The sequence below is a fragment of the Bombina bombina genome, chromosome 3, assembly GCF_027579735.1.
Source record: "Bombina bombina isolate aBomBom1 chromosome 3, aBomBom1.pri, whole genome shotgun sequence".
NCBI classification, from domain to species: domain Eukaryota; kingdom Metazoa; phylum Chordata; class Amphibia; order Anura; family Bombinatoridae; genus Bombina; species Bombina bombina.
Window position 1 is genome coordinate 282426486 of NC_069501.1, and position 60951 is coordinate 282487436.

Below are 60951 nucleotides of genomic sequence, written 5' to 3' on the forward strand. Positions count from 1 at the left end.
CCTAATAATTCTGCACTCCCTGTATATATATATATATATATATATATATATATATATATATATCAAATAAGAGCAACAATTGTTAGTAAGTTTTGGAGGGCAGCAGAACAGGAGAAACAAACAATATGAAGCCTGAAGACTCAATTAGGTTTTCATGATATTGAGTCCAAGAGGAAACCAATGCTCTAGAATAGTGTACCTTCACTTTGAGGTACTAAGCAAATTCCAGAGTAAAAAGATAAAGCTTCTACAAAATATTTAAGTCCACAGCTGGGCTAACATTTCCTTCTTCTTAGAAATAATGATTATACTAGAATCCCTGAACCTGTTTGCAAGATTCAGAAGATCATAGAAAACAATGAAAAAAGACTCTTACATGATTTATTAGTACCAGAATCTAAAATTAATCAATACAATTACATTTGAAAACAATCTTGTATATCCAGACACAAAAACATTTAATTTCAAAGTTTCTCATCCTTTCCCCAGTAGATGAAACTGCAAAGGAATTTCTGGATCACCAGATATCCTTAGTATGGCTTGAGGACTCTTATTAAGCCATCTGTACTTCTAGCCTTTAGGCCACTGGTTTTCAATCTTGTCCTCAGGCCTCCCTAAAAGGACAGATTTTCAGGATTACCTTGGATGAGAGCAGGTAAAATAACCATGTTTACTAATCATCTGATTTTTTTACCTGTGCTTTAGTTCAGATATCCTCAAAATTTAAATAACAATCAGACTCCTAACCAAGCCCCAAAGTTTTAGGAAAATACTGATGTATACTGTACCTACTCCAGCTTGCTCCTGTTTGTGTAAAGGGTCTCTTCATATGCAGAGAAAGGGGGAGGGGGAGGGGGAGGATCTGCTTTTTTTGCTATAGAACCACTTGCATTGGATGTTCCAGCTAATCTTTTCAACAGAGCTAAACTAGGAGCTTCTAAGTACAATTTTAAACGGTTTTATACTGGATCAGTATCTGTTCATATACTTTTTTTATAAAGTGTCTATTACACGCAGTTAAATGAAAATTGGTGTATACTGTCCCTTTAAAGTCCACTAAAGGTAAATGTTTCTCAATTTAACCATCTAAAAGTGACTAATTAGAGACAAAATGTAGAGGAAGCAAAGGGGAAAGTTTATGTGTAGAGTAATGTTATAAATGAATGTTATGGGAATATGAATTAAAAACATAAATGAACAAAAAAAGAGCAGATCTGATTTTGCCATTTCGTGTTTGTAAACAGTGATTACAATACTGGAGTATCAGAATATGGAGAACTAGGATATCAGATGTATAAAAGAGAAATTTTCTCTCCAGAATACTTATGGGTGTCGTCTGTTCACCTCCAAATCTACAACCATAATTATTCTAACATAAAGGGTCTTTTTATTGCTAAACCTGATTCCCGAACAATAATTGTATTTGTCATATACATGTTTTGTGAGCAGGGTCTGTTTTTTTCTTGAAGCGCAGTGGCCCCATCAGCTGCTAATAATCATAGAAGTTTGCGACACTTCCTCATTTCAAATGGGTCAATCAGTCAGAGTCACCACTAGCTTAAATAAATATAATTGTCCCATTCCCCCACACCTAATAGGAATATGACTAGAACAAATGTTCAGCTGGTTGACATTGGTTCTGCCAATCATGCTATAAATAAATATAAAATTATTTTGGTGTCCTGTTTGTTATTGCTGAATATATAAAATTTAAATAAATTAATTTTGTATGTAATTTAAATAATTATCAAAATGAACCTGAAATTTATATTAATAAACATACATAGAAGTCTGAGAATTAATATTTATATCATAATTTTGATATTCCTAATGTAAATTTAATCAGAAATTACTTTCATTAATAAATAATGCATTTTATGAAAAAGGCTACTTTTCTATTCAACGCGATCACAATAGGACATTTTCGTCTGCTTCCCATACTCGTGTAAAACTCTATTTCTCCTATGGGGCCAAAAGTTCTCAGCAACCACAATCCATTTTTCAAATCACTTTTAACACTTTGAAGACGCCTTTACGCACTTGATGAGTCCTCGAAAGGGCATTTTGTCCATATTTACAACTATTTTACTGATATTTGCAGTCTATTATCTTGTGTAAATCACTCTAAAATAGCCACATGAGATATTGTAGAGGTCTAATAACATACATTGTATCAATTCATTAAAGCTCCATTCATCACTATTGTGGAAGCTGAACACAGTGGTCAGGACACACATTTACATATGTATACAGTAGCATATTTTTTTTATTCCCCATCCCCCAGGTAACTCAGTAATAAGCAATAGTAATAATGTGCATGCTTCTTTATACAAATATATATATATATATATATATATATATATATATACACACACATATACATACACACACACACACACACAAACACACATAATGAGCATGCTGCACTTTATAATGATAATAAGTATTTATACACTGGCAGTAAGCAAACTGTGTTGCATAATGATGTTTCTATACACTAGTATACACTAATTAGTAGACTTCTCTGTATAAATATGATGTGTATGTAAACTCTGATGACTACTCTGTGCAGTATAATGAAGGAATAGCTGTACAATAATAGTGAACACACTGCACTGTACAATGATGTGAGTATCTATACATTGATGAGTATGCAGTATAGTACAATGAATTTGAGTATGTTTACACTGATGAGTATGGAGTATAGTACAATGATGTGAGTATCTATACACTGGTAAGTATGCAGTATAGTACAATGATGTGAGTATCTATACACTGATAAGTATGCACTATGCAGTATAGTATAATGATGTGAGTATCTATACACTGATGAGTATGCAGCATAGTATAATGATGATGAGTATCTATAAACTGATGTGTATGCAGTATAGTATAATGATGTGAGTATCTATACACTGATGAGTATGCAGTATAGTACAATGATGTGAGTATCTATACACTGATGAGTATGCAGTATAGTACAATGATGTGAGTATCTATACACTGATGAGTATGCAGTATTGTATAATGCTGATGCATATGCAGTATAGTATATTGATGTGAGTATCTATACACTGATGAGTATGCAGTATAGTATAATGATGCGAGTATCTATACACTGATGAGTATGCAGTATAGTATACTGATGTGAGTATCTATACACTGATGAGTATGCAGTATAGTATAATAATGATGAGTATGCAGTATAGTATACTGATGTGAGTATCTATATACTGATGAGTATGCAGTATAGTATAATGATGTGAGTATCTATACACTGATGAGTATGCAGTATAGTATAATAATGATGAGTATGCAGTATAGTATACTGATGTGAGTATCTATATACTGATGAGTATGCAGTATAGTATAATGATGTGAGTATCTATACACTGATGAGTATACAGTATAGCATAATGATGATGAGTATGCAGTATAGTATAATGATGTGAGTATCTATACACTGATGAGTATGCAGTATAGTATAATGATGATGAATATCTATACACTGATGAGTATGCAGTATAGTATAATGATGATGAATATATATACACTGATGAGTATGCAGTATAGTATAATGATGATGAATATCTATACACTGATGAGTATGCAGTATAGTATAATGATGATGAATATCTATACACTGATAAGTATGCAGTATAGTATAATGATGTGAGTATCTATACACTGATGAGTATGCAGTATAGTACAATGATGTGAGTATCTATACACTGATGAGTATGCAGTATAGTACAATGATGTGAGTATCTATACACTGATGAGTATGCAGTATTGTATAATGATGATGCGTATGCAGTATAGTATATTGATGTGAGTATCTATACACTGATGAGTATGCAGTATAGTATAATGATGCGAGTATCTATACACTGATGAGTATGCAGTATAGTATACTGATGTGAGTATCTATACACTGATGAGTATGCAGTATAGTATAATGATGATGAGTATGCAGTATAGTATAATGATGTGAGTATCTATATACTGATGAGTATGTAGTATAGTATAATGATGTGAGTATCTATACACTGATGAGTATACAGTATAGTATAATGATGATGAGTATGCAGTATAGTATAATGATGTGAGTATCTATACACTGATGAGTATGCAGTATAGTATAATGATGATGAATATCTATACACTGATGAGTATGCAGTATAGTATAATGATGATGAATATCTATACACTGATGAGTATAGTATAGTATAATGATGATGAATATCTATACACTGATGAGTATGCAGTATAGTATAATGATGATGAATATCTATACACTGATAAGTATGCAGTATAGTATAATGATCTGAGTATCTATACACTGATGAGTATGCAGTATAGTATATTGATGTGAGTATCTATACACTGATGAGTATGCAGTATAGTATAATGATGTGAGTATCTATACACTGATGAGTATGCAGTATAGTACAATGATGTGAGTATCTATACACTGATGAGTATGCAGTATAGTATAATGATGTGAGTATCTATACACTGATGAGTATGCAGTATAGTATAATGATGTGAGTATCTATACACTGATGAGTATGCAGTATAGTACAATGATGTGAGTATCTATACACTGATGAGTATGCAGTATAGTATACAGGGAGTGCAGAATTATTAGGCAAGTTGTATTTTTGAGGATTAATTTTATTATTGAACAACAACCATGTTCTCAATGAACCCAAAAAACTCATTAATATCAAAGCTGAATAGTTTTGGAAGTAGTTTTTAGTTTGTTTTTAGTTATAGCTATTTTAGGGGGATATCTGTGTGTGCAGGTGACTATTACTGTGCATAATTATTAGGCAACTTAACAAAAAACAAATATATACCCATTTCAATTATTTATTTTTACCAGTGAAACCAATATAACATCTCAACATTCACAAATATACATTTCTGACATTCAAAAACAAAACAAAAACAAATCAGTGACCAATATAGCCACCTTTCTTTGCAAGAACACTCAAAAGCCTGCCATCCATGGATTCTGTCAGTGTTTTGATCTGTTCACCATCAACATTGCGTGCAGCAGCAACCACAGCCTCCCAGACACTGTTCAGAGAGGTGTACTGTTTTCCCTCCATGTAAATCTCACATTTGATGATGGACCACAGGTTCTCTATGGGGTTCAGATCAGGTGAACAAGGAAGCCATGTCATTAGATTTTCTTCTTTTATACCCTTTCTTGCCAGCCACGCTGTGGAGTACTTGGACGCGTGTGATGGAGCATTGTCCTGCATGAAAATCATGTTTTTCTTGAAGGATGCAGACTTCTTCCTGTACCACTGCTTGAAGAAGGTGTCTTCCAGAAACTGGCAGTAGGACTGGGAGTTGAGCTTGACTCCATCCTCAACCCGAAAAGGCCCCACAAGCTCATCTTTGATGATACCAGCCCAAACCAGTACTCCACCTCCACCTTGCTGGCGTCTGAGTCGGACTGGAGCTCTCTGCCCTTTACCAATCCAGCCACGGGCCCATCCAGACTCACTCTCATTTCATCAGTCCATAAAACCTTAGAAAAATCAGTCTTGAGATATTTCTTGGCCCAGTCTTGACGTTTCAGCTTGTGTGTCTTGTTCAGTGGTGGTCGTCTTTCAGCCTTTCTTACCTTGGCCATGTCTCTGAGTATTGCACACCTTGTGCTTTTGGGCACTCCAGTGATGTTGCAGCTCTGAAATATGGCCAAACTGGTGGCAAGTGGCATCTTGGCAGCTGCACGCTTGACTTTTCTCAGTTCATGGGCAGTTATTTTGCGCCTTGGTTTTTCCACACGCTTCTTGCGACCCTGTTGACTATTTTGAATGAAACGCTTGATTGTTCGATGATCACGCTTCAGAAGCTTTGCAATTTTAAGAGTGCTGCATCCCTCTGCAAGATATCTCACTATTTTTGACTTTTCTGAGCCTGTCAAGTCCTTCTTTTGACCCATTTTGCCAAAGGAAAGGAAGTTGCCTAATAATTATGCACACCTGATATAGGGTGTTGATGTCATTAGACCACACCCCTTCTCATTACAGAGATGCACATCACCTATACAGCTTGGAGTAAGACAACATGCATAAAGAGGATGATGTGGTCAAAATACTCATTTGCCTAATAATTCTGCACTCCCTGTAATGATGTGAGTATCTATACACTGATGAGTATGCAGTATAGTACAATTATGTGAGTATCTATACACTGATGAGTATGCAGTATAGTATAATAATGTGAGTATATATACAGTGATAAGGAATGCATTATAGTATAATGATGATGAGTATCTATACACTGATGAGTATGCAGTATAGTACAATTATGTGTGTACCTATACACTGATGAGTATGCAATATAGTATAATGATGTGAGTATCTATACACTGATGAGTATGCAGTATAGTACAATGATGTAAGTATATATACACTGATGAATATGCAGTATAGTACAATGATGTGAGTATCTATACACTGATGAGAATGCAGTATAGTACAATGATGTGAGTATCCATACACTGAGTATGCAGTATAGTACAATGATGTGAGTATCTATACACTGATGAGTATGATGTATAGTATAATGATGAGTATCTATACACTGATAAGTATGCACTATGCAGTATAGTATAATGATGTGAGTATCTATACACTGATGAGTATGCAGTATAGTACAATGATGTGAGTATCTATACACTGATGAGTATGCAGCATAGTACAATGATGTGAATATCTATACACTGATGAGTATGCAGTATAGTACAATGATGTGAGTATCTATACACTGATGAGTATGCAGTATAGTACAATGATGTATCTATACACTGATGAGTATGCAGTATAGTACAATGATGTGAGTATCTATGCACTGATGAGTATGCAGTATTGTATAATGATGATGCGTATGCAGTATAGTATAATGATGTGAGTATCTATACACTGATGAGTATGCAGTATAGTATACTGATGTGAGTATCTATACACTGAGTATGCAGTATAGTACAATGATGTGAGTATCTATACACTGATGAGTATGATGTATAGTATAATGATGAGTATCTATACACTGATAAGTATGCACTATGCAGTATAGTATAATGATGTGAGTATCTATACACTGATGAGTATGCAGTATAGTACAATGATGTGAGTATCTATACACTGATGAGTATGCAGCATAGTACAATGATGTGCGTATCTATACACTGATGAGTATGCAATATAGTACAATGATGTGAGTATCTATACACTGATGAGTATGCAGTATAGTACAATGATGTGAGTATCTATACACTGATGAGTATGCAGTATGGTATAATGATGATGCGTATGCAGTATAGTATAATGATGTGAGTATCTATACACTGATGAGTATGCAGTATAGTATACTGATGTGAGTATCTATACACTGATGAGTATGCAGTATAGTATAATGATGTGAGTATCTATATACTGATGAGTATGCAGTATAGTATAATGATGTGAGTATCTATATACTGATGAGTATGCAGTATAGTATAATGATGAGTATCTATACACTGATAAGTATGCACTATGCAGTATAGTATAATGATGTGAGTATCTATACACTGATGAGTATGCAGTATAGTATAATGATGTGAGTATCTATATACTGATGAGTATGCAGTATAGTATAATGATGAGTATCTATACACTGATAAGTATGCACTATGCAGTATAGTATAATGATGTGAGTATCTATACACTGATGAGTATGCAGTATAGTACAATGATGTGAGTATCTATACACTGATGAGTATGCAGTATTGTATAATGATGATGCGTATGCAGTATAGTATACTGATGTGAGTATCTATACACTGATGAGTATGCAGTATAGTATAATGATGTGAGTATCTATACACTGATGAGTATGCAGTGTAGTACAATGATGTAAGTATATATACACTGATGAGTATGCAGTATAGTACAATGATGTGAGTATCTATACACTGATGAGTATGCAGTATTGTATAATGATGATGTGTATGCAGTATAGTATAATGATGTGAGTATCTATATACTGATGAGTATGCAGTATAGTATAATGATGTGAGTATCTATACACTGATGAGTATACAGTATAGTATAATGATGATGAGTATGCAGTATAGTATAATGATGTGAGTATCTATACACTGATGAGTATGCAGTATAGTATAATGATGATGAATATCTATACACTGATGAGTATGCAGTATAGTATAATGATGATGAATATCTATACACTGATGAGTATGCAGTATAGTATAATGATGATGAATATCTATACACTGATAAGTATGCAGTATAGTATAATGATGTGAGTATCTATACACTGATGAGTATGCAGTATAGTACAATGATGTGAGTATCTATACACTGATAAGTATGCAGAATAGTATAATGATGTGAGTATCTATACACTGATGAGTATGCAGTATAGTATAATGATGTGAGTATCTATACAGTGATAAGGAATGCAGTATAGTATAATGATGATGAGTATCTATACACTGATGAGTATGCAGTATAGTACAATTATGTGTGTACCTATACACTGATGAGTATGCAATATAGTATAATGATGTGAGTATCTATACACTGATGAGTATGCAGTATAGTACAATGATGTAAGTATATATACACTGATGAGTATGCAGTATAGTACAATGATGTGAGTATCTATACACTGATGAGTATGCAGTATAGTACAATAATGTGAGTATCTATACACTGATGAGTATGCAGTATAGTATAATGATGATGAGTATCTATACACTGATAAATATGCAGTATAGTATAATGATGCGAGTATCTATACACTGATGAGTATGCAGTATAGTATAATGATGTGAGTATCTATACACTGATGAGTATGCAGTATAGTATAATGATGTGAGTATCTATACACTGATGAGTATGCAGTATTGTATAATGATGATGCATATGCAGTATAGTATAATGATGTGAGTATCTATACACTGATGAGTATGCAGTATAGTATAATGATGTGAGTATCTATACACTGATGAGTATGCAGTATTGTATAATGATGATGCGTATGCAGTATGGTATAATGATGTGAGTATCTATACACTGATGAGTATGCAGTATAGTATAATGATGATGAGTATGCAGTATAGTACAATGATGTGAGTATCTATACACTGATGAGTATGCAGTATAGTATAATGATGATGAATATCTATACACTGATGAGTATGCAGTATAGTATAATGATGATGAATATCTATACACTGATGAGTATGCAGTATAGTATAATGATGATGAATATCTATACACTGATGAGTATAGTATAGTATAATGATGATGAATATCTATACACTGATGAGTATGCAGTATAGTATAATGATGATGAATATCTATACACTGATAAGTATGCAGTATAGTATAATGATCTGAGTATCTATACACTGATGAGTATGCAGTATAGTATATTGATGTGAGTATCTATACACTGATGAGTATGCAGTATAGTATAATGATGTGAGTATCTATACACTGATGAGTATGCAGTATAGTACAATGATGTGAGTATCTATACACTGATGAGTATGCAGTATAGTATAATGATGTGAGTATCTATACACTGATGAGTATGCAGTATAGTATAATGATGTGAGTATCTATACACTGATGAGTATGCAGTATAGTACAATGATGTGAGTATCTATACACTGATGAGTATGCAGTATAGTATACAGGGAGTGCAGAATTATTAGGCAAGTTGTATTTTTGAGGATTAATTTTATTATTGAACAACAACCATGTTCTCAATGAACCCAAAAAACTCATTAATATCAAAGCTGAATAGTTTTGGAAGTAGTTTTTAGTTTGTTTTTAGTTATAGCTATTTTAGGGGGATATCTGTGTGTGCAGGTGACTATTACTGTGCATAATTATTAGGCAACTTAACAAAAAACAAATATATACCCATTTCAATTATTTATTTTTACCAGTGAAACCAATATAACATCTCAACATTCACAAATATACATTTCTGACATTCAAAAACAAAACAAAAACAAATCAGTGACCAATATAGCCACCTTTCTTTGCAAGGACACTCAAAAGCCTGCCATCCATGGATTCTGTCAGTGTTTTGATCTGTTCACCATCAACATTGCGTGCAGCAGCAACCACAGCCTCCCAGACACTGTTCAGAGAGGTGTACTGTTTTCCCTCCATGTAAATCTCACATTTGATGATGGACCACAGGTTCTCTATGGGGTTCAGATCAGGTGAACAAGGAGGCCATGTCATTAGATTTTCTTCTTTTATACCCTTTCTTGCCAGCCACGCTGTGGAGTACTTGGACGCGTGTGATGGAGCATTGTCCTGCATGAAAATCATGTTTTTCTTGAAGGATGCAGACTTCTTCCTGTACCACTGCTTGAAGAAGGTGTCTTCCAGAAACTGGCAGTAGGACTGGGAGTTGAGCTTGACTCCATCCTCAACCCGAAAAGGCCCCACAAGCTCATCTTTGATGATACCAGCCCAAACCAGTACTCCACCTCCACCTTGCTGGCGTCTGAGTCGGACTGGAGCTCTCTGCCCTTTACCAATCCAGCCACGGGCCCATCCAGACTCACTCTCATTTCATCAGTCCATAAAACCTTAGAAAAATCAGTCTTGAGATATTTCTTGGCCCAGTCTTGACGTTTCAGCTTGTGTGTCTTGTTCAGTGGTGGTCGTCTTTCAGCCTTTCTTACCTTGGCCATGTCTCTGAGTATTGCACACCTTGTGCTTTTGGGCACTCCAGTGATGTTGCAGCTCTGAAATATGGCCAAACTGGTGGCAAGTGGCATCTTGGCAGCTGCACGCTTGACTTTTCTCAGTTCATGGGCAGTTATTTTGCGCCTTGGTTTTTCCACACGCTTCTTGCGACCCTGTTGACTATTTTGAATGAAACGCTTGATTGTTCGATGATCACGCTTCAGAAGCTTTGCAATTTTAAGAGTGCTGCATCCCTCTGCAAGATATCTCACTATTTTTGACTTTTCTGAGCCTGTCAAGTCCTTCTTTTGACCCATTTTGCCAAAGGAAAGGAAGTTGCCTAATAATTATGCACACCTGATATAGGGTGTTGATGTCATTAGACCACACCCCTTCTCATTACAGAGATGCACATCACCTATACAGCTTGGAGTAAGACAACATGCATAAAGAGGATGATGTGGTCAAAATACTCATTTGCCTAATAATTCTGCACTCCCTGTAATGATGTGAGTATCTATACACTGATGAGTATGCAGTATAGTACAATTATGTGAGTATCTATACACTGATGAGTATGCAGTATAGTATAATAATGTGAGTATATATACAGTGATAAGGAATGCATTATAGTATAATGATGATGAGTATCTATACACTGATGAGTATGCAGTATAGTACAATTATGTGTGTACCTATACACTGATGAGTATGCAATATAGTATAATGATGTGAGTATCTATACACTGATGAGTATGCAGTATAGTACAATGATGTAAGTATATATACACTGATGAATATGCAGTATAGTACAATGATGTGAGTATCTATACACTGATGAGAATGCAGTATAGTACAATGATGTGAGTATCCATACACTGAGTATGCAGTATAGTACAATGATGTGAGTATCTATACACTGATGAGTATGATGTATAGTATAATGATGAGTATCTATACACTGATAAGTATGCACTATGCAGTATAGTATAATGATGTGAGTATCTATACACTGATGAGTATGCAGTATAGTACAATGATGTGAGTATCTATACACTGATGAGTATGCAGCATAGTACAATGATGTGAATATCTATACACTGATGAGTATGCAGTATAGTACAATGATGTGAGTATCTATACACTGATGAGTATGCAGTATAGTACAATGATGTATCTATACACTGATGAGTATGCAGTATAGTACAATGATGTGAGTATCTATGCACTGATGAGTATGCAGTATTGTATAATGATGATGCGTATGCAGTATAGTATAATGATGTGAGTATCTATACACTGATGAGTATGCAGTATAGTATACTGATGTGAGTATCTATACACTGAGTATGCAGTATAGTACAATGATGTGAGTATCTATACACTGATGAGTATGATGTATAGTATAATGATGAGTATCTATACACTGATAAGTATGCACTATGCAGTATAGTATAATGATGTGAGTATCTATACACTGATGAGTATGCAGTATAGTACAATGATGTGAGTATCTATACACTGATGAGTATGCAGCATAGTACAATGATGTGAGTATCTATACACTGATGAGTATGCAATATAGTACAATGATGTGAGTATCTATACACTGATGAGTATGCAGTATAGTACAATGATGTGAGTATCTATACACTGATGAGTATGCAGTATGGTATAATGATGATGCGTATGCAGTATAGTATAATGATGTGAGTATCTATACACTGATGAGTATGCAGTATAGTATACTGATGTGAGTATCTATACACTGATGAGTATGCAGTATAGTATAATGATGTGAGTATCTATATACTGATGAGTATGCAGTATAGTATAATGATGTGAGTATCTATATACTGATGAGTATGCAGTATAGTATAATGATGAGTATCTATACACTGATAAGTATGCACTATGCAGTATAGTATAATGATGTGAGTATCTATACACTGATGAGTATGCAGTATAGTATAATGATGTGAGTATCTATATACTGATGAGTATGCAGTATAGTATAATGATGAGTATCTATACACTGATAAGTATGCACTATGCAGTATAGTATAATGATGTGAGTATCTATACACTGATGAGTATGCAGTATAGTACAATGATGTGAGTATCTATACACTGATGAGTATGCAGTATTGTATAATGATGATGCGTATGCAGTATAGTATACTGATGTGAGTATCTATACACTGATGAGTATGCAGTATAGTATAATGATGTGAGTATCTATACACTGATGAGTATGCAGTGTAGTACAATGATGTAAGTATATATACACTGATGAGTATGCAGTATAGTACAATGATGTGAGTATCTATACACTGATGAGTATGCAGTATTGTATAATGATGATGTGTATGCAGTATAGTATAATGATGTGAGTATCTATATACTGATGAGTATGCAGTATAGTATAATGATGTGAGTATCTATACACTGATGAGTATACAGTATAGTATAATGATGATGAGTATGCAGTATAGTATAATGATGTGAGTATCTATACACTGATGAGTATGCAGTATAGTATAATGATGATGAATATCTATACACTGATGAGTATGCAGTATAGTATAATGATGATGAATATCTATACACTGATGAGTATGCAGTATAGTATAATGATGATGAATATCTATACACTGATAAGTATGCAGTATAGTATAATGATGTGAGTATCTATACACTGATGAGTATGCAGTATAGTACAATGATGTGAGTATCTATACACTGATAAGTATGCAGAATAGTATAATGATGTGAGTATCTATACACTGATGAGTATGCAGTATAGTATAATGATGTGAGTATCTATACAGTGATAAGGAATGCAGTATAGTATAATGATGATGAGTATCTATACACTGATGAGTATGCAGTATAGTACAATTATGTGTGTACCTATACACTGATGAGTATGCAATATAGTATAATGATGTGAGTATCTATACACTGATGAGTATGCAGTATAGTACAATGAAGTAAGTATATATACACTGATGAGTATGCAGTATAGTACAATGATGTGAGTATCTATACACTGATGAGTATGCAGTATAGTACAATAATGTGAGTATCTATACACTGATGAGTATGCAGTATAGTATAATGATGATGAGTATCTATACACTGATAAATATGCAGTATAGTATAATGATGCGAGTATCTATACACTGATGAGTATGCAGTATAGTATAATGATGTGAGTATCTATACACTGATGAGTATGCAGTATAGTATAATGATGTGAGTATCTATACACTGATGAGTATGCAGTATTGTATAATGATGATGCATATGCAGTATAGTATAATGATGTGAGTATCTATACACTGATGAGTATGCAGTATAGTATAATGATGTGAGTATCTATACACTGATGAGTATGCAGTATTGTATAATGATGATGCGTATGCAGTATGGTATAATGATGTGAGTATCTATACACTGATGAGTATGCAGTATAGTATAATGATGATGAGTATGCAGTATAGTACAATGATGTGAGTATCTATACACTGATGAGTATGCAGTATAGTATGATGCGAGTATCTATACACTGATGAGTATGCAGTATAGTATAATGATGATGAGTATGCAGTATAGTACAATGATGTGAGTATCTATACACTGATGAGTATGCAGTATAGTACAATGATGTGAGTATCTATACACTGATGAGTATGCAGTATAGTACAATGATGTGAGTATCTATACACTGATGAGTATACAGTATAGTATAATAATGTGAGTATCTATACACTGATGAGTATGCAGTATAGTATAATGATGATGAGTATGCAGTATAGTACAATGATGTGAGTATCTATACACTGATGAGTATGCAGTATAGTATGATGCGAGTATCTATACACTGATGAGTATGCAGTATAGTATAATGATGATGAGTATGCAGTATAGTACAATGATGTGAGTATCTATACACTGATGAGTATGCAGTATAGTACAATGATGTGAGTATCTATACACTGATGAGTATGCAGTATAGTACAATGATGTGAGTATCTATACACTGATGAGTATGCAGTATAGTACAATAATGTGAGTATCTATACACTGATGAGTATACAGTATAGTACAATGATGTGAGTATCTATACACTGATGAGTATACAGTATAGTACAATGATGTGAGTATCTATACACTGATGAGTATGCAGTATAGTACAATGATGTGAGTATCTATACACTGATGAATATGCAGTATAGTACAATGATGTGAGTATCTATACACTGATGAGTATGCAGTATAGTACAATGATGTGAGTATCTATACACTGATGAGTATGCAGTATAGTACAATGATGTGAGTATCTATACACTGATGAGTATGCAGTATAGTACAATGATGTGAGTATCTATACACTGATGAGTATGCAGTATAGTATAATGATGAGTATCTATACACTGATGAGTATGCAGTATAGTATAATGATGATGAGTATGCAGTATAGTACAATGATGTGAGTATCTATACACTGATGAGTATGCAGTATAATGATGTGAGTATCTATACACTGATGAGTATGCAGTATAGTATAATGATGTGAGTATCTATACACTGATGAGTATGCAGTATAGTATAATGATGATGAGTATGCAGTATAGTACAATGATGTGAGTATCTATACACTGATGAGTATGCAGTATAGTACAATGATGTGAGTATCTATACACTGATGAGTATGCAGTATAGTATAATGATGAGTATCTATACACTGATGAGTATGCAGTATAGTATAATGGTGTGAGTATCTATACACTGATGAGTATGCAGTATAGTATAATGATGTGAGTATCTATACACTAATGAGTATGCAGTATAGTATAATGATGTGAGTATCTGTACACTGATGAGTATGCAGTATAGTATAATGATGAGTATCTATACACTGATGAGTATGCAGTATAGTATAATGATGAGTATCTATACACTGATGAGTATGCAGTATAGTATAATGATGTGAGTATCTATACACTGATGAGTATGCAGTATAGTATAATGATGATGAGTATCTATAGATATAGTGACACATTAGCACACGCCTATGTATAGACTGGCAATGTCCCCCTCCCAGCACTTGGGCCCTGGTGCCACTGCACCTGCTGCCCCAGTGGTAGTTCTGCCCTGTATGTATGTTTGTTGAGTATGTGATATCCTGTACGGATAAGGGGATCTGCAGGAAAAATTACTTGAAATTCACCCTTGTGACTGTGATTGGACTTAGCGTGCAGGGAGGCTTGTCCCCTATAGAAACCTGATCATGAAAGCGCGATCACGTTTAAGGGTCTCCTAGGTAGATACAATGTTACAAGGCAGCTGGGTCAAGATTTACAGCTCAAGTAATGTTAACATGCACTATAACAAGATATTATAATCCCTTTCATTAGAGTCCTGTAGTCACCACTTTGTTTTCAGATCTTGCCAAAATTGAAACAGTTTAATAAACAATATTAAAAGAAATGTCCCAAACGTTATTTGTTAAAGTTTAATCTAGATCATATAGCAACAGAAAATGTTGCAGAGTCTGCCCAGCATAACATAAATGATCCATTCAGATGGTTTAGCTGTGGTGCAGATGGAAATGGAATTACAATAGGTTCCTAAAATAATGTGCAGCCCATGGGGCCGATTTATTACAGCTCGAATATGGCCGTATATACCTGTTTCTGCAGCAGCTTTGGATCATGTCTGCTGCACTTTGATAAATCAGCCCCCATATATACAAAAGCAACTCGCATGCTACATGGTGCCATTGATATCCGTGGGGCATTTTATTTTTTTAATCCCTTCCCCCGAGATTTTTTGTGTACTCCCATACGTGATCACTGATAAAATGTAAAAGAAAAATGCACTGTTTAGTATATATATATATATATATATATATATATATATATATATATATATATATATATATATATATATATATATATATATATATATATATATTAATAAAAACACTTAAAGGGATATCAAACCCAAAAAAAAAAAAAAAATTTTATATCAAATTTGCGTTGTTTCCATAATATTCTATGTTGAGGAGATACCTAGGTGTCTGGAGCACTACATGGCAGGAAATAGAATGATGCCTATTAAAAAGTGATTTCATACTTTAAAAGGCAATTCAGTCATAGACTATCAATATATTTTATTTACTGAAAAGGGCTCTTATGTATATATTATTAGTGGGTTAGCTATAGTTACCATACATTTCTATCATAATTTACAAATTTACAATATTTATACTTTTTTTTTTGTTTTTTTAAATTGCATGCTCTAAATCACAAAATATTTTTTAGGAATTTCATATCCCTTGAATAAAACCCGATGCTCGTTCAAAATGTATATAAAAAAGCTTAACTTGCTTATTATACAGATACATTAGGTTTTAGTTTAGTAATAAGCTACAATATTGTCACGTTGTACATTGTGATATAGATATAATCTTGTTGCAGAGGTACCACATCGTTTTAAGGTATGCAAGAACTGTTAAATAAAACAAATCTAGATGAATACTTATGTGTATGATATAGTTATGGGAAACTTTTCATGTATGGGTTGACAGGATTTTTAAACTAAAAAAAAAAAAAAAATACTAAAAGTTAATTTTTGATTGATATGAGATACAAAATGAGAATATTATTTTTCATGTTGCTTAGATGTTCCAGTGCACATATTTCAGGCATAATAATATATACAACAGATCTGTGTGAGGTATATTTAGCTCTGTGTATAGGTAGACACAGCTCCAGGCGGCAGCTCTTACACCCCGAGCTGGACACATACAGAAGACTACGCGCGCCCTCTGGTGGCCGCTCCGGGTATTGCGCCCCCCGCTGCAGACTGCGGGGACCGCGGGATTGAGAGTGGACCCGGAGCCCGGCAGCATGAACCCGGGGAGCCGCTCCCATTCGTCCCCGGAGCACGACAGCGCGAAGCCGGGGGTCACCCGCCCCCACATATCCTCAGAGCCCGGCAGCTCGAAGCCAAACGCCCGCTCCGATTCTTCCCCGGAGGCCAACAACGGCGGCGGTGGCTTCAGTCCATCGGACCGGTTCGGGGTACTTAGCACCGAGCAGCTCCGACAGCTTCTGCAGGACGAGGGGAAACTGCAGCGCATCGTCCGCCTGAGCGAGCAGGTACTGTGTGTGCATGTATGTTCCTGCTGTGTGTGCTGCTATGTGCATACATCACCTGAGACATGGATCAGCTGCAGACCCTGCCTGTTGAGCCTGGACCTGTCATACAGCCCAAGCCTTGATTCATACACACGACCCCGTATACCCCACCATTGTATGCTAGGTGTCTGCATCACCTATACAGTCACCTGCCTGCTATATATATGGGGCTTGATTTGCTTATACACCCTCCTGGGGAATAGCAATGGAACTTAGGCTCCTTTCTATTACATAAAGAAATGTTATCATATATAACCTAAATATTCCATAGAAAAACAGATAGTGTGACCTGCACTGTGTAAACAGCCCCCTCTGTGTTAGATTTCATACAGGCCCTTTAAATTTATACATACCTGCAGCCACTATGATAACCCATCAAAGACTAACAATTACAGGCCCTCCTGTGATATTCTTTTTTTTATCATGCAAAACATACAGTGCTGTACAAACAGTCTTGGGAACCTATTTGTTGTACATAAACACAGCTATTAACAACCATTGACTCTCCAGATGTAATGAATGGTCCTGTGCACATTATGCACTCCTGTGATTTAGTTCATCTGGAGCCTGTAAAATACAGACACTTGTCTTAGGTTGTCAAGGCCTATGCATCTGAAATCTCCTAGACTTATTTATTAAGAACATCTGCTCACACCTGGTTTATATGCAAACCTTTAATCTGTGAACAGCCTGCTAATAAATATAGCTAGTGATTATCATACACAATGTTGTTTATATATAATGTTTGTAGCATCCACTTCCTTTGTATTAATATGCAGAGCTCCTTATTTTTTTATATCAGACATAGACCTCTGTGATGCACAGTCTTTTAATATCTGTATACATTTATATGTATAGGCACAAAGAATAACAACCACAGACCTTAATGATACATACACTGGGCCTGTACCACCCACATATCCTTCTTATGATTACACACAGCCTGTAGCTACGCCAGCCTTGTGATGTATATACACAGAACCTGTAGCGTCTTCGTGATGTTAGCATGCACACAGGCCTCTGTATCTGTAAAGCTCTGCTGTATTAACATATATCTTCTTTGTATTTATCAAGGAATGTACAGCACTCATACCTCAACTGCACTTGTATCAAAAAACACACACACACACACAATTGATAAAGCAATTCTCTTGCAATTCACTTTGGCACCAGTGTTTGTTATGATATTGCAGGCCTGCTAGACCTAGGCTTTGTATCAGAGTACTGATCCCTCACTCTGTCTTTCTTTTTTTCTGTTTTTCTTTATCCGTCTATTCTTTACATACCCTTGTTTCTCCCTCCCCTTGCATCTTTTCTTTGTTCTCAGTTTCCCATTCTCTCATTATTGAATAACCATGAGTACATGTATCATTGTGTATGTGGTGGTGGTGTTTTTTTGCCTTTTTTCCCCCCTCTCTCCAATGTGCATATTGTGTCTGTTTATCTGCCTGCATGGTTTTCTCTAATCACTTGTCTACAACTCCCTTGTTTTCATGATTCTCTGCTTTTCCTTATACAATGTACACATTTTCAACATTTTGTCGTTGTTTCATTTGACATATTTTTACTCTTGTAATTTTGTGTATATTTTTCAGCCCTTCAATAATTGTAATCTTTGAAATGTTTATTTATATCTGTGTTTCTGTATGTCTGTTAGTTTCCCTATTGTTTAAATCACATCCTTTTCTAACGTGCCGCTCTCAAAATTTTTATAGATATATCTGAAGGCAAAGGAAACTGAAAAAAATAAGTGCCTTATATATGTGTTAAATATTATTTCTATTCTATTTTAGTAAATAGAATCCAGATGTGTACTGTCCAAATTGTGATTTATGTTCGTTTATTTTTAAGACACAGAATTATTCAATAAACTGCTATAAAATATTTTTGTAATACTGTGATTTTCTGCAAATTCTTAAATATTGGTTAACTCATTCCTGTTTTAACAAACTTAACTAACTGAAGTGCGTAATGCAAGGTTTCTTAAAGTGCACCAACAGTAGGAAAAAAGAGCCTAGTTGACCAAAGTTTCTAATAACACTGCAAGACATCCTCTTGTTCCCAAAACAAACACAGTGCTCTAAATCTGTCTGTGGGATCTCACAATCCTTTCTCTACACCAGTACTTCTCAACTGAATGCATACAATTTTTTTCTGTACCCCAAGTAAAACATATTGATTTAAAACTCTCATTAAGGAAAAAGGCTACCTTTTCAAATTTTAATTTCAAAGTTTGATTCCTTTCATTCTGTGACACTTGGGAAAAGTACACTTTATCTAGCACTTTAGTGATATGTCACTGTAGCACTTTGTGACATTTTTCTGTGACACTTTCTCACAGTGATACAATTTGCTTGGTACTTTTACGGTGGAATGCCTTTTGTCAATCCTCAAATGACTCTAACAGGTTAGACTCTGGGGGTTTCTCTAGTTAATACTCAAATGCTGGCATCTTAGTGGTACTTGAGGGTTTTCTGATATTCTGTGATATACAGAATGTTTACCATAGCCACATCAGGACGTGAAACATAGCTACACCAGGGGGACAAAATAAACATGAAAAGGCAACTCCTGCAGTACCCCTTGGCAATTCTTAAGGTACCCCAGGGGTACATGAACCACAGGTTGAGAAAGTAGGTAAATACACAATGCTACATCTTTAGTTTCTCTTTATATTGTTTTCCACACAGAGTAATGTTTTAGGTCTATTTTGTTGTCACTTTACCGTCAGAATGTTGATTCAAATCATTGCTTAATAGCAAGCTGCATGTATTCACCATAGATCTTCTTAAAATCTGTTAGAACAACTTGGTAATCTTGGTCAGGAAAATCAGATCTTAATGAGTATCTATCATATAATGCAATACAGTCATCCTCTTTTCTGATTTGGTCTCCTCTGTACTTCCTTCTACATGTTTTCTCCAGGTGCAGTCTCTTCAAGAAGAGAGAAAGGCATCTTTGGCTTCAAACTTTGAACTAGCTCAGAAAAACCTGTCTCTTCGTCCTCGCTTGGAAACTGGAAAAGCCAACCTGGCTATCAAATATCAGCTGCTGCGTGAAACGTGCGCATCCTGTCGTGGGAAGCTGCGAAAGATTCGTGAGTGTCTCCTTTTCTCTGCATAAAATCTACCTATGTCATATCTCCATATCTGTCCTGTACTTTTAAATGATAACTCTCAAATTTAGCATTTTTGGACGTATGTGTGGTTTCTCTAATTTTAGAACCTTTTCACAGCCACTTTTTTCATACAACCTTTTTTTCTGCTATAGGACTTTCATTTTTTATTTGTATGTATATATGTGCGTGTGTGTATATATATATATATATATATATATATATATATATATATATATATATATATATATACATACATACATACTCATCAACCACTTTATTAGGTACACCTTGCTAGTACCGGGTTGGACTGCCTTTATTCTTTGTGGCATAGATTCAACAAGGTGTTGGAAACATTCCTCAGACATTTTGGTCTATATTGACATGATAGCATCACGCAGTTGCTGCAGATTTGTCAGCTGCACATCCATGATGTGAATCTGCCGTTCTACCACATCCCAAAGGTGCTCTATTGGATTGATATCTGGTGACTGTTGAGGCCATTGGAGTACAGTGAACTCATTGTCATGTTCAAGAAATCAGTTTGAGATGATTTGAGCTTTGTGACATGGTGCATTATTCTGCTGGAAGTAGCTATCAGAAGATGGGTACACTGTAGTCATAAAGGGGTGGACATGGTCAGCAACAATACTCAGGTAGGCCGTGGCATTTAAACGATGCTCAATTGGTACTAAGGGGCCCAAAGTGTGTCAAGAAAATATCCCCCACACCATTACACCACCAGCCTGAAGCATTGATACAAGACAGGATGGATCCATGCTTTCATGTTGTTTACGCCAAACTCTGACCCTACCATCTGAATTTCATGGCTGAAATCGAGACTCATCAGACCAGGCAATGTTTTTCCAATCTTCTATTGTCCAATTTTGGTGAACCCTTGCGAATTGTACCCTCAGTTTTCCTGTTCTTAACTGACAGGAGTGGCATCCGGTGTGGTCTTCTGCTGCTGTAGCCCATCTGCTTCAAGGTTTGACGTGTTGTGCGTTCAGAGATGGTATTCTGCATACCTTGGTTGTAACGAGTGGTTATTTGAGTTACCAGTCTGCCCATTCTCCTCTGACCTCTGACATCAACAAGGCATTTTCGTCCACACACTTGCTGCTCACTGGATATTTTTTCTTTTTTTCGTACCATTCTCTGTAAACCCTAGAGATGGTTGTGCATGAAAATCCCAGTAGATCAGCAGTTTTTTAAATACTCAGACCAGCCTGTCTGGCACACACAACCATGCCATGTTCAAAGTCACTTAAATCCCCTTTCTTCCCCATTCTGATGCTCGGTTTGAACTCCAGCAAGTTGTCTTCACCACATCTAGATGCCAAAATGAATTGAGTTGCTGCCATGTGATTGGCTGTTTAGCAATTTGTGTTGCCAAGCAATTGAACAGTTCTACCTAATAAATTGGCCGGTGTGTGTATGTGTATGTGTGTGTGTATATATAAATTTGTGTGGGCCATAATTGTGGTATTTTAAGTGTCGTATTTACATGTTTGTCTTTCTCTTATTTCTCACAGTGAATCCTTATGTATTATCTGTATGTTTATAGGATATGTGTATCCTGTATTTCAGTTTTACATTTTTCAATTTTTTTGTTTGTTTTTCTTGTTTTAGTGTCCAACATTTTTTACATTCAACACTGTAATTTCTATTTGTGTGTTGTGTTTCAGTACATATTGACGAATATTTGGCTTCAAACATAAGCCAAAGTATGGGTTGTCATACATTCTATCCATGCTCTGTTTTCTTTGTTATAGTTATAAAAAAAAAATGTTTCTATGGGTAAACAAACATTTAAAAAAAAAAAAATATATATGTTTTTTATTTAGTAAGTAAAGATTCCATCTAGCTGGTATTGTTAAGGGCCACTGTAGGTAACATGGAATATATTGACATAGTACAGTAGTAGAGTCTCTTTCTATCAGAGGTGGCAGCTCTAAGGAACACAAAAGTAAAAGTTATGTAGGGATGTAAATCTGTGAGGTTTTATATTATTTTACTTATTGCACAATATTTAGAGCACTCATGGCACATTTTTATCTTCCTTGCCTTATAGTTTAGTGTGTATTTCTAGATGCTAGCTGGTGATTGGTGGTTATACAAACATGCGTCTTGTCCACTGGCTCCCCAGATCATGTGTTCAGCTTTCAGCTCCCAGTCGTGCACTGCTCCTCTGGAGCTTACTTTTACTAAGTGTTTAACCAAGGATAAAACATATAGTTGTATGCAATCAATTGTGTAATAATTAAATGTTCTTACAAATTAGAGCATTTTCGTTTTGCACTTTTATGTCCCGTTAAGTTAACCGTTATAAGTTTCTAGATGGCTCTTTTAGTGGATTTTGATATTCTCTTAAAGGCAAATTAGTAAAATTCTCAATATTTGACCCCTTTGCATAAAAAAAACATGTTTCTAGTTCAGAAAAAAACTTGATTTGCTAAGGAACCTAGCTTGATTCTGTTATTCCTACATATCCAGCTATTGTTTTTTTTGCATCTATATTCATCTTAAATCAGCCTAATCTTTTATTAGTCACAAACTTAAATGACTTCAATTAATATTTTTATATGAATCTTTGCTCTATAACTGTTCATGTTCTGTGGTAGAATACTTGTTAAATTGTCGCTTTTTTTACTATTTCATCTTTTCTCTACAGCCTTTTTCTTATCCCACTTTTTTTTGTTTGTTTTTGCTACTACACTAATATATTTTTATCTATATTCATCCTTCTTTTGTTTTTTGGGGGATTTTTCATATTTCTAGGTATCTGTTTGAGGTTAATTTCCACTTCAGAGAAGTCTTCCTGCCCTAGTGTTTCATAAAATCATTGTTTATATCTTTGCATGTGTCTGTCTGCTCTTAAATGTCAATATTTCACTTTTACAGAGGACTACTTGATGTCTGTATCTTTAACTATATATCTTGGCTAACCAAGTTAACACACTTACCAGATGAATCCCCTCTTCCTCTAGGGGGAATGGATAGATAGTGACCACTCCTCCTTTATCACTGATGGTTTCTCTTGGAGGTTCTCTCCATCCCAAGATGGAAATTGCCTAAGTTCCTTTCTCCTTCATTATTTTTTTTTTTTTTGGGGGGGGGGAGATATTCATTACTCTTTTTGTATTTCTTCCATTGTGAGCTTTTGTTCCCCTTACCTGCTGGTTTTCTGCTGGTCAGGAAGGAAGCACTTTGAAGATTCTGGTTGTCAGACTCTTGTTATGTAGGACCTTATGCCATGAAGTTGGTCTGCAGTTGTTTTCCGAGGTGCTGTTATAAGCTTGAAGGTTTGCTTATGAGTTCCCCATATATGCCCCAGTAATACTTTGGAATGTTTGTATACATAGGGGACATCAGGTCAAGTTGTTCATGCACATGTGTACATAGCTTAAATAGTTGTATCAGGACAGATGAATTACTGGTTCTAGTAGCCACTAGACACCAGGGATTTGGAAAAACATATTACATTTTTTTTAGCTTAAGTATTAGCCTTTAGTTGTCTTGTACTGTATAGAATGCACACAGTTTTAGTTTTATTCCTTCAGATGAAGAGGCCTGCTGGACTTTCAAATGCTAAGGATGCTCAGACCACTAGATTTAATAGGTAAGTGCTGTGTCTTTGGTTTAGGATGCGCTTATGTTAATTTATTTAATAATGTTATATTTTCCCACAATTGCTCCCATATTGTACAAGAGATGTGTACTTTCTAACAAGGCTGCCTGGGAGTCTACCTCATTAGATTGGTATGAAAGCAATGCTTGAATTATACATTTCCAATTCTGATGTTATTAAGAACATTTATATGGATACATTTACTAAAAGGTAAAAGCAGCTGAAAAAAGATATTTAAATGTGTTATTTTGCTAGACAAGTTTTCTATATTCAAGTCCTCCTCAAGTTGAAGCCATCATTACCCTTCACACCAAAAAATGGTACTTGTCACTGATGATTCAGGGGCCTTTAAAGATATGGAAAAAATGGAACAACATTTTATGGAATCTTAGCTATGTTCTTAAGTTATTAAACTTATGGGTCAATCACAAGCCTTTAGAAAAAATATTTTTCAACAGAGAATCACCATTAAAGTCTAAGGGGATATTTGTAGATAAATCATTTGATAATATTTTTCTAAAGGATTGTGACTTACCCCCTAGTGTTTGATTTCATTTGCTGCAAGAAATAATTCTAAAATGCAGGATGGGCAGACTTTTGCTTCCCTTTCTTTAGTGAAATAATTCTACTCTGAAGTTATGAATAAACTTTTGAAGCTGAATGGCAAGAGTGAGGTTGCTTTACATTTGGTAAGCCTTATGGTTGTAACATTGGGATGCAGATTACAATTCGAACGTTAAATTTGTTGAATTTACTTTTGGCGATGAATGTGTTATTTACAAAACAAATTACCATTTCAGAGTGAATAGAAGGTAAAAGTCCCTTTTTACCTAGAAAATCATCTCCTTGCTTCTAAATACTGTACAACTCAATTTCATTCCAGTAAAACCTCTTCTACCAGAGAAACATTTAATTTATAAGCCTGGAAACCCTATGCTCAAGAGAGAGACTGAAATGTGGTAGACCATCCTCATTGCAGGAAAGTGGTAATTTTATGCTTACCCAAATGTCCTCTGTAGGTGCTCACTTGTCTCTTTTCAAATACATTTTGGTAAATCAATCTCTTACAATTGGGTATAAGAGGTTATCAACTAGAATTCAGACTTTGGTTTCATCTTCCACACTTTGTACCACCTCTTAAGAAAAAAGGACATGATAATTTAAAATATAAATCATTGACCTGAGGCAATAGTTATTCAAAAAGTCCCATTTTCTCTGGGGGGTTTTCTGTCTCCAGGCTAGTTCATGATAACTTCTTAATAATTCCTAACAGTTTTGAAATTAATATGTCATTGTTTTCATTGGCTCTATAGATATAAAGAATGCCTACATATATGCATTATGCCAGGTTTGTAGTGGGGGCACAACAATTCATGGCTATTTTGTTTGGAATTTCATCAACATTGCAGAAACTTGGAAAAGAGGAATTTTCATAATTCATTATCTCGACAATATACTTGTGGCCAACTCACAGAAAGAAAGTTCTATACACACAAGATAAATGTTACAGCTTCTCCAAACTATGATTGGATAATAAAGGAGAAAAGAGACAGAGGTTACCAACCTAAATAAACTATGTTTATGTGAAGGTTTTAAATACTGTTTTAACCCTCTCCACTTCAGAAGACCCATAACATTGTTTTGTATCTAACCAGTGTGCCACAGTACATTATTCTCATGGACAGAGCTTGGATGAAGATGTTAGGGGCACTGACAATCCATGTTGTCAAATTGGCAAGATAACAAATGCATTCATTGCAACAGTGTTTCCTGATGAATGGGAAAAAGGGCCAATTTGTCCCAGATAATCCACTTTCTATTACATATCAAACAATGCCTGTATTCTTTGTTTTCAATCTCGCAAAAGACCTTCCCTTCCCAGAACTCCTTTATATCAGGATGAAGACCGATTCCAGAAAACTGGTCAGTGGAGCAGCATGTCAGGGGGTAATACAAACAAGGATGTTTGGATAAAGAGAAATCAAAAATAACATTCAAACGCAGTGAACACAATCACCTTGGTATTGTAACACTTTAAGGACAATCTGTAAAAGTTACTAATAGACAAGAGAATAGTGTCCTATATTTGTTTTCAAGAGGGGATGAAGAATCCCCCCATTTCCACTGATGCTCAGTAAAAAGAAGACAACCAACATTTATTGACATTTTTTGGCCTTGGTATCCATTACTCAGATAACTAGCAATAAAACCACATTGGTTGATTGCAGTATTTTTTTTTTTTTTACACATAAAGTCAACAGTTTGGATGCTGAATGTTCAAGATGCTGGACCTAGATTTTCCCATTTCGTTGATCCAAAGAATTTTTGCTTACTGTACAATTTGGAAATGATTCCTCTTGGAGGATACTACATAATGCTTCTACATCCAGCATAAAAATGGGCCTTTTTTTTCAATTTTGCATAACATTTTTCCAAGGAAGGATTTCATTTGTATGTCATTAAAAGTATGTTTCCTCCATATATATCATTTCAGTAATAATTTGGGGACAGGAACATTATTCAAGCATTGACTTATATTTGAGTTTTTGCCAGCTTAGGACTTACCTCTTGTGCTTGTTGCTCTTCTAAAAATACTCCTCCTGCTTTCTTTATACTTAAATTCTTTTTTCTTGTAGCTATCACCTTTGCAAGAAGAGTTTCACATCACCGAGCATGTCAGTGGAGAAACCATATCTTGTACATTATAAGAACAATGTTTTAGTACATGCAGTTTCAGAAATTCTACCTAAGGTTGTTTTGACTTTTATTCCTCAAAGCGTATTGTTTTACATTCTTATTGTCCAGATAGGAAGACTGTGAGTGATGAACCTTTACATAGACCGGATTAATGGCAGATGTTCATGCTATTGTGCTGACAAAAAAAATGTAATTTGTTATTTCACAATGATACTATATATGCCACTTCCTAACAAAAACTACCATTTCATTTTGGATAGAGCTGCGCCTTTCTAATAGTTACTGAATCAAAGGGGTTACAGTTCCAGAAAGACTTAGGACTGATGGTACAAGGGCAGTTTCAACATCCTGATCAGTGGAAGCAGATGTGTCCCAAACTGAGCGTTGTCAGTCAGCTATATTACAGATTTCTAATACTTTTCTTTCTCACTAAACTGTATGTTTGACAATCATAAGTATTAACTAAATGATCCCAGATGACCAGAAATTAAATCCAGAATACATATCCTGACACTTATTCTAGTAACTATTCACCAGGATCCCTTCACTATGAATGAATAAACCTCCAAGAAAATTCTCCTTTAAGGTGGTAAAGTGGTCAGGTTCTGCCCAGTTCTCTTAGAAAATGAAGGGTCTCACCTGGTAGGTATTAACAAGAATATAAGTCAAGATATATAAATTTCTGTATTTTGGATGTAATTTCTGTATTTTGTTTTCTTTGGCTTTTAAATTAATGTCTCTTCCTTTTTTTTCCTGATATATTCTTGTTTATATTTTTCTCAATTTATGTACTTTTCAGTAGTTCATCATGTCAGTAGCATAATCCCTATATCATTCACAGTTTTAATAGTATGCATCTTTGTGATCTCAACAAGTCTGCCCAAGTTTATACATCATTTCTTTTCAAGGCTATCCTTATGTTTATCCCAGGCATTCTTGAAGTACCTTATACCATTTGTCTTTACTATAAGTAATGAAAGTATGTTCCATAAATAAATCACCATTTGATTTAAGTGCTTCCCGGAGTCCTGAACTTACTAACCTTCACATTGAGATCATGACCCCATGTTCTGGTTCCTCTGCCTTATTAAGTCCCTTAAAATATTTGAATGTTTTTATTTTATCACCACTCTTTTCTCTCTCTCTCTCTCTCTCTCTCCTCTAAGCTATACACATTTAGGTTATGAAGCCTTTCTTTGTAAGTTTTTTTTTTTTATAACATGAACTATTTGCCCTCTAAGCAGATTCCAGTTTCTTTATATCCTGTGATGACATCCAGTACTGTAGACATTACAAACCATTTAGTGCTCAAGATGTGCACGCTTCTTAGGCTACCTAGGTATGGTCTCATGGCAAAGAACCAAGTTTCAAAAAACAAATAAGAAGAGAAGGAAGTAAAATTGCTAATTTAAAATAAATGGGAACTTTTTTTCATATGCATTCTATATCTGAATCATGAAAGTTTTTCATTTTAGCTTCTTTTTTTAATGTAATTTGTCATGTTATGCCTCTGTAGCTATGTGTATCTTCAAATTTTCTTATGTTCATCCATTATTTTTTCTTACCTTTTATGGTTCCAGTATGTTTTTTTGTTTTTTATAGTGGAGCAACAGTTTTGTATGGTTTGGAGTAGGAACGATGATTAGTGTGTGGCAGTTGAATTACAAAGATTCTAAATTAAAATATCATTAGTTGCGACCAAACCCCAAATGCCATTTGCAGAAATGCAGTCCCAAACTTGCAGGGAACCTCCACCATGCTTCACTGTTTTCTGCAAACACTCATTCTTGTACCACTCTCCAGCCTTTCGGCTAACAAACTTCATTCTGCTTAAGCAAACAATTTAAAATTTTGACTCTTCAATCCAGAGCACCTGCTGACATTTTCTGGACCCCAGTTACTGTGTTTACATGTATAGTTGATTTGTTTCTATGTCAGAATTATGGCGTTTTGGCTGCAAGTCTTCCATGAAGACCACTTCTGACCAGACTTCTCCGGACAGTAGATGGGTGTACCAGGGTCCCACTGGTTTCTGCCAATTTTTAGCTAATTGCTCTGCTGAACATCTTCCAATTGCAAAGGGAAGTAAGCATGATGTGTGTTTCAACTGTTGCACTATTTCCTTGGCCGACCACTGCATCTACGTTCCCCTGTTTCTTTGTGTTTCTTTAGAGCTTGGACAGCACATCTGGAAACCCCTATCTGCCTTAAAACAAAAACTGCCTGGGAGAGACCTTGCTGATGCAGATTACTACCTTGTGTCTTGTTGCTGTGCTAAGTCTTGTCATGGTGTATGACTTTTGACCTTAAACTGTCTTTAGCAACCTCCCAAAATGTTGGCTTTTCCTCACCCAGTTTTATTCCTGACTTTGCGCAAGTGCACCTAAAATAATTGATGCTGTTTTGAAGGTAAAAGGGTGGTCACACCAAATATTGATTTGAATTTTAGATTTTTCTTCTGTTCACTCACTTTGCATTTTGTTAATTGTCAAAAATGAACTATTACAATTTTCTATTTTAAAAGAATCCTTACTTTACAGCCAGCATGTTTTTCACACCTGCCTAAAACTTTTGTGGGAACATTAAATATTTGAAAACAAATTCCTTAGTGGAAATATGACATGTACTATATAATACATATGGGGTTGATTAGTTTTTTTGTTTTTTTTAAGTTTGAAATTAAAATATTTGTCAATGTTAGTCACTGGTATGGAGCAGCCTTATTTAAAAAAATAATAATTGTGTGTGTGTGTGTGTTTTTTTTTTTTACAGAGTGCCTCTTGCAGGAATGTAACCCACATGTTGCACTCAGCCACCTGCAGGAGGAGCTGCAGAGCACTGAAGCAGAATGTGAGGTCAGTTATGTTTTGTTATGTATGCATCATATTTTCAAATTACTACACACTCTTAACTGGATACATCACCAATATGTTGCTATATGAATGTGATATCCATAAAGCAAAATTTGTCTATGAGATAAACAAGTTTTTTAAAAAAAATAAAATAATAATCTTTGTGCTAAACACCCATGTCACTCAAATTTTTTACCAGAAAATAAATATGTTTGGATCAGCAATTTCATTTTGATCTATCAAATAACTGAAGGACACCGTAATATTTCAGTAGTGAAATGAGGTTTATTGGATTAACAGAAAATGGGCAATATGCATCCAAACAAAATTAGACAGGTGCATAAATTTGGGCACCCTTGTTATTTTGTTGATTTGAATACCTGTAACTACCTATCACTGATTAATTGGAACACACAATTGGTTTGTTGAGCCCATTAAGCCTTGAACTTCATAGACAGGTGCATCCAATCATGAGAAAAGGTATTTAAGGTGGCCAATTGCAAGTTGTTGTTGTTGTTCTCTTGGACTCTCCTCAGAAGAGTAGCAACATGGGGGCCTCAAAACAACTGTCAAATGACCTGAAAACAAAGATGGTTCAACATTATGGTTTAGGGGAAGGCTACAAAAATCTATTGCAGCGATTTAAGCTGTCAGTGTCCACTGTGAGGAACATAGTGAGGAAAGTGAAGACCACTGGCTTAGTTCTTGTTAAGGCCAGAAGTGGCAGGCCAAGTAAAATATAGGAGAGGCAAAGGATGGTGAGAACGGTCAAAAACAGCCCACAGACCACCTCCAAAGACTTACATTATCATCTTGCTGTAGATGGTGTCATTGTTCAACAATTCAGCGCACTTTGCACAAGGAGAAGCTGTATGGGAGAGTAATACGGCAGAAGCCTTTTCTGCACACACGCCACAAACAGAGCCGCTTGAGGTATGCAAACTCACATTTGGACAAGCCAGCTTCATTTTGTAAGAAGGTGCTGTGGATTAATGAAACAAAGATTGAGTTATTCGGACATAACAAGGGGCCTTATGCATGGCGGCAAAAGAACACAGTTGTCCTGTCAGCCATATTGAATCAGTCCAGGATTAGACCCAACTGCTAGAGTGATAATTAAAACACACGCTAGCACACTGAGAGGAAACCAGGACGTGACCCACTCAGAAAAGAAAAAACAGTTAGTATGCAGGAAAAGAGAACTGTGTACTCACAGATGATGCAGGGTCATGGAACAGGTTCTGGATGAGATGAGGGAGTACAAGGTACAAAAACTTAAAGCAGGTTGAGGATGTTCCGTTTAGAGTAACCTGGCAAAGCAGAGGTCAGTATCACTTTAAAGAAGGCAGAGGATGATCCATTAGAGTGGTCAGGCAAAGCAATGGTCAATGTCCCTTTAAGCAGGTTTAACGATGAGGCAATAGAGAGGTCAGGCAAAGCAATGATCAATGTCCCTTTAAGCAGGTTTAAGGATGAGGCAATAGAGTGGTCAGGCAAAGCAATGGTCAAATGTCCTTTAAAAAAAGGTTAAGGGATTCGTCAGCAGAGTAGTCAGGCAGGCAATGGTCAAATTATCCTTTTAAAGCAGGTTAAGGGATTCGGCAGCAGAGTAGTCAGGCAGGCAATGGTCAAATTTTCCTTTAAAGCAGGTAGAAGAGCAAACACTCACGGACCCAAAGGAAGCAGGCAACACTATTCGACAAACGGGCACCAGAGAGAAGTCCCGGTGGAGATTTAAAGGCCAGTGACGTGTGGGGGTCGTCTCACTAGGCAACGTGACCCGGCGGATACAGAGAGAGATCCGGGAGCCGCGGCGACATGGCAATGATCGGGTCATGACAGCACCCCCTCCTCAACGACCCCTCCGGGGGATAGGACTAGGCTTGGAAGGATGAGCCTTATGAAAAGCTTTAATTAAAGCAGGAGCATGAACTTGACGAGCTGGCTCCCAAGACCATTCCATGACAGGATAACCTTTCCAGTGGATAAGAGTACAAAAACTTTCCATGAAGTTTGGAATCTATGATATGACTGTCTTCAAACACAGGTTGTCCATGAACCAGCAGAGGTGGAGGATTGGTCTTAGGTTTGGAATACCTATTAAAAGTGACTGGTTTAAGAAGAGAGACGTGAAAAACTGGATGAGCTTTAAGAGTCTTAGGAAGCAGTAGAGCAAACCTGACTTAAGATCCGGAAAGGACCTACATAGCGGGGCCCCAGTTTAGTAGAAGGTTGCTTGAGACGAAGATGATGTGTAGAAACCCAAACCTTGTCTCCAGGACTATACTCAGGGGCCTTCTTTCGTTTGCGATCAGCATAGAATTTATATTGGTTAGAAGCTTTGGTGAGGAGAAGGCGGATCTTTCACTAATGGTGAAAAAGTCTGTGGACAGAGAGATCAGCAGCAGGAACTTCTGTAGATGAGGTACCAAGAGGAAAAGTTCTAGGTTGAAATCCGTATAGGTCTTAAGAGAAGTGTTGTATCGGGCATTGTGAGTGAATTCAGCAAGAGGCAAGTAGTGGGTCGAGCTAGAGTGGAGGAGATCCACATAATGCCTAAGATATGTTTCCAAGCACTGGTTGACCCTCTTGGTTTGGCCATTTGACTGTAGATGATGAGATGTAGACAATGAGATGGAAGTACCAAATTGTTTACAAAGAGATTTCCAAAACTGTGAAACAAACTGAACCCCCCTGTCAGAGACGATATCAAGTGGGAAACCATGCAGTCTCACTACATGCTGAATAAAAAGTTCGGAAAGGGTTTTAGCAGAGGGTAAGCCAGACTATGGAACAAAATGGGCTGATTTGGTGAATCTGTCGACCATAACCCAAACAGTATTGTTTCCTGCTAAGAGAGGGAGATCCGTAATGAAATCCATGGATAAATGAGTCCAAGGCTGATGAGGAATAGGTAGAGGTTGGAGCAAGCCAGAAGGTAGATGACGTGGTATCTTGTTGGATGCACATACAGTGCAAGCAGAAACATAATCTTTGACCTCACAAGTTAAAGAGGGCCACCAGACATTTTGCTTAAGGTTCAAAATAGTGTTGCTGATACCAGGATGTCCGGAAAGGGGATTGTCATGAGCCAATAGTAACAATTTAGATCGGAGGGGCCCAGGAACAAAAAGTAGACCAACAGGGGGTTTGCAAGTGAAAGGAGGTCCTTTTGAGCAGCTTGTAATTCTTATAAGGTAGAGACCTATAGTTGAGCTATGATCTCATGTGGATGGAGAATATTGCCAGATTCTGGAGAATTAGTGGAGTGGAACTGCCTTGACAAAGCATCAGCCTTGATATTCTTCGTGCCGGGAATGTAGGATAAAACATAGTGGAGCCGAGAGAAATACAAGGACCATCGAGCTTGCCAGGAATTTAAACATTTGGCTGTCTGGAGGTAAAGTAGATTCTTATGATCAGTAAGGATCCAGAAGGGTTAAATGGTACCCTCTAACCAATGTTGTTGCCCAAATCATAGTTTAATTCAGAAGAGGTGAACGTCTTGGAGAAGAAACCAACGGGATGAATCTTGCCAGACTCAAGAATACGTGGAGAAAGGACTGCTCCTGCAGCTACTGAGGAAGCATCCACTTCCAGGATAAACTGGTATTCAGGATTAGGATGACGAAGAATGGGTGCAGAAGCAAAATCCTTTTTTAGAGAATCAAAAGCCTGAATAGCATCTGGGGACCACTCTTTGCAGATTTGCCCCTTTTTTGTCAGGGAAGTAAGGGGTGCCGTAATGGTGGCAAAACCTTTTGATAAATTTCCTGTAGTAACTGGCGAGGCCCAGGAAATGCTGGAGTGCCTTAAGGAAGTCAGATCTAGGCCATTAGATAATGGCATTAAGTTTAGTTGGATCCATTTCGAAGCCTGCTTTAGATATTACACCCTAACCCTATTACATATCCTAGGAAGGGAACAGAGTCCTGGTGAAAGGAACATTTTTCCATCTTGGCAAAAATATGATTATCTCTAAGACGTTGAAGTACTTTTCTGACATGGAATACATGATCTTGGTAGTTTTGTGTAAAGATGAGGATATCGTCAAGGTAGATGATAACAAAGACATTCAAATAATCCCGGAAAATCTCATTCACAAAGTGTTGGAACACTGTGGGGGGGGGGGGGCATTGCAGAGCCCAAAAGGCATGACTAGATAATCGTAATGCCCAAAGCGGGTATTAAAAGCTGTTTTCCATTTATCTCCCTTGCGCATTCAGATGAGGTTGTATGCGCCACGAAGATCTAATTTGGTAAATATAGTGGATCCTTGCAGATAAGTGAACAATTCAGGAATTAGTGGTAATGGGTAACTGTTTTATAGTGATCTGATTTAGACCTCTAAAGTCTATACAGGGTGGAAGGCCTCCGTCCTTTTTTTCCACAAAAGTGAAGCCGGCCCCCACGGGTGAAGAAGAGGATCTTATAAAACCTCTAGCCAGGTTATCCTTTATATACTCTTCCAGGGCTAGGTTTTCGGGTCTGTAAAGAGGATAAGTCTTGCCACGGGGCAAAGGAGCTTCAGGGAGTAAGTATATGGGACAATCAAAGGGACGATGTGGAGGAAGGTGTTCCGCCTCTTTTTTGGAAAATACATCAAGAAAGTCCAGGTAGGAAACGGGTAAGGTACTAGAGGTTTCCATAGCGAGTGCTATGGTGGCTGGACATTTGACTGGGCTATGTAAACAGTTGATCAAACATGAAGTTAATTTGCCTAGTGCCCAAGAAAACATTGTGTAACTGGAGCCAGGGGAGACCCAATATTATGTGAAATTGGGGAGTCGGAATGACATAAAAACTGATTGTTTCAGAATGGAGAACTCCAATGGAAAATAGAAAACTGAATGAGTCCAGAACCCAGCGGATCACCGCTAACAGTGCAAACCTTGAAAGAGTGCCCTTTTGATCGTAGAGGTATCCTGTGTGTGGTTACAAAGGTAGAATCTATGAACACACCTCCAGCACCAGAATCAATGAGGCCTTGAGTATAGAGTTTGCAATATACTAGGTGAAGAGTCCCTGGCACAAAGAGTATGTTGAGGGAAGAGAATTCAATTTGGCTTAACTCAGTCCCTTGATCTGGAGTTAAGCCCTGGCTTTTACTGGTCTGGTGGGACAGTCCCTCAACAAGTGTCCCTTAAGACCACAGTAAAGGCATAGACCAAGTGAGCGTCTTCTCTGGAGTTCGGTCTCTGTAAGCTTTATGGTACCAACTTCCATAGAAGTAGAAGCAATAGACACAGGATTGGAGAAACAGGGTGCTAGACGAAATGAAGAGTGACATAAAGGCTTGCGAGTTCTTTCTTTCTTGTTGTTGTTCGCTATACCTAGCATCAAGTCTGATACAAAGATTGATTAGATCTTCTAGGGATTCTGGAAGATCCCAATATACTAGTTCGTCTTTGAGATGTTTAGAGAGACCCTTACGAAAAGCCGCTCTAAGAGCTCTGATTCCAAAAGGTCTCGGCCGCAAGTGTGCAGAATTCAGTTGCATAATGTGCTACTGACTGGGTTCCCTGACGTAAGTCTAAAAAACCGGCTTCTGCAGCTGAGGATCTCCCAGGTTTGTAAAAAAACAGTCAAAAATACGGACAGGAAGGAATCTATATCTTGAAGTATAGGATCGTTCTTTTCCAACAAGGGAGATATCCAGGCCAGGGCTTTTCCTTTCATCAAGGATATAAGAAATGTTATCCTAGAAGAAGGTGTAGTAAACAGCGCAGTGCTGTTGCGAAAATGAAGGCGGCATTGTTTCAAAAAACCTCGACAGTCTTCGGGGTTACCATCATATTTGTCAGGAAGGGGTATCCTAGGGCCAATTTGCCCTTGTGGAAGAGTTGCTAGAACGGCAGAGAGAGGCGAGGCCAGTGAGGTAGGGTTGGATTGTAATGGAGCAACCAGACTTTGTAGTAAACAGTTATCTGATCCAGTTTGGAGTCCAGGGATTGCAAATTTGTGGCATGGGATCCAAGCAATTGTCCCTGGTGGGCCACGGCCATGGATAGCTCAACGGGGTCCATTTTATGGCCCATTTGTTCTGTCAGCCATATTGAATCAGTCCAGGATTAGACCCAACTGCTAGAGTGATAATTAAAACACACGCTAGCACACTGAGAGGAAACCAGGACGTGACCCACTCGGGAAAGAAAAAACAGTTAGTATGCAGGAAAAGAAAACTGTGTACTTACAGATGATGCAGGGTCACGGAACAGGTTCTGGATGAGATGAGGGAGTACAAGGTACAGAAACTTAAAGGCAGAGGATGATCCGTTAGAGTGGTCAAGCAAAGCAAAGGTCAGTATCAAATTATCCTTTAAAGCAGGTAGAGCAAAACACTCATGGACCCAAAAGAAGCAGGAAGCGGGCAACGCTATCTGACAAACGGGCACCAGAGAGAAGTCCCGCCGGAGATTTAAAGGCCAGTGATGTGTGGGGGGCCTAACATAGGAAGGCCGCGTCATGTTACTAGGCAACGTGAAGCGGCGGATACAGAGAGAGATCCATGAGCCGTGGCGACACGGCAATGATAAGGTCATGACAGTTCCAAGACAAACACTTGCTACCCACAGTAAAATTTGGTGGATGTTCCATCATGCTGTGGGGCTGTGTGGTCAGTACCGGTACTGGGAATCTAAAGTTGAGGGTTGCATGGATTCCACTCAATATCAGCAGATACTTGAGAATAATGTTGAGGAATCAGTCACAAAGTTGAAGTTACCCCGGGGCTGGATATTTTAACAAGACAACGACCCAAAACGCTGCTCAAAATCTACTCTGGTATTTATGTAGAGGAACAAGTACAATGTTCTGGAATGGCCATCCCAGTCCCCAGACCTGAATATCATTTTAAATCTGTGGGGTGATTTGAAGTGGGCTGTCCATGCTCGGCAACCATCAAACCTAACTGAACTGGAGATGTTTTGCAAGGAGGAATGGTCCAGAATCCAGACACTCATTACAGGCTATAGGAAGCCTCTAGAGGCTGTTATTTCTGCTAAAGGAGGCTCTACTAAATATTGATGAAATATTTATATTGGGGTGCCCAAATTTATGCACCTAATTTCGTTTTGATGCATATTGCACATTTTCTGTTAATCCAATATTTCACTACTGAAATATTACTGTGTCCTTCAGTTATTTGATAGATCACAATGAAATTGCTGATCCAAACACCCAATTATTTAAAAATGAAAATCATGGAAATTGTCAGGGGGGCCTAAACTTTTGCATACAACTGTGTATGTGTATGTATGTGTGTGTGTGTATATATATGTATGTATATGTATGTATATATATATATATATATATATATATATATATATATATTCTTCAACAAACTACAAGAGGAGAACAAGGACCATCAAAAATTTCTTAAGGCCCTATATAGATAGGGAATCAAGCACTCTTTTTTTATAAAAAAATAGCTCAAAAGTATAGCTAAATTAAACAATTGGAATGAATCTCTGACCAGTACAATCACTGAGAACAAAAAATAATTTATTAATAGTACAGAAAGAAGTAAATCCTAACTGTCTAAACATAGCAATAGGCCAGTTGTGTGCTGGCCTCGGGTATATGTTAGCAACACAAAGTAAAAGTATGTTGAACAAACAATATAGTACATGTGGCCAATTAAAACCCTGAAGATGTGCACATCATAATCTATATATAATTATCGGACTGAAAGATATATAACAATTGAAATCAAATTAAAAAAAATAATCCTGTATCACACATAAGACAATTTACACATAACAACAATGTTTTATAAAAACACATAATCGTTACAATAAAAATGCACAAAATAAGAAATACTTTCTTAAAAAGCTTGTATAGCTTGGGAAGATTAGAACAGCATGTAGCATGTCAGCATAAGAATATTTTTCCTATTCTCTCTGCAGCAAACATATGCCCTTATGCTGACCTGCTTCATGTAACCTCTCAGCTAAGTAAACATGGATTCACCTGTTCTAATCTTCCAAACTATACAAGCTTTTACATTTTTTTTTCTTATTTTGTGTATTTTTATTGTAATGATTATGTGTTTTTAGCCTCATTATTATGTGTAAATTGTCTTGTGTGTGTGATACATGATTACATTTTTTAACTTGATTTCAATTGTTATTTAGCTTTCATTCAGATATATATATATATATATATATATATATATATATATATATATATATATATATATGAGACATGTAACCCAAATCTTTGCTTTCATGATTCAGATAGATAATACAATTTTAAACAACATTTCAATATACTTCCATTATCTAATTTGCTTAATTCTTTAGATATGCTTTGTTGAAGAAATATCAATTTACATGAGTGAGCCAATCACATGAGGTATCTATGTGCAGCCACCAACCAACAGCTACTCAGCCTATCAAGAAATTGATGCAAATTAGACTATAGAAGTAAATTGGAAAGTTATTTAAAATGACATGCTCTTTCTAAATCATGAAAGAAAAAAAAATTGTGTTTCATGTCCCTTTAAGCTGTTTTTGAACAGCGCAGTGGTAATTTCTAGTAAGAGTCTTTACTAGATATATTTCGTTTCTGGTACTATATTCATAAGGGTTTAGGGAAATACCTTATATTCAACTACTGCTTTATTTTTGGGTTTGCGCTGTGACCATATATTTGTTTATTGCTAACATTTGACGCAAACTTTTTAGCATGATATATTTCAGATTATGTAGAAGAACAGATCAGATTAAAGTGGAGCTAAAGGCTATTCCTGAATGCCTCTCAAGAAACAGCCCACTAAGGATTTGAAATGTATGTTATGAAATTGCATATTTTATCTTCAGGTGACTCTACCATAAGACCAGCTTGACAATGGTCAGCTGACTCAACCACCTTCCATCTTAATCCATGAATATCTATTTACAGCATTGCTTGAGGGACACTGCAAAATACTTTTCAAACTACTGATCTGACCGATGCTCAAAGAACTGGACCAATCAATAGTAGTCAGTGCATTTGAATAATAAGAACGTCAGAAATCCTGATAAGGTATATTTAGTTGTGGATATTCAGTAGGTCCTTTTTGTGTGAGTTATTGGTGACTGATGCACATTCATAAGTTTAGGCTGCAGAGTTCTCAGTAACCAATTATACTTGACTAAGAACAGATTTGTCAAGTGGATTAATGTGATATATTTTACAAGCTCGCAAACAAATCTACAGTTTCCTCTGCTTTCCTTATATTCCAAAAAGTCTTGTCAGAAGGACAAGGATATACCTGTTTATCTTCTTAACATTTTCAGCACAATATCACTTACAATGACGAAGCATATATGTGCAGCCACCTATGAGCAGCTAGCTCCCAGTAGAGTATTACTGCCCCTGAGGCTACCTAAGTATGCTTTTCAGCAAAGGATACCAAGATAATGAAAAAGATAAGAGAAGTTAATGGGAAAGTTATTTAAAATGCAATGCCATGTCTGAATCATAAAAGTTTAATTTTGACTTTATTGTCGCATTAAGGGCCAGATTATGAGTGGAGCACAAAATTGTAATTGCACTTGTGCGCCCATAAACGGGCGAATTTGTGAGTTTACGTGCAAGCGATAAATTAGCGCTCCACTTGTAATCTGGCCTTAAAGGGACATAATACTCATATGCTTAATCACTTGAAACTGATGCAGTATAACTGTAAAAAGCTGACAGAAAAATATCACCTGAGCATCTCTATGTAAAAAAGGAAAATATTTTACCTCCCAATCTCCTCAGCTCAGCAGAGTAAGTTCTGTGTAAAAAGTTATACTTCAGCTGCTGCTTAGCTGCAGGTAAAAAAAAAACGAACAGCAGCCAATCAACATCAACAGTGCTGAGGTCATGAACTCTTTTACTGTGATCTTATGAGATTTCACTTAATTCTCATGAGATTTCATTGTAAACTTCCTTACACTGAATAGGGAAATAAGATGAGTGTGCATGAAAGCTCGCTCCTTCTGCTGTCCCGGGACAGACATACTGATTTGTTGCTTAGAAGTCCTTTACAATGGGATGTGGCTACTGAGAAACTTTTGAGGTAAAATATCTTTCTTTTTTACATAGAGATGTTCAGGTGATATTTTCTAGTTAGCTTTTTACAGCTATGCTGCATCACTTTCAAGTATTTCAACATTTGGGTATCATTGCCCTTTAAGTATGATGGAGACACTCCAGCCTCTTTGGAGGAAGTGGAACAAGCACTATTTTCAGAGGTATTTTACAGCATAATAATGAATATATATTGCTGTGGTTTTTTTTGTCCTCCTTAAAGGGATATGAAACCCCAAATGTTTCTTTCTTGATTCAGATATAGCGTACATTTTTAAAACAACTTTCCAATTTACTTCTATTATCTAATTTGCTTTCTTCTCTTGGTATCCTTTGTTGAAAAGCATACCTAGGTAGGCTCAGGAGATGGGAGCTAGCTACTGATTGCTAGCTGCACATATATGCTTCTTGTTATTGGCTTATCAATGTGCTTAGCTAGTTACCATTCGTGCATTGATGCTCCTTCAATAATACTAAAAGAATGAAGCAAAATTGATAGAAGTCAATTGGAAAGCTTTTTAAACATGTATGCTCTATCTGAATCATGAAAGAAACATTTTGGGTTTCATGTCCCTTTAATTAAGCATTTTAAAGTCTTTTTTTATTTCAAAATTCTTAAAGCGATATGAAAGCCACAGATAAACATTAATGATTCAGATAGTGTAATTTTTAAAACTCTTTTAAATTCACTTCGATTATCACATTGTCTTTGTTCTTTTGGTATCGTTTGTGGAAAACATATGTACGTATCTTCAGCAGCAGCAATGCACTGCTGGGAGCTAGCTGGTGATTGGTGGCAACACACACTTTCTTTTGTAATTGGCTCACCAGATGTGTTCAGCTAGCTCCCAGTAGCACATTGATGCTCTGGATCTGACTTTAACTATGTGTTTAATCATTTTACAGGTGATAAGCATATAGTTATATACTAACAATAGAGAAATAATAAAATGATCTAACATATTGGAGCATTCTCTTTTTTAACTCTCCTGTAGTGTGATTTTCACCCCCCTCTAAAGTTACTCCAAAATTGGGTAATATCGGTGCATTACACCATGGCATTGCTGTGAGTCAATCAAAATAACAATAGTTTAGAATTTGCTTAGTGACAAAATGGTTAGATGATAATCAAATTACAACCCATTTCTGATACTGTATTATAACTTACATTTTATTGTTCTTTATTTGTATATTACAACTTAATACAATGATATCTCAAATAGAATTTGTTTAATAATTATTAATCACATTATAACATATTTTGTATGATCTTAAGATCGTATGAATAAAATAAGGTCCAGTGTGTTTTATATTCAATTAAAAGTGGTTTTTTTCTCTCTCTTTCCTTGAAGACTTTGTGTAGATTGTGTATTCATGTCATATTTAATGCTTTTCTTCCATCTGGTTTGCTCCCTGTCCTTTCACTAACTCCTTGGCTAATCCTTCACTATCCTTTCTCTCTGTATTCACCTCCAGGCCCTCTCTCAGCTGTTCCTAGAGGGCTCCCTCCCTCTCCTTGTTTTCCTGGATTCTTATCACTTGCTTCGGGCCCAGTGTCACATCCGCAGAATTCAGAATGAGAAACTGATGGAGCTTCTGGGAGAGACTCTTGAACAGGAACCATCTTCCCAACAGCAGGAACTGCCTCCAGACCGGGAATTGCCCCCTCAACCCACCAAACTACCCTCTGAGCAGAACCAACCCCCAAAGCTTCAGGAACTTCCCCCACAGTCAAGAAAACTGCCCCAAAAGCAGGCATTGCCTATCCCTCAATCCACCAAATTACCCTCCAACCGGGAACTTCAAGTGAAGCCTCGTGATGTGGCCCCTGGGGGTCAACCGCTGTCTCGACCCCGAGAACTGCCCATGCAGAGCAACAAATTACCCCCTGACCGGAAACTGCCTTCCAACCCCAAGGAAAAGCCCCATAATCCCAGAGATCAGATCCCTCAGGCTTGTGCTCAGTCCATTCCATCCCCTGCTGCCCCTTCACAGATGCCCCCTGCTTTGTTCCGGCTACCCCCTTTGCCCTGCGGAATGACACCTGCATTGCTGATCCCAGGGGAGGTGCTGTCTACTATTCAGGGTCCGTCTGCCCAGTCCCCTGGCTGCCTGCCCCCACTGGGGCGATCCAATGCTCAGCAACAACAGCAGCCCCCACGGGCCCCTCTGCGTTTTATTGCTCGCATCTACTTCCTGAGCACTCGGCACCTTAGGGTGCTGTCTAGAGCCCAGCGGCAGCAGCAGCAACAACACCCTCCGAAGCGATAAGTGACGGGCTATGGGAGAATATGGGAGTGGGGCAATTTATGGGACGGGGGACAGGGTAGTTGTCTGTGTGTCAGTCTGAATGCGTCTCTGTGTCTGCAGGCATTGTGCGTCTCTTTTTTATTTTAATGCAGGGTGTTATTGGTGCATTTCTGTGCATGGGTACAGTGCGAGTATACAGAATGCATGTTAGTTCAGTCATTCATCACTCAACTGAGTAATGACTGGTTGATTGTTCATTTCTATGGATCATTATGTCCTTCCTGGCCTTATTTTACTGGATTTGAAATGATTTGAAGTAAAATATAAATGAAAGATCTGTATTTTCATAGACCAGTCTTCTTACAGTAATTAGAATCTGACATTTTAAGGTCTATACAATGTGAAGAATGTTATACACTTAATTTTTAATAATTATATATATATATATATATATATTTAAAAAAAAAATACAATTTTATTACTAATTTTATATCCCAACACATTTAGCTTTGCAGAAGCAAATGGGTTAATTTTGTGAGTGTAGCTTTCTTAATAATAATACGTTATGTTAAAAAAAGTTGTGTTGTCTAATATACTTCATTAAAAAAGAAAACCATCTTATACATTTCCGGCTGTTCCAAAATCCTTCTCTCAGGGTTGTCTGCCAGGCTGGTGAGCTCGAGCAGTTTTGCAGTCACCTTTGGTTTGAAATGGCTGCCAGATGAAACGTGGTAGAAGCTGCCAGTGTGGATTGGTGGCTATTTGTGGGCGTGAAAAACTGAGGGATCATAAATGTAAATACAGACCTTTTTATATACAGGGTTCAAAAATAGCCATTCCAGTATAATAAGGCCGTCAGGTTCTGTGCCGGATGTCTGTTTCTGGTTGATTCATATACCCAGTGCTTTACTTGGTGTGTGGGTGTATTACGTGTTTGTAAATGCAGAGTGTATGAACATACGGTTCTGTGCATATTGTTTAACTATGAAAGGAAATTCTAGTATGGTTGCAATTTGTATGCAAATGACATGATTTGTCTGATATTTAATGCAGAATGGGTGCTGTTTGTAAACTCTATGTGTGAGAGTGTTGTAAAGATGCAATTTGGCTTTTGTAAGTGAGGATGAAGCATACAAACATTTTTATTTATTTATTTATTATTATTTTTTTGTAATAATACCAAAATTAGTTTTACTCTTTATGGAATACCCCAAAAAGTATAACGTGCTGTTTGTAAATGAAATCAAGGTCTTTTTGAGAATGTCACTTTTAACAGAATCCGGTAAGGTACATTAGTATTGTACCTTCATTTTAAAGGGACATGAAACCCAACATTTTTCATTCATTATTCAGATTGACTGATTTTAAACAGCTGTATAATTTACTTCTGTTATCAAATTTTCTTCGTTCTCTCTGTATCTTTTTTCAAACACGTGTCTGGAGCACTAAATGGCAGCAGTTTTGCAAGAATGTGATCCATTTGCAAGAGCACTAGATGGCAGCGATATTTCCTGCCATCTAGTGCTCCAGACACCGACCTATGTATATCTTTAACAAAGAATAACATGGGAACAAAGCAAATTTGCTAATAGAAGTAAATTGGAAACTTTTCTAAAAGTGTATGCTCTGTCTGAATCACAATCTATTTGGGTTTCATATCCCTTTAAAGCAGAGGCAGAGAGTGTGCACAGAGTCTCAAATCATACATTTGTGTGTCTATGCAGCCTTTGTTAGTTACGCTCATAAATTGTTTTCAAATATGGTTTCCTTCCTCGTATGACGATTCACACTGAATGTAAAGAAACTTGCCCAATATGGGAGGTACTTCCCTGAATGGGCAGTGCTATAAACATATCAGAGTAAATGGCCTCTTGGAATGTTTTAATAGTATTTAAATGACTAAATGACCTTATTATACTCATTCAGTCACTAACAAAGCCATCTTTTCTCTTAAATAGCAGAATCTATACAAATCATGTTTGCTTTTTGTATAATTATGATTATGATCAATTATTTGGTGCATCTTACAACACAGATATTTAACAAAACAAAGGGATACAGAGGAAGGGACCCTACAGCTTTACAATCCAAATTCAACATTGATATAAATAAAATAAAGTTCTAAACTCCCCCAAAGCAATATAAAGAAGAAGAAAAAAGACAGTTACCTGTTTTATTCACGTGGAGAGAGAGCATTTTCTTACCACCATCTTTATTATAAAACCAGTCTCACAGTTGTACAAAAAAGACAAAATATGTTTTAACAAAGATTTGCTTCTGGCTTACATTTCACGTATGTCTGTACTCACTTTGTCCTATACAAGACAACTCTTTCAAATTATCTTGCTCCTATTTTGATTAAAGTGACATTAAACCCACATTTTTTCTTTCATGATTCAGAAAGATCATACAATTTTAAACAACTTTCCAGTTTGCTTTTGTTATCTTATTTGCTTAATTCTCTTGATATACTTAGTTGAAAAACATATCTAAATATGTTCAGTATCTGCTGATTGGTGGCTGCACATAGATGCCTCGTATTATTGGCTCACCCATGGGCATTGCTATTTCTTCAACAAAGATACCTAAAGAATAAAGCAAATTAGATAATGGAAGTAAATTGAAATGTTTTAAAATTGTATTTGCTACCTGAATCAAGAAATAAAAATGTTGGGTTTCATGTCCCTTTAAAGGGATAGTAAAGCCATCATTTTCATTTGTTGCCTCTAAATGGGGACAATTTTAAAATGTATCACAATATTGTTTTTATTTGATTTTTTGTTTTTACTACAAATGTTTTTATGCATGTGGAAAGGTCATTGTCTACCAATAGAGCTGTAGACTTGGTAACCAGTTGTACACAATCAATCACTTGTAAATTTTAAAATAAAAATACTCTGTTAACATATTTTGATGCCACAAAATATCTTTAAGGGGCAGAAAACCCCAAAATGTTCAGACCAGAGCATTTCAATTTTAAACAACTTTCTAATTTACTTTTATTATCTAATTTGCTTTATTCTCTTGGTATTCTTTGTTCAAGAGTATACCTAGGTAGGCTGGGGAGCAGCAATGCACTACTGGGAGCTAGCTGTTTGGTGGCTACACTTAATTGCCTCTTCTCATTGGCTTTCACAATCTATTCAGCTAGCTCCCAGTAGTGCATTGATACACCTTTTACAAAGGATACCAAAAGAATAAAGACAATGTGATAATAGAAGTAACTTAAAATGTTATCTTCTATCCAAATCATAAAAGAAAATGTTTGCGTTTCATGTCCCTTTAACATATTAGTGTTCTTTCATATGAGTGACAGAAAATGTTATTGTTCTGTTACATTTATCTTTTAGAGCGGATTGAGTCTGCTACCATCCTGCTTTAAGTGCTGACCTGACGGACAATAAATAGATAGCAGTTTGCATGACTGTAATTTATTCTAATACTTCAATTGCCCTTGATAAAAGGGCTATTTACTCCCTTGCAACTATACTGTACCCAGTTTTATCGTACCTCTCTATCTGGTGCTGAGCCCTATGAAAGGTGAAGCCTTGATTTAGCTTAAAGGGACACTGAACCCAATTTTTTTTTCTTTCATGATTCACGTAGAACATGAAATTTTAATCACATTTCTAATTTACTCCTATTATCTTATTATTATAATCTTATTATTATTATCTTATTATTGTTCTTTTGCTATCTTTAATTTAAAAGCAGGAATGTTACTCTTAGCAGCCAGACCGTTTTAGGTTCAGCACCATGGATAGCGCTTACTTATTGGAGACTTACATTTACCCACCAATAAGCAAGCATAACCCAGGTTATCAACCAAAAATGGGCCGGCTTCTATGCATCACATTCCTGCTTTTAAATAAAGATAGCAAGAGAACAAAAAAAAAGTTGATAATAGGAGTAAATTAGAAAGTTGCTTAAAATTGCATGTTCTATCTGAATCATAAAAGAAAAAAATGTGGGTTTAGTGTCCTTTTAATACTGTATGGTTTCTACACTGGCGATATATTGGATAGCACCATATGAATTGGGTTTATATAAACTGAGCAAAAAAAATAAAAAACTCTCTGAGTTAAGGAAACAATTGACCATGTGTAATGTAAAAAGACAATGTAACACTTACTCTGAATTTTGCCAGAAAATAAATCTAATGATCAATTTAAAATTCAAAGTTTCTTTTAATTTCCCTGTCCCCTGTATCATGTGACAGATATCAGCCAATCACAAACTCATATACTTATGAACTGCAATACTTGCACATGCTTGGTAGTAACTGGTGCTAAGCGTGCATATAAAAAGACTGCACACTCTAATAATGGATTGCAAATGTTATCTTTTTTTAAATTGTATGATCTATCTGAATCATGAAAGTTTAATTTTGACTTTAGTGTCCCTCGGAGGGCCTCTATCCATATTTACTCTAAGTGACCAACATAGCTTAAATAGATTTTCCAAGATGGTAAAATACCAGCTAGGTATCAACCAATGTTCTTAAAAAAATGTCTGCAGTTTTTTGTGCACTTAACTGGTTTAATAAAGTTACAAATATCAATAAAGGTTACATAAATTGATGGCTATGATAATACAGATTTTTAAAGGCTTATAATAGCAATGTGTTTTATTAAACAAAAATCCTACATCCTTGTTTTAAAAACACAAGCAACTTGGGTATTTGCAAGCTTTATGAGAGAGCAGATTCAGGTGTTTCACTGTCAAACTTAAATCAATACAGCTAAAATATACAACGGATATGTATAAAATATAAATGTAGATGCAGTAATAACTACATTCAGCCTAAAATAAGTGAATTGTCATGTTTTACACTTGGTCTAAGGGGATAGATTTAACAAGCAGCGGATGCTACTTTCTACGCCCGAAGTTTCAGGCTTGCCTGAATCGTAAGTTAAGAAGCAGTGGTCGTAAGATAGGGATGATTGACATCCCCTGCTAGCTGATGATTGTCCGCGAATGTGAAGGGGACAGCATTGCAATACGCTGTCGTTATTTAGCGATGTCGGACGGACATGATTCGCTACAGTGAATCATGTCCCACCGGCAGTTGTTAAATCTACCCTTTAATCTTAATTTACATAAGTATACTGGTTAGACCATACTTATTTCTATTTCAAATTAAAAAATATGGTTTCCTTACATGGTTTGATGGGCATAACACATAATAGCTTAGTAAACTAATAATAAACACATTTAAAACCTGAAATTGCTGAAACTTCTCTTGTTTACAATTGTAAATTGTTTACAAATAGCTCCTTAGCCTTTATATTGGCATTTTAAATAGCTGATTTAGCTTGTAGTATTTTAAACAACGTAGAATAAGGAGCGCTCAGAAAAGAGCAATAGAGTACTGGAGTATGATAACAGAATTTATTAATTCTTAAGATATCTCAATATATAAAAATATACTTAAAAACTATTACATTTAATGACTATAATAAATAGTCAATAAATTAGTTAATAAATAAAATCTGTGTGCAAAATATCTAATAAAATACACACACACACATATATATATATATATAATATATATACACAGTGTGTATATATATATATATATATATATATATATATATATATATATATATATATATATATATATATAATATTATAAAAGGTTGGAGCAGATATCTCTTATTGCCATATAGCAACAACTATAGTTAAGAATATCGACTATGGCGAAGATAAAGAGTCAAACTAGTCAGTCCAGTATAGCGCTACATCTTTAACTGCACATGTATGTAGCGGCAGAAGTTTTTCAAGATATGACGACAAGGGTGTAACAGACCACAGAGCATATGATTCAATTAATACAGTAAAAATCTCTGCCCCACTCGTAAGTGTGGATAGTATCTTACTTTAGGTAGTTGGATATGTTATGAAGGACCTTCGGCCACATTCGCGGCTTACCTCACCGTCCTCCTCCGGCAAATGCCTCCTCTCTATCGCTTAGTGGGATGGTCTTTAGGTAGTCGGATTTATTGAGAAGGACCCTCGGCCACAGTCATGGCTTACCTTGGCATCCTCAGGCAACTGCCTCCTCTCTTTCATTTAGTGGGACGGTCCTGTGATGAATAGTGTCCCTATTGGTCCATTGGATATAGAATGAAGATCATGATCATGTAGCACGATTTTTTTCTCGGACCTCCATCTGTATATTCAGACTCCTTAGGTCAGGGAAAAGTGCAAGTGCTGGCTTGGTAGAATGTCCAGTTGTTGACGCGTTTTGCCCTTAATACAGGCCACAGTCATGGCTTACCTTGGCATCCTCAGGCAACTGCCTCCTCTCTTTCATTTAGTGGGACGGTCCTGTGATGAATAGTGTCCCTATTGGTCCATTGGATATAGAATGAAGATCATGATCATGTAGCACGATTTTTTTCTCGGACCTCCATCTGTATATTCAGACTCCTTAGGTCAGGGAAAAGTGCAAGTGCTGGCTTGGTAGAATGTCCAGTTGTTGACGCGTTTCGCCCTTAATACAGGGCTTTATCAAAACATAGTTGTAGTCCTCTGTGTCTGTCTTTAAATACCCCTCCTACATCTTTCATTGGTCAGTTTGGAGCTCATAATTAAAGGTGGAATGTCAGTTTAATGTGGATTGCATTTTTACACACCATGTCTACCATCAGTCAAAATGCACACAGGAATAAATCTACATATAGTACAAACAAACATATTTTTGGGCCAGCATATGAAACTTTTTTTTTCTTTTTCTATAAAATTTGGATAGCAACATCTGTATATTAGACATCTGGAGAGTAGAGTTTTCTAATAAAAGTAATTTTTCAACATTGAATTTGAGGTAATTTTTACGTATTTAGGAGAGTGAACCCATTCAGCTGAACGTTAAATCTACAATATCGATTATGTGACCATAAAGGGAGATACGTCTAATTCTGAATTTAGACCGGAGGGGTGTAGGGTCTGCATATTGTAATTAAACTCTGCTTCCTTTCTCTGGAGTTTTTGCTCAAAATTACCACCTCTCCAGTCTGTGGTAACTTTTGAAATGCCCCAAAAATTTAAAATGTTTTAGGTTATTATTGTGTACTACACGAAAATGGTTATATAAATGTGTGTCCAAGTTACCCTTTTTATTACAGTGTAGGGGTTCCCTCAAAGTTCTAGCAGTCTCCCCAATGTATTGTTTGCGATAGGAGCACTCGATAATGTAGACTACACCCTTATCCTGACATCTTATTATCTCTTTAATTGTGTGTATATATTCATTCTGTCTAGATTTCATTTCTTTACACTTACTGCTACATTAACAAGATCTACTCCCAAAACAGGGGAAAAGAACATTCAGTAAATTCCCTTGGATGTCACTTTCTTTCAGTGATTTATTTGCTCCTTTTTTAAATTCACTTGGAGCCAATATACTTCTGATATTTCTAGCTTTCTTATATACTATCTGGGGGGAGTTAAGCATTTTATCCCCTATGATGGGATCTGTCTGTATTAAGTGCCAGTGGTTTTTTAATACTTTTTTCAATAGGTGATTATCACAATTGTAGTCTGTCACCTAGAGGACATTAAATTTATCGGTACCCTCATTCTGTTTTTCTTGTTCTTTCTTTTTATTATATGTTAGTAGACTATTCCTATCTTTTTTTGTCTACCTGTTCCCTAGCTTGTTCAATGATTTCAGGGTTGTATCCTCTTTCCAAGAATTTTCTTTCTAAGACCTGTATTTGTTCTTCATAGTCCGAAAGTCTAGAGCAGTTACTTTTAATTCTTAGACACTGTCCTTTTGGGATATTGTTTTTCCATTGACTGAGATAACAGCTATTGGCGTGTATGAGGTTATTGGCATCAACTTTTTTAAAGTGTGTTTTTGTAATTATACTGTTATCCATTACTTCAATGTCTAGGTCTAAGAATGAAATTTTATCTGTACTATATATTTAAGTAAAACTGATTCCTATGTTGTTCTCGTTCATTTCTGAAAGAAAAGTCTCTAAGTCTATGGTGGGCCCTTTCCAAATAAAAATGTTGTCAATATACCTTTTATAGAGTACGAGACTCGCCCCCAGCCTATGTGGATAGATAAACTCTTTCTCCCACTTCCCTAAAAATAGGTTTGAGTAGCTGGGGGCGAATCTCGTACCCATAGCAGTCCCCTCTTGTTTGTAAGAAAAATGTATTATTAAAAGAGAAATAATTTTGATTCAGTATAAACTCAATGCTTTTTATTATAAAATCTCTCTATTCTTTTTTTTAGAGTGTTGTCTCTAGTCATAAACATGTTAGCGGCCTCTATCCACAACTTATGTTGTATGCTTGTATACAGGGAGGATACATCGCAGGTCCCCATTATGAAGCCTCCCTCCAATTGTATTTGACTCAAACATTGCAGTATATCACTGGTATCTTTCAAGTATGAGGGCAAGTTTTTTACATAGTACTGTAGAAATGTATAGATATATTGGGAAAGATTGGACTGACTAAATTGAGCCAATGCACGATATAATCGGTCTCCCAGGTGGGTTTACCAGATCTTTATGATCCTTTGGTAGGTAGTAAAATACCGGAATTTTAGGGTACTTAGGGTTTTGGAAATTATAATCCCTATTTAAAATTATCCCTTTCTCTTTGGCATCATCCAAAATCCCTGCTAGTCTATTAGCGAACTTTTTTGTTGGGTCTAGTTTTATTTCCTGATAGGTGTCTGTTTTTTAGCAGCCCATTAGCTTATTCTAAGTATTTCACAGTATCTAGTACTACTACCCCGCCTCCCTTATCTGCTGGCTTGATGGTCAGCCCTTTATCTTTTTGGAGGTTCTCAATTATTTTCCTTTCTTTTCTGGTTAAATTGTTAGTGGTGTATTTATTCAGTTTAGCGTTAGCTATATCTTTCTGCACTAGTGTCTCGAATAATTCTAGATTCCTGCCTTTTTTCGTTAGTAGGATAAAAGTGTGACTTAGGTTTAAAATCTGTATGTTTTATTTCAGGATCGGTTTTGGCTGCAATCAGATTATTTAGAAAGAATCTCTTGAGAGTTGGCTTCCTTACATGTTGACTTATGTGTACATGGATATTACATTTATTGAGTCTTGTTGTTGGTGCAAAACTCAGACCTAGATTTAGTATCTTTTCTTCCTTTGTAGTTCATGTCCTACTGCTTAAAATAAATATCCCTGACTTATATTCTATTTTGTTCTCTTTGTGTCTCTTTCTCTTTTTTCCTCCTCTTGTCCCTCTCTGTTACTTTTTCTTAAAGGTGGGCCATGTGTAACTAACTGATTTCTGGATGTCCCTTGCACTGCTGGGCTTTTCTCTAAAAAATTATTCTCATTTCTTTGAGTATTAATTTCTACCGGTAATTTCTCAAATCTGTTTGTACAGGTTAGGTTCCAATCAGAATTTCTATTTGTATTAAATTGTCCTGCCCTTATAAACTCCCTTTCCCTGAATGTATTATAATATCTATAATTTCCCCTTCTGAAGTTATCATTGTAATAGGAATTATATCCTGAATTGCTATTGTTTCTATAATCAAAATGACTATCATCTCTATACCACCTCTTCTGGTTATGTCTTTCAGAGTCTACAGTATACATGTCCTCTTTGGTATGTGTCGTGTCCCCTGTTGTAGTACCTTAAGTCTGATCTGCCCTCCCTATGCCAGTTGTTTCTGTTTCTTTTATTATAGTTGTAATAATTTCTATAGGTTCTTTGGCCTTGGGTTTTATCATGTATGTATGTATGTGTTGGGTACTTGTAAAGCGCGGCTAATCACCCGTAAGGGTCTCAAGGCGCTGCTCATTTTATTGACCTCAGAAGGATGAAAGGCTGAGTGGACCTCACCGGGGATCGAACCCGCAACCCTTGGGTTGCTACAGAGCTCAGCCACAGTGCATGCTGAGCTATCTGTCCGGCTAATCATGTACTTGTGATCTTGGTATGTCTCCCATATCTCTCATTGGTTCTTGTACATATATTTCTTTTGATGTACTGTTTGGTTCAAGAGTGTCTAGTTCACCTTCTAATTGAACTTCTTTACCCATCTCTAGATAGTCACCTTTATCTCTCCTATATTTTCTCCATTTGGTATCTAATAGTTACCTATTTAGAATGCTAAGTCTTTGCATTACACGTATCTGTTTTCTTTAAACCTTTTGTACTCCTTTAAGTTATTGAACTCATCTTTCATTTGTGATATATTGTTCCCCAGGGTCTCTATTGAGTCCTCCCTAGACCTCTTCAATATATTCATTAGGGTGAGGCAGATGTTTTCTAAAGCAATATTCCATTATTTTAGGAAATTGCTTTTTAGTTTATACGTACAATTCTTTTTTTACTCTTAGACCCCTAGGTACAAGACTGTTATTAATATATTTATTTAAAAACACTAGTTCTGTTTTTTGCTTCAATTCGTTAGTCATAATTTTCTCCATTTTTTTCATAATGGAGTCAAGATCTATAGGGGATGCAATAGTTTTAGTTTGAGTGTCATTACCCATATCTTGTAGTACTTTATCCCTCCAAGTAAAGATATCATCCTCCATGACTGTGCTGCCTCTGTTCCGGCTCAAAATAGCAAGGGAAGGCAATACAAGGCTTCAAAAAAAAAACGGAAAAACAGGGCTCACAGAAATGTACTCTAAAACGATCCTATCCAGGCTAACCCTTCCCTAGGTATAGCCAACAAAATGAGCAAATTGGAAACCACATAGAATAAGGAGATTGTAGTATCCCTACCTATACTGAAAGTTTATAGGCTATATGTAAACATGCAGAAGAAATTACACTCACAGTGGGAGGTGGAAGAAATAAAGCTCTAAAATATTCAATGGTTCTTCCTAAGTATTATACAGAACAGAGATAAGAAAGGGAAGCATTCGAGTGATAAAATAACGAGATCTGATCTGTCAGTAAGCCAAGCCTATTTTGATGGGCTATGGTTTTAAAGAGCAAATCCAGCTATTTCCTTTGCAAAAAGAGGCATAAATTAGCAATTTCTCATACATTTTATATGCTGCAGCTGATATAACAAGTAATGGGGAACAAATTCAAGGAAAAACAATTTTACAGTGAACTGTCCCTTTGAGCGGAGGTGTGAGCATTGAAGGTTGAATATGACATAATTTACTGAATTCTGTGGGTCTGATGATCTAAAGTTCTCCACTCTGATGAGAATGTCTAAGAATTCTTGTCAACAGTGTGAGGTCCCATAACAAATTTTAACTTGGGAGCTGTTTTATCTAGCTATGCAAAGTTCTTGATGTGAAGAAGAGGCACATATATTGCTATATAATGCTCAACAAAACTGCCTCTAAAATATTGTGTGAATTCTTGCCATGGCGGTGAGTTGCTAATCAAAAGACCCTATAAAAGAGAGAGAGAGAAATAACAGGAAAGGAGATATAATTTACATGTATTTTAAGCCTAAAGACTACCCAAGGTGAAGTTATATTTATGATCTGTCTGGTGCTGACGTTGAAGAAGTATATATATATATATATATATATATATATAAATATAAAATATTGGAATAATAAATATAAAATATTGGAATAAAAATCCCCTAAGCGCTTAGTAGGGATATGCTGCTAGCTACCCAATATAAGTGACATTAAAAAAGTCCAGCTGCTATTACAGATTTTAAAAAAGCTGCAAGTCATGACTTTGTTGTAAAATATGAATTTGGCATTATTACCCTGAAATAGCCAATCTATCAGTGACAGACAAAAGGACAACTCACACAGGTTTGTGACTGTCACAATAGGTGAACCAACTAGAAATTATGCTGTTTGGGATCTAATAACATTAAACAATACAGAAATAATTTAATTCTAAGTAAAGGATGACTTACATGTTGATATTATTTTTCAGAAGCAATGATACCAGGGTCAACTAAACTTTTCACTTTGTAAAAGGCAATTTTCAGTAATTTAAGGTGATCTTTATACTTTATCAGTAGGAAAAATGTACACTTTAATGAAAAATATAGATTAGAAAAAATTAAATCTTTGTTAAAGGGACAGTCAAAATTAAATTTAAATAAATTAAATGGAACGTGACATTTTAAACAACTTTCCAATTGACTTATATTATCAATTTTGCTTAGTTCTCTTGGTATTATTTGTTATAGATTAAACCTAAGTGATCACTGGCACGTGCACATGTCTTTAGATATCTGGCAACAATATTTGCAACAATGTTATAAATTGTTGCAAACCCTGCTGCCATAGACTTAAAAAGACGTGCATTCTCCTAAGCTCCTCAGCCTAGCTAGGTTTACTCTTCAACAAAGGATACCAAGAAGACTATAATGGAAAGTTGTTTAAAATTGTTCAATATATCTGAATCATGAATGTTTAATTTTGACTTTACTGTCTTTTTAAATATACATCTCAAAGCACACAGTTCAGAAATAAAAGTAAACTAAAAAAAGAACTAAAAGATAGAAATTTATATTTAAAGAGCAATGATACCCAAATGTTGAAGCATAGCTGTATCACCTGAAAATCTCTATGTAAAATAGCGAGATATTTGACCTCAAATTGTCCTAAGTATTCACACCCCACTGTAAAGGACTTTAAGCAGCAAATCAGTATGTCTGTCCCAGGACAGGCAAGGGAGTGAGCTTCATGCACACTCATCTTATTTCCCTATTCAGTTTATTGAAGTTTACAATGAAATCTCATGAGATCACAGTAAAATAGTTACTTTTAACTGATGCTGATTGGCTTCTGTTCATTTCTTCCTTTTTTTTTAACCTGCAGCTGGGCAGTAACTGCAGTATAACTGTTACCAGAACACTTTGGTTGTGAGGTAAAATATCTTCCTTTCTTACATAGAGGTGTTCAGGTGGTATTTTATTGTCGTTTTTTTACAATTATTCTGCAGCACTTTCAAGTGATTTAGCATATGAGTATTATGTCCCTTTTAATCATTCAAGGAGGATGGTACTGATTTCTTTCTTGTTAAGGATTATTAGTAGTGGTTAAAATAGAAGATTAAAAATGCCTTTCAACTGATAGTTAAAACCAAAATAGCTTTTCAGTTATATAAAGCCCAATAAAATAATAGATATCTACAAGACTATATATTTATTTTAACTAGCTCTCAATCCATCACTTAAACCAGCAGTACTAAATCAGTGTATGGCTGAATGGCAAAACTAAAGGATACATTGATATAACCTAAATCCATTTACTTTGATTACAGTGTTTTTATTTTGTTATATGATATATATATATATAGAGAGAGAGAGAGAAGAAGAAGCAAAATATTAGAACAATAAAGTGTGTGATAATTAGAGGAAGGCCGAAGTGTTGAATTAAGAGGAACCAATCATGGAGACAATGCAGCAGAATAGAAATCTCTTGCCTTTGCCAAAACCATTGTTGATTCTAGATGACGTCAAAAAGTGGCATAATTATTTTTCTAAATAAATTTAGCTCTGTAAAAAGCTAATCTATGCTCTCTCAGGCCTAGGGTCCAACTCCCTAAAGCTCTCTGGTCTGGTGAGATTACCTAAGAAGACTCCATCTTTACTGTCAGGTCCTTCAAAGTTGTTTAGAAAGGCAAACTGGAAGGGACAGTGTAGTCAAAATTAAACTTTCATGATTCAGATAGGGCATGGAATTCTAAACTACTTTTTAGTTTACTTTTATCATCAAATTTGCTTTATTTTCTTGGTATTCTTAGTTGAAAGCCAAACCTAGGTTGGCTCATATGCTAAAAGCCCTTGAAGGCCGCCTCTTATTTCAGTGTATTTGGACAGTTTTTCAAACCTACACAGCGCTAGTTCATGTGTCATATAGATAACATTGTGCTCACCTCTGTGGAGTTATTTCTGAGTCAGCACTGATCGCCTAAAGTGCAAGTCTGTCAAAAAAACTGAATTAAGGGGGCAGTCTGCAGAGGCTTAGATACAAGGTAATCAAAGAGGTAACAAATATATTAATCTAACCGTCTTGGTTGTGCAAAACAGGGAAATGGGTAATAATGGGATTATTTATCTTTTTAAACAATACAAATTCTGGAGTAGACAGTCCCTTTAAGCTTGAGAGCTGTTTATCTAGCTATTCATGTTTCTGAATGTGAAGGACAGACATCTACATTACAATATAATGCTCAAAAAAAGCTAAATAATATTTTTGTGGGCATCAAGTCCTTAGCCTGTATAGCAGGGGTTTTCAAACCTGTCCTCAAGCCTCTCCAACAGGCCAGATTTTCAGGATATCTGAACTGGAGCACAGGTCGAATAATCAGCTGATTACTAAACATTGGTGTTAACCTGCTCTCACACAAGGTAATCCTAAAAATCTGGCCTGTTAGGGAGGCCTGAGGACAACCCCTGCTGTATAGTGAAGGTACTCTTAAAGGGACATTAAACACTAAATAAATGATAGATAAAATTATGCATTCAAAGAAAATATTGACTAAATAAGTGTAAAGTTTAGCATCTATAAAACAAAGGGAACTGCCATGTTGTAACTTAGGTTACCTTCTCTGCTGTGGCCAATTAGGGGCAGTTATAAATAGGTCACTAGAGTGTGCAGCCAATGGCTGTGTGGAATATAACAGTGTTCTGCCCTTCCATTTCTAACAGGAACTGAAAAGCTCACAATTTCAGAATGGAATTACAGGAAAGGGGATAAAATAAATAATGACAGTATATTGCAAGTTTTTTAAATGATATAGTTTATCATTTTATATTGTCATCTCAAAGTGTTTAATGCCCCTTTAAGCTGATGAGGGCCTATTATTTATAAAGGAAATTATAGCTTATCCAGAAGGTTGAACGGCAAAATGTCTCACACCACTAGTGGGTCAGCTATAAGAAATTATTAAAGTTTGTTATATCCAAGGTTTTGAACAAGAAACAAAATTATAAGTGGAAGTAAACATAGTGTACGATAAACATTCACTTATTCAATGATTCTATGAGGAAGTCATTATAAAATTAGATCAGTTCCGAAAAAAGTTGTACTGGTCTGTTTTTGATTTTGACAAAAAATGTAATACAGTGCCGGTTGATATTAAAGGGACATGAAACCCAAACATTTCCTTTCATGTATCAGAGCATACAATTTTAAACTACTTTCCAGTTTACTTCTATTCTTTAATTTGCTTCATTCTCTTGTTGTCCTTTGTCGAAGGAGCCACAATGCACTACCGGGAGCTATCTGAACACATTGGTCAGCCAATTACAAGAGAAATACAGTATATGCAGCAGCTCCTGAGTCTACCTAGGTATCCTTTTCAATAAAGAATACCAAGAGAACAAAACCAAATGCGATAATAGAAGTAAATTTGAAAGTTGTTTAAAATCACTTGCTCTGTCTTAGTCATTAAAGAAAATCATTGATTTTTCAGTCCCGTCAATGCGCATGAATAAGGGACAGTAACAATAAAAAGGAAGCATGCATATGAAAGAGCACTACTTCAACATCTTAAACATTTTATCCATTTAAAAAAAATAAAAAATGAACACTGCTTTTGATTGATTTTGTGAAACTGGCAGAAGTATTTTTTCTTGTAAAACTAGTTTGTGAAATAGAAGCTTACTGGCTGAAAAAGACTCACACACACTTTGTGTATGCATAATGGGTCAATAAATGGTTAAACACGAATACCTGAAGAAATGATGTATTTGGGAAGCAAAAATAATCCATCTACCGACTACATAGATCATTTGAATCTTTGGAACTCATAGATGAAAACATATTTAGGGTTTCCTGTAGGAACATATACGATTTATCACGGCCCGAATGGCTCTAAATACATCTGTTTCCACGTGAGACTTAAGGCTCGCCAGAAACAGGAGTTAAGAAGAAGCAGCAGTCTTAAAACCGCTGCTCTTTAACTCATCTGCTGCCTCTGAGGCTACAGACATCAATACACCCGATCGTATACGATCGTGTTGATTGACACCCCCTGCTTGTTTAATGTTAAATACCGACAGCGTATGCTGTCGGCATTCAGCGATGTCTGGCGTACATGATCCGCCAGACATTGATAAATCGGCCCCACAGTGTTCAGTGCAAGGAAGCAAATTCCTCTCTGAAAACCTTATTAACATGCACAAAAATTGCTTTAACTTAAAGGGACACTGTACCCAATTTTTTTATTTTGTAATTCAGAAAGAGCATGCAATTTTAAGCAACTTTCTAATTTACTCCTATTATCAATTTTTCTTCGTTCTCTTGCTATCATTATTTGAAAAAGAAGGCATCTAAGCTTTTTTTTGGTTTCAGTACTCTGGACAGCACTTTTTTATTGGTGGATGAATTTATCCACAAATCAGCAAGGACAACCCAGGTTGTTCACCAAAAATGGGCCGGCATCTAAACTTACATTCTTGCATTTCAAATAAAGATACCAAGAGAATGAAGACAATTTGATAATAGGAGTAAATTAGAAAGTTGCTTAAAATTTCATGCTCAATCTGAATCACGAAATAATTTTTTTGGGTACAGTGTCCCTTTAAGGGATGAAAGCTGAATTCTGCCTCTATATAAAACCCTTTCTTGACCTCACCCTGAATATGCAGTTTTGGGCATGGCTTCTTGAAAAAGGAAAATAAAGTTTAGTTATAATGCGAGATTTGCCAAAATAGGTGTGTTGACTTTGTAAAAGGGGAAAATTGAGAGGTGATATGATTACCTTATATAAATACAATCAGAAGCATTGTTTATACCAAGAAAAACGGTTAAAGACAGTGCTATCCAAACTACAGCCAGCAGGGGCCATATCCAGCCTGCAAGATTCTTTTTTATGTTAATGATTATTCTGAAATTAAAAAAATGTACTCAGGCCTGTGGCCAAGTCTGACATCTGACTGGTCCTTCATATAAAAAAGGTATGATCACCTTTGGGTAATTGAACAAAAATACATTTAAAATGTAAAAAAAAAAAGGGCTACCAAATGATAGGTAGCGCAAAAGCGGTAGGCATTACATTTTATTACTGTCAGTTTACAGGCATTTTATATTAATGTCAGGGATCACAGGGAATCTTTGAAGGTTGGCCTAGTTGGACTTTAGTATTCTGTCAGCCTCATCTACTATTTTGTTATGCCTTACATATGGATTTTTCTAGTTTTTGTTTTGCAAAATAGGCGATTTTAAGCACTACAACAACTTTGTTTTTTTTATTTACTTGTATTCTGGACTATGAGCAGTTTTACTCTGTTGAGTTCTCCTAATTAAAGAGATTGGTGGCTCCTGATGTGTATGTTATAACATTTGTGAGCACTGATTTCACTGATCTGATAAGCAGGTTTGTGTGAAATTATTCCATTGAGACTCTGTGCAAGGCTATTAACAGCCAGGTAATGTGAATGCAGCATGTGCATTGGGGCTATTAAAGGGACACTGAAGCCAATTTTTTTCTTTCTTGATTCAGACAGCACATGCAATTTTAAGCAACTTTCTAATTTTCTCCTATTATCAAATTTTCTTCATTCTCTTGGTATCTTTATTTGAAATGCAAGAATGTAAGTTTAGATGCCGGCCCATTTACTTCTTTTTCAAATAAAGATAGCAAGAGAACGAAGAAAAATTGATAATAGGAGTAAATTAGAAAGTTGCTTAAAATTGCATGCTCTATCTGAATCACCAAAGAAAATGTTTGGGTTCAGTTTCCCTTTAAGGAGTGCATGTTTAGACTGGAAGTACAAATGGTATGTTGTGTGAATATTGTGTCAATGGTTTGCAATGTATTCTTTGCATGTAGACGCAGTGTGTACTGGGGAATGTGGATGAAGTGTGAATAGTGATATATGTTGTGAGGCCTGTGAGAGCAGATGATGTGTGTGCAGCAGTGTGCTGATACTGTCTGGACAATGGTGCAGTGTGTGTAGTGATGCCTTTAAGAGGGTGGATGCAGTGTGTGCAGAGAAGCCTTTAAGAGGATGCATGGCTTTGTGAGTGAAAACAGTGTGTGCAGTGAGGGAGATGCGTGCCCAGGTGCCTCTCTCTTTGTTTCTGTGTGTGCACTGCGTTTAATTCAGTCAGTGCAGTAGTTTGGTTGATGTAACTCATTATGATCCTCTGATATATTCAAATAAATCCTGTTTCTTTCTCATATTGGTTTCCAATACTAACTTTCCACTTAATTTCTTTGGCAGGACAACTTTACAAAGCATCATTCCATTATCCAATGCAGAGCATTACTCCATTATGCACTACAGAATATATCTTGATTTTTTTCCCATGCAAAGCATAACTCTATTATCTCTAGAACATTATCCCATTAATTTCTGTAGTGCATTGTATGCTACTAAGCACAGTATTTGCCAGTGCAGGATTTGACTCCTTTTCTAAGCATTGGAGATGGACCCCCCCTTTCCTCTAATTGCTGCCCGGCAGGTCTCAGTTACACATCTCACTCATTGACTAATTAGGC

At 36.1% G+C, this 60951-nt stretch overlaps 1 protein-coding gene across 1 annotated transcript; it reads left to right on the plus strand.

Moving 5' to 3' along the window:
- The first annotated feature begins 17665 nt into the window (after positions 1 to 17665).
- On the plus strand, positions 17666 to 42901 carry VPS37D (VPS37D subunit of ESCRT-I). The gene is made up of 4 exons (XM_053705249.1): positions 17666 to 17917; positions 20882 to 21053; positions 30172 to 30254; positions 41787 to 42901. Exons 1-4 carry the CDS (start codon positions 17666 to 17668, stop codon positions 42579 to 42581), a joined length of 1302 nt encoding a protein of 433 aa, XP_053561224.1. The 3' UTR covers positions 42582 to 42901.
- The last annotated feature ends 18050 nt before the right edge of the window (positions 42902 to 60951 follow it).

Bases quoted from the DNA above. Each gene is read 5' to 3' on its own strand.
- VPS37D (XM_053705249.1), top strand. From the start codon at position 17,666: ATGAACCCGGGGAGCCGCTCCCATTCGTCCCCGGAGCACGACAGCGCG. The intron at 17,918-20,881 runs GTACTGTGTGTG...TGTTTTCTCCAG, and splicing joins TCGTCCGCCTGAGCGAGCAG to GTGCAGTCTCTTCAAGAAGA. The intron at 21,054-30,171 runs GTGAGTGTCTCC...TTTTTTTTACAG, and splicing joins TGGGAAGCTGCGAAAGATTC to AGTGCCTCTTGCAGGAATGT.